Source organism: Chrysemys picta, chromosome 8 (assembly GCF_011386835.1).
Source record: "Chrysemys picta bellii isolate R12L10 chromosome 8, ASM1138683v2, whole genome shotgun sequence".
Classification (NCBI taxonomy): Eukaryota; Metazoa; Chordata; order Testudines; family Emydidae; genus Chrysemys; species Chrysemys picta.
The window spans coordinates 5,542,917-5,614,495 of record NC_088798.1 but is presented as its reverse complement, the minus strand read 5'-3'; the positions used below and the strand labels follow the sequence as shown (position 1 = coordinate 5,614,495).

The 71,579-nt window shown below is 48.1% G+C and overlaps 1 protein-coding gene across 2 annotated transcripts; it reads left to right on the top strand.

The window, feature by feature from the left end:
• Positions 1-29,105: 29,105 nt before the first annotated feature.
• Positions 29,106-41,371, top strand: TMEM275 (transmembrane protein 275). 2 transcript variants are annotated; one of them, XM_065553770.1, is made up of 3 exons: positions 29,106-29,741; positions 36,721-36,958; positions 40,159-41,371. In XM_065553770.1, exon 3 carries the CDS (start codon positions 40,250-40,252, stop codon positions 40,796-40,798), a length of 549 nt encoding a protein of 182 aa, XP_065409842.1. In that variant the 5' UTR covers positions 29,106-29,741; positions 36,721-36,958; positions 40,159-40,249; the 3' UTR covers positions 40,799-41,371. The 2 variants fall into 2 exon arrangements, with proteins under 2 accessions (XP_065409842.1, XP_042700917.1); XM_042844983.2 differs by lacking the exon at positions 36,721-36,958.
• The last annotated feature ends 30,208 nt before the right edge of the window (positions 41,372-71,579 follow it).

Sequence of the window (71,579 nt, the reverse complement as noted above, 5' to 3'; positions counted from 1 at the left end):
TGTTATTTTTTTGGTAACTCAACATTTGATTTTAAACGTTGAGACTATGCTCTGAGGATGATGAGAGTGCCCAAAGCAAATGCAGCCTTAGTCGAACTGGCTGTTTAGCAATGCTAACTGTTTCTTTCACTGGAAGCTATAACTAGCCCCATCAGGAAAATACTAACTCACCTTGAATTAAAATATCCAACTGGGACTTACTGTTAAAATCTTTCCCCTCGCCCCTAGACAGTCAAGTATCTCTACGCTCTGATTCTCTTCCAGATGAGGACTCCCCTGTGGAGTTCGTTAGCTGGATTGTTACTCATTATTACTGTAGTTTGTTTCCTCTCTTGTGTCTTGTCCGTCTCCTGAAGCTTCCATTAGCTTTGTCTGGACGACTAATATCTAGCAACAAACCTTGTTGCCTGCCGGTGCTCAACACTGTGGTAGGAAGCGCAATTATTGGGGATTCTGCATCCTTTTGTGCAGAGTTGTCCTTGGGGCTGCTGGATGATGGGAGTAGAAGATAGAGGTGGTGGTGGGAGGAACCCCTGGACAGGTTGATGTTTCAATATTGCTATAAAGAAAGAATGAGCCCCAATGCTCTCTTTTCTTCCGTAGCTTTTTGTACCTCCTTTGCCTTATGATGTGTTTTCATTGCCCGTGAAAGAACTTAAAGGTGAAACCTCAGAGCTTAAAAGGACATGAAGAGCAAAATATGCCCTTTTACTGCTTTTATGATGCTATCTAAAGACTCGCTCAAAGGTTTTTATTTAATGTTTTTTTCCAACTTGTTTTCACACTAGGAATCATACACTGTCTGTTTGTCTGAGGATGTTGGAGGGTGAAGTTCATTCTCTGTCTACACTGGGATTTTAGCCACTAGTGTAGATTCGACTGGTGCCGTGTGCTTTGGACTGGTGCCGTGGGGCTTGCAACTTTGCAGTTTGCCTCAGTTGCAGATCCACCAGGGGATAAAATGCTGCTGGGAACCAGAACTTAGGCTTCAAAAGCAACTGTCATAGGATGCATTTACAACACAGCTATGTCCTGATACGTTAAAATACAGATCTGTCTTGCACGGCAGAAAGAATTTTAACTGTGCGGTTGTGTTGCTCTTGTGATTCATATCATAGTAATGCCTGGAGGGCCCAGCCATGATCAGGGCCCTGTTGTACTAGGTACAGTACAAACGCATAGCAAGAGGGTCCCTGCCTCAAAAAGCTTGTAAGACAGACAAAGGGTGAGAGGGGAAGTGACTAGCCTAACGTCAGGCAGCTGATCAGTGACACAACCCAGTTCTCGTAAGTCCCAGTGTAGTGCTCTAGATAATGGACCACACTGCCTCTGGACCTGCAAGTTATTCAAGACTGTAACATAATTCAGGGACGTTGCTGCTACATGGTTCTATCCTATGTACTCCTCAAGGGAAGGCAAAGGAAGGGGAGGGATAGCTCAGTGGCTTGAGCATTGGCCTGCTAAACCCAGGGTTGTAAGTTCAATCCTTGAGGGGGCCATTTAGGGATCTGGAGCAAAAATCTGTCTGGGGATTGGTCCTGCTTTGAGCAGGGGGTTGGACTAGATGACCTCCTGAGGTCCCTTCCAGCCCTGATATTCTATGAAACACACTTTAGCTAAGCCAGGGGACGAGTGTCTAGTAACAAGACCTCCCTCCTTTTTTTTTTTTTTTTTTTTTTTTAGTGTAAATAGGTCCATAGCCTCAGAGATTCAAAATCCTCTCTCCTTACTTTGGGGGAAGGTTGCTGTCTTATGTGACATCACTAATTAGGTCCTGCCCAGGTCTTCCAGCAAAGACAGAGGACCCCACTGTACTTTGAATGAGAAATCAAGCAGGAACGACAAAGTTTGTATCGGAGTTGGTACAAGCTAAAAGGGCCGTAACGTGCAGGGAGGTCCCAGCTTTTCATTCAAATCCAGTGTGTCGTTACAGCTGCGATATATTATTAGAGCGAGTGAGACTAATTACATTTGCACTCACAATAACAAAAAAAAGAACACAGGTTTTCAAACTGTTTTATTTTGGTCAAGAAATAGAACCATGTGAATGTCTGTTCTGTTTAATTCAGCTGTGCTGCGCGTTCCAAATGCTGCTATTCTGAGCGTCGTCGGCATGCTGTACTCAACCGCTGGAAAGATTTTAATGCAAGGAAGCATCTACCATAATCATCTTTTAAAAATAGTAACCCGAAGAATAAGACGTTGCTCTTCTCTAGCGTGATTCACCAATGATCTCAAAGTACTGCATGCACATTCACTAAATAAACCTCAAAATGCTCATTGAGAGAGGAAGAATGGCAGTGTGGGTAAGACACTGGACTGGGGTCAGACCTGGGTTCTTCATTCTGCTGCAAACTCCCCCGCTGTGAAGTTGGTCAAGACATGTAAATCTCCCTGTGCCTCGGTTTCTCTTCTGTTAAAAACACCTGAGATGGGAGGATAATGCTTCCTTTGTCAGCCTACTTTAGTTAGGTTGTAAGCTCTTCAGGGCAGAGAGGTGGGTGTTTGTAGGGAGGCTTGCACAATGGGGCATGATCTCATTTGGGATCTCCAGAGATTACAGTCATAAGAACAATTGTTACAACTAGTGTTAGCTACAAGGAAATATACTGGACCAGAGGGTAAGTGACTTGCCAAACTGTGAAGCCAGGAATAGATCCCTGGAGTTCTGGCTGTCAGTCCAATACTTGAGCCCCCAGGAAACTTCCTGTCCTTCCATGCCTCTTTGGCATTCATCGTGTCAATACTGAACTCAATGGGGTGCTGGAGGGATATTTGGCTGCAGGGGACCGAACATGGCTCCAAGCATTACCTCAAACCCATTCCCCTCCAGTCCTGTGGGCTATCCATGCTGCCTTACCAGACTTCCCAGCTCCTGCCTGCCAGCCATGATCTCCTTTCAACACATTGTCAATGCATTGCCACCTGATCCCAGAACCGCAAGATATAACCACTGAATTCACTCTATTTCCTGCTCGCCTCCTTGTTCCAGGCATTAGGTCCTTGAGGCATGGAACTAAATTAAGACATCGGCTCCCAGGGGCAAGGTTCTTTGTTCTGTAATTCTGCTCTTCCCTTATCTGTGGCTACGAGGGCCAGCTGCTCAAGGGAGGGAATGCACAGGCTAGCAAGACAAGTGCTTTGTTTACTTGCGGAAAGAACGGTGTTGCAATAACGCACAGGTCTGTGTGGCTCCTAGCTGCAGCAGTAGCGCTGTCTCTAAAGAGTCTCTCCTCAACCTTGCTTTTCAGCTTCAGACGATGAGATTTCACTCCCTATTCAGTAGGGCACGAGCAATCACGGGATGGCCGGTGTGCAAATTTGTGGCTACCCAAGTCAGCTTGGCTGTCACTGGTCATTTAAAATTTCATGGCAACAGTGGATAGAGCAGAGATCCTTCTGTCCTAAAACACAGGCCCCCGCTACTTGAACTGAAGTGGAACACTAGGAGTACGGAGGTTACCAGCTTCTGGTGCTGGAGGTGGCCTGGCCAGAGTGGTGTTTGTATGCAGATGTAAAGGGGCTTCGGGACTTTTGAGGGCAACAGGCACTGTGTAAATATCAGATGTGTATTAATAGCTCTGGCAGGCTGATATGATAGTATATTTATATCCTTACCAGGGATGTGACTTGATGCTGTATTTATGAAGACAATACACTAGTTTATGGCCTTGCAAATGACACAAAATAAACCTTCCCCACCACTGAGCGCCCCCTGTCTGATGGGCTGATCAGTACAGTACACTGAATCCAAAGGAAATTTGCTCACTGAACCTTGATCTCAGTCCAAGAAAGCTGCAAGGATCCTGCAGGATGCTTTCTTGAGCTGCATAGTGACCTTAATGGTTAAACAAGGCCTTGGTAATTCACCTGCTCTCTGTTCTCTACTACAGGGGCATGGCTGGCCATCAGTCAGACGCCACAATCTCTAGGTAAGGCTAATGCATGTACCTTTTCTCTGCCATCGTTGTCAAAGAATTTAATTGCCGTGAAGGAATAATTCAGCCTCTTCGTGTCTGCTGTGTGGAGCACTGACCGTGAAGACAAAGAGACTGTGCCTGATGTGGAAGGAGACAGAAAGCTGGGAAGGGGTTCGAGGAGTTGGAGGTGACATGGTTGGTTGAATTATCATTCGCTAATAATAATATAATCCCTACCTGGTGTCTGGCCCTTTCACTGGCAGATCTCAAAGCGCTTTACAAAGGTCACTATCGTTATCCCCATTTTACAGATGGGGAAACTGAGGCACGGGTGGTACAGTGACTTGCCCAAGGTCACCCAGCAGGCCAGTGGCCAATCCATGACTAGAATCCAGCGATCCCGAGTCCCAGGCCGGTGTTTATCTACTAGGCCACACTGCCTCCCTAATGCTTTAAGTGTAATGCTAATAATTACTCCTTACGTAGCACAGTTAACACAATCTTGGTCCAAGGTGATGCAGAATAGTTGACAAACAGGAGACAGAGGAGTTGTGGGTGGATATGATTCTCTGTTAGCTCTCACAGGCAGGCCTTAAATTCAGCTGGAGCTGTCTGGAGCAGAGTTCCAGTAAATACTTTCAAACCCATGGAGCTGAAGCCTCATGCTCCAGTGCCCCTCCCCCCCCACTCCCGCAGGGCTGAAGCCCCGAGCCTCATTGTGCCCTGCCCCCACGGGGCTAAAGCCCTGAGACCCCGCTTCCTCTCAGCTGAAGTCCAGAGCCCTGCCGCCCCGCAGGGCAGAAGTCCCTAGTTCCACCACCCTGCTGCAGGGGCAGAAAGCCAAGCTCTCCCCCTGCCAGCCCAGTGACTGAAGCCCTCCCCTGCGGGGCCCTGGAGGTTTTTATACCGTGTTGGAAGGGGGGAGACCATGGGGGCTGTGGGAAATACTCTGAGAATTTAAGCCCTGCACACAGGACCTGATATTGTAAGGTGCTAAGCACCTTTTAGCTTCCCTTGCAGTCAGGATCAGGCCCATAGACAGGATGCAACAGGTGGTTATTTTTAGGGGGGGATGTGAAGGAAAGGAAAGAAACTTGGCATATATGAAAGAGGTGCACAGGAGTTGGTGTGGAAGAAGATGGTCAGGAGATGCAGCAAGACTCCAGGGTTGAGGATTAGGCCATGCCCATGAACTGGCATTTGTTTGGAATTATGGCTCTCTCTTGATGCGGCATCACCACGTTTCCTTGTGCCACACTGCTGTGAGATCAGGGAAATCAGAATGTGGAGGAGAGGAAGCGGGATGCGGCTGTCGGAGAGCTACTCCACGAAGCGGTTGCTGGGGAAATGATTGTGGTGTCACAGATCGAGGATACGGATTGCAGGTGGGGAAACAAGCAAAGGGGGAGTTCTGGAAAGAATTTCTTGTAAGCAATCTCTGCAATAAAGGCAGCAGGAGGAGAAATACAGGCAAGGTCAAGAGAGGAAGAAAATAGTTCTTCAGAATTTCCAGGGAGAGCTCAGCTGCTCTTTAATAAAATGTTGTGCTAGTAAATTAGTACTTACAGCAAAACACTCATGCTACCTGTGGGACAGTGATACCATCTGTCTGCCTCCTACTTAGACTCCCCCAGTGTGAGTAACTTGGTACATCTTGGATTGTTATTGAAACAAAGAAAAGAGACAACTAGACCAGCAAAAGACTTCAGAAAAGACAGTGGAAATGGAAACCTCTGTGCACGTACCAAGTATGTATGTGTGTGTGTTTACATGCACCGTGTGTGTGTGTTTGTGTGTGTGTGTGTGTGTGTGTGTATGGGCACCCACAACACATGTAAGTTTATATGGCGGGAGAGCACAAGAGAGAACACGTGCGTTTAGCGTGGGGCAAAAAAAATTTTCAGTATGAGTTTGGGATGATTAGAGAGGAAGAAAGGTCTTGTGCTTAAGGCACTGACATGGATTTCAGGAGATCTGGGTCTAATTGCTGACTGCCACAAAGTCCGTGCGTGGTCTTGAGCTAATCATTTAACCTCCTGCTGCCTCAGTTTCCCAGCTGTAAAAGGGGGAGAGCCGTGACTCCTTTCTGCCTTGTCCCTTTACAAAGTAAGCTGTTCTGGGCTTAGTGACTAAGTCTGGGCTTGGTGCTGCTACTCTGAAGTCAATGTGACTTACACCATTGACTTCAGTTGGAGCTAGATCAGGTCCGGTCTGTACAGCGCCTAGCACAATGGGATTTCAGGGCATTACTGTAAAGTAAATAATCATTGTCCCATTGCTCAGAAGTGGTAGAACCGCAAATGCGTTTATACAGATCATCCCAGATGAGTGTTGGTCACACCTGTTATATCTCCACACCCTATCGTGACTTCTGCATGTGTCATGTATCCTACAGGAATGCTATGTTAGGAATGTGGTATTAAGCCCTCTTACTGAGGCTGTGTGTTAGACCTCCCTACCTGATTTCTCCAGGTCTGCATGACCCTGGACCTTACGTTCCTGTTGCTCAACTGATACCCCTCTGTGGATGCGGGGCTTGAGTCTTCAGGCCTTTCCTCCTGTCACTTTTCATGAGCATTAAATACACTCTCAAATGACTTTTTCCAAAATTTAAAGAACCTTTCCTGCCCAGGTGCAGATTATTTCCACCCTCCCCAAACCTGAAAAGGATCTTCATCTGACATAACCTCTCGCCTTTAACAATCTGCTTTGCTTGACCTCTAAGAAGTACCTTGACAACAAAAGTCAAACTCTAGAGTTTTTCCTGAGCCCTTAATTGGTGCAATCGTGGGCATTATTTGTATCCCTTTACACAGAGCAGAGGCAGTGACGTTTTTAATCGATGTTTTATGGTACCAATGTTTGACAAATAAAAGCATGAACTTAAATTAAAGTTGATTAAGGCCAGGTAAGGGGCCATAAAGTTGTGCTAGCAACACTCAAACAGAAGCATCAGCCCACCTTAAAGAGGAGCATTAAACAATCACCTACCCAGCCAGACATTTTGGGAGAGATGTGTCCACAGCAGCATTCTTGCTACGAGTTCCCCACCTCTGAATCAGGGCCAAGATAGCAAGCCCCTGTGAGTGATTAATTCCTGCCTTGTCCGGCCTTGATGCCTTCTAAAACTAAATCCTCCCTCAGTTCTTTCATGCATGATCATTGTGCACGAAGCCCTGTCTGCCAATCCCATCATGCATACCCTGGCATGGCCTATTATCCCTGCGAGGCAGATTTAAAGGGACTTTAAGGGCCGTGTCTTGGGATCCTCTGCAAAGTCTGAACGAGAGTCTTGTACAGAGGACCTGGGTGCGGGGTATAGGAAGTGGAAACCTCCCCTCCCCCAAAAAGCGAAGGCTGGGTTGGGAAGGAGAAGTAAGCCAAGCCTTTCCTTTGTCCCTTCTCTGCTATGTTTGTATGCTATTATCTTTGAGCTGTGTGCTAACCCATTGGCTACCCTGCTGCCATAGTGACAGCCCACTCACAGTGTCCGTCTCTGGTCCTGCATAGATAGTTATTACAGGGCACGGATCTGTGATGTGGAGGGGGTCGTGGAGTCCTCCGATCACCACTATCCATGACCTGGATTCTACATGTAACAGCAAGACCTGGGGTAGAAGCTAAAAAAAAAAACCCTATTGGGGCTTACTTTACTAAATGTATAGATCAGAGAGACTGGCAAAATGCAGAGCTGGAGGTGGTTTTGTAAACGCTCAGGTGGGCCTTACAAAGCGATGCACATGGTAGGTCCCATTTGTCTAACCCACAAAGAGGACATGGATGTGTATGGGTGGGAGGGAGGGGGGAAATGATGTTGGCTTCTCTAGGCAAACATGGATTTGGCCAGATCTCATAGGCTGAGTTTTTGCATTGCAGAACTTAAACCAAAACCAGGGCAGGTTGGGATCTGGGTCCCATTTCATCTGAACCCTCAAAGTTTGGTTGGGAACACGGTTCCAGTTTTGGCCCATATCAAAACGTATATAAAGAAGCACCACTCTTACTCCTTGGGAGTAGTAGTATTTAGTATTTGTGTAGAGGTAACACCTAGGAGTCCCAGTCTTGGCCCAGCACCCCCTGGCACAAGGTGTTGTACCTTCTCCAAGGAGTTTACAATCTAGTAGGTGTGGTTTGCTCCCCCCATATGCTATCTGTGAACCCTCGATCTAGCTAGTCATATTGTTACCCCTTTTGACCCGAGCAGCTAATCAAAGTTCGGGGCTTGGTGGGGTGTTCCAGACAGGAGTAGAAACTGATGATGGAATCTCATCTTTTCTTTGATCCCGTCTTGTTCAGTTACAAAGTCTTGCCTCTGTGAACGCAGGAGGAACCAAAACGGGGGATAGTCTCTCTGGTTGCAACCCCAAACCTCTCCAGCTCCAGAAGGCATGCCTTTAGGTTCTTCCAGGGTCCTACACCGGCCTTGTCCAGGCTGTCTCTCCCAGCCCGACTTCCTTCCGTTTTGTCTCGCCTCTCTCTGGCGTGTGTGCATGTGTGTGTACACACACTAGCGCCACCAATCAAAGCCCTGCCCCCTGAATTTGAAACTCGGGATCCGCATGATTCAGCATCTACTTAGCTTTTCCACGTGCCTGCGATTTTGGGTGCCACTGCTGTTGTTTCAGCCCCTGGGTTACAATGGCTGCATTATATTTATTCTGAATGGAAGTCAAGAGCCCCATCTGCCCTATAAGAAGATTTAGCCCAACTCACAGCAATATAATACGCTCCGTATAAAAGCACCAACACCTATTCTCCCTCTCCAAAACCAAGAGACGTGTGTGACATGTAACCTCTCTAATCCAGCGAGGTAGCCTGTGCTGTGGGCAGGCAGCAGAGAGAGGAATCGTCGATTTTTACTTGGATTCACCATCCACAGGTGGGAGGAAGATGTCAAGAAACAGAGACTGATGCTGCGAGGTGCCGAATGCCTGCTGGGAGATGTTTTCAGGATCGGGGCCCCCAAACGGTACATGAGCTTTAATGGTGTATCGTGTGTTCTGTGGCTTTGCTGTCTGCAAGGTGCTTGGAATGTTACAGCAGAGAGCGGCTCATAAAAGGTGCCATTTATATTTATTATTTTCTCACCGGCTATTGTGGCTCAGACCCAGAACCTTCTGGATGTCTCCCAAACCTTGGCGTTGATTGATTTATCTCTGCTCATTGCAAAGAGCAGCACCTGCAAAATACCCAGCTGTGACATGATTCATTCAGGGCCTCTTGCTTAATAGATTACAGTCTGGGCAAATTAAACCAGGCAATGGGCAGAGCATAGTAACGAGACGAGAAAGCAGTTCTTGGCACCGGCTCTGCTGCAGACACTGCTGGACACAGACGTGTCCTTTCAGGGAAGAAAGACACACACTTAGCGGATCACTTTGCCAGGGCAATCGAGGGTAGCTAATCGCACGAAATGGAATGAGCACTTTGGAAAGTCCTTTTGTCTTCAAGGCTCGGGTAGCATTTTCTAGGGGGTGTGTGAGAGAGAGAGTCAGAGATGCCGTCTTTCTGAGTTGCCAGAGGCTGCTCGACCCCTGCTCCGCCCAGGCCCTGCTCCCACTCCACCCCTTTCCCCAAGCCCACACCCCTGCTCCGCCTCTTCCTGCCCCGTTCTGCCCCTTCCCCCCCCCCCAGCGCCTCCTGCACACCATTGAACAGCTGATCGCAGTGGGCGGGATGCGCCTGGGGGAGAGGGAGGAGCTAATCGGGTGGGGGGCAGTGCTGATGGGTGCTCCAGGGCTGGAGGAGTCGGTGCCTATGGAGAGAGCACCCTTTTATCCTGAATTTTACCCTTCCCTTGACCCCCTGACCTTATCACAGGGCACATTGGCACCAGTCAGTTCTCACCTGCTGTATGAAAACTGCACACTTCCCCACTTCTAAACCCCATATCTGAGTCTTTGTGTGCCCAGATGGGGCTGAATATAATAATGGGGCTGTGATTGCCCCTGGAATTCTTTGCTGCAGCTGCACATAAAGGCACACAGGGCCCTGCATCGCATCCACAATTCATTTCAAGTCTGCAGCAGCTGGGGTTACTCAGAACCTCTGTCAGGCTCTAAATGCCACATAGCTTTGCTGTCTCGTAAAGATGCTTTGGAAGAACCATGATTTTATATTTAAATACCAACAAACCGAACCTATCCGGTATTTCCCCGATTCCCTCTGAATGATTTCCCCTCCTACTTCCTCACGGCAAAATTAACTGGTGAGGTGACTGTTACAAAAACACCTTTCTGTTTCTGGAGAGACTGTGATTGATTGATTGGTTTTGCCAGCCTTTCGTTCCAATCACCTTTTCCGTGTTGGGCGAGTTTGTCTAGACAGCTCATATTAAACCCAGATGTCTCATGCTGTTACGCTCGCAGCAAACCCAAAGCAATGGTCACGTTAAAAAAATATATTGTAACTAAACAACATCATTCTCTCATTTGGCGTCTCTAAAGAGCAGAGTTGGGTGAATGCAGCAAATAGTTGCCTTTAAACAAAGGCTTGAATCCTCACCTGAATTGCTGCTTAGGACGCACCTTGCCTGGAGAAAACAGCCGCCTGGCTAAGAACTGCGCATATCTTCTTCTTTTTGTTCCCTCCAGCTGGAGCTCACCAAATCTATTTTTTGAGTGAATAGTAAATTTGCTGGAAAATGTAGGTTTTTGGGGAGGGCATCAGAATTATTCATGAATTAGGTAAATAGTTGTGGCTGACATTTTAAAAAAAATTTTTTTTTTTTTTTTGAAAAAGTCAGAATGGTTTGTTCTGGCCACTTCCAAAGGATCCGTCTCAACTCTTCATTTAGAAATGGCGTTTCATGTAGAAATTTTGCTTTTATACACAAGGAAAAGGAGGGAACACCTGAAAATGGCCTGCAGCAAAATGAAAAACCTGAATACATTTCATTGTGGGTTGAACAAAATGTTGTGTTCAACCAGAAGGTATTTTCATTTCAGAGAAAGAAATTCAATTTTGGGTTGAACCAAACCAATTTTTTGATTGTTCAGTTCAGCCCCTGAACTTAAAAAAAATCAATTATTCTCTCAACTCTGCCTCCAGCCCAGCTTGCTAGTATATCTCAGCCATCTGTTGTTTATGTGCCATGTACCCGCTCTGTGCCTCAGTTTCCTTCTCTTTAAAGTGGGGACAATGATAGCACCTCCCTTTCCTGCTGAAGAGTGCTACGTAAGAGCTCAGCATTATTAGATTTTCCGAGTTGGTTAGATTAGATTAAGATCACATTCCTTCCTGGCTCCTAGTAATTCATAGGATCATAGAATATCAGGGTTGGGAGGGACCTCAGGAGGTCATCTAGTCCAACCCCCTGCTCAAAGCAGACAGATTTTTGCCCCAGATCCCTAAGTGGCCCCCTCAAGGATTAAATTTACAACCCTGGGTTTAGCGGACTATTGCTCTCAGTCCTGTACAAAACCATGTGTTTCATAATTGCTGTGCAAAACAACGAACACCCAATTACAGCAACTGCTTTGCATTGTTATAAACCATGATCTGAGGACTTCAATAATTCATCCAGAGGTTAAGGGTCTATTACAGAAGTGGGTGGGTATAGTTCTGTGGCCTGCAATGTGCAGACAAATGATGCTGGCAGATCGGTTGCCAGCTCACGCCCGAGCCCCAGGCCAATTCACTTGTATATTAGAATAGATCAAAGTGATTGTTAAATGTGTAAGAGTGTATTTGGGGTTTAAACGTCATGAAAACTAGTGGGGTGATACTTGCATTGTTTTCACTTATCTGTATCCCGTTATAATATAGTAGCAAACATTTACATTGTGTTACCCCTGCAACTAAATAACCCATCAAACAAGAAAGAAGCCTTGTGGAATGCAGATGAAGAACTTTAACTGAAAAGTGCTGATTTCAAAGCGAGTGGTCATTGTGTGTGATGATCGGAGGCCAAAGACTCACAATGCGTTCGTCACTCTCTGCCATCAAAGGAAAAGCCCATGTGGGTAGTGACCCTGTCAGCTTGTTTTCTGTGAGAAGAAGCTGTAAGTATGGATTCGAGGAAAGATCCTGGATCTCTGGACTGTTTGGACTCTTACAGGGGCGTGAACCAGATACAAAGTGGAGATCCCCAGAGACTATCTGGATACCCTGAAAAGACTTTTGGGAAACCGGCAGTTTTACATCTCTGCCACTATTTGGATTACAAACTGTGACTCACCTGTGCATCTATTTCACCTGCTTTCACCTCTCAATAACTCTCATTTCCTTTTCTTAGCTAGTAAACCTGTAGTTAGTTTACTATAGAATTGGCTGCCAGCCTTGTCTTTGGTGTAAGATCTACAGTATCAATTGATCTGGGGTAAGTGACTGGTCTCTCGGGCCTGGAAGCCACTTAAATGTGATGTGACTTTTGGTGCAAGTGACCATTTTATCACAATGTCCAGTTTGTCTGGGTGGCAGGATAGACTGGAGAGTCTATGGGGACTGTCTGTGACTCCATGGTGAGACTGACATGGTGATCCAGGAGTCCACATTTGTCACTGTCTTGCTGAAATCTAATTCTAGAACACATCACCAGTTTGGGATGTCTGCCCTGTTTTCTGACAGTCTGCCCTGAGGCAGGCACTCCCGGTTGTGAGCCGCTCCAGATAGCATGCACCCTGCTGTAGACAGTCTGAGCTCTTTGGGCCCTGTATAAGCTATAGACACTGTGGCTCAGATCCTCAGCTGGTGCAAACCGGCGTAGCGCCGTTCACTTTGATTTACACGAGCTGCAGATCAAACACATTATAGATCCTAAACATCCTGTCGAGTGATGCTCATGACGGTTCCTTCTGACCTCAAACTTTGTGAGTTATCTTCATACAAGTTTAACTGCATTTTTAGGGTGAAAGTCAGCCCCGTGAAGAGGCCCGTTATGAGGCCCGGGTACCCGTTAAATCCCATAGCAACTGCATTAATCTGATACACAGAGGCAAGTTGCGTGGGACTTTAGTGATGCCACGGGAATTTTGCTGGTCGTTGATACATTTGTGTCCCTTCCAACCATCCCAAGAATACACTAACACCGGTTGCTTACCAGTGCTTCATTTGGGCCGGGGTTGAGCCCCGGCACCTCTAGGCTTGGCCGTTCTTAACTCCGGCACCTCTGGGCTTCCTGCGTCAGTTATGAATGTAAAACAATTGCTTGAGCCTCTTTCACTGCAAATTAAGCCCTGTGCTTAAGCAATATTGCTTCCCTTTGTTCTAATGGAGTCAGTGGAGCTTACGTGAAGCGTTTATCCAGCTTCTGGTCTTATAAACAGTGAAGCCCACAGATGGGCTCCGCCTAAGGGGGCTCCGTGCTCATTAGTCTGGCGTTCCCCCCAGGTCCACGCTCCGCACGGCTCCCAGTGCATCAAAAATTCATCTGCGTTTCAGAACAGAGCGTTAAAAGTTAAAACAAAACCCAATAAACTCATAAATTCCTACATAATGTTTCCAGTGTGTTCTCCTGGCTGGTATTCTGGGTTTTATTAGCACCATCTAACAAATGGAGCTAAACAGACACTGCAAAAAGTCAAGCACCATCCAGGGGTGTTTTATTGTATTTTTTTCTTCTCTCTGAGCCACCAGCTGCTGTTTCCCGCCTCCCCTCCCCCTTGACTACCTTTGCCACTTGTAAGCGATGGGGACCTCTCAAGTTCATCTCATACTTAATGCGAGCATCTGTCTTATCCACCCATTTAGTCCCACCCACTCAGCCAATCTATCCATCTCTATACACACCACACATTATTCAAAGTACAGTAGTACAGGACAGACAAAGGATGGTGAACGGTGCAGGGGAATTGGGACCTAATCACACGAGTGGGGTTTTACTCACATCACATTGGCAGCCTCTAGCTCCATATTTGAATGTTGTTTTCTGCAACGGTTTGGCTTTGAAACACTTTCAGGGAGACAAACCTGTCTGAGATGTTGGGTGCTGTGCTGTAAATGCAGGGAGGGTCCAACCCTGCACGATGCTGAGCGACCTCCCAGCTTTCCCACGGATGTGCCTGCAGGACCCTTTAAGAAGGAGCTGTGTGGCGCTGACCTTGCTGACTCTCTTCACCTTTGACCTGACATGTAGAGCAGAATGCACCTGTTCAGCAGTCGTGCAGACTTTAGTAGATCAAGGGCTACGCTGCCCCTGGAGAGCAGAGGGTTAACTTCTTGGGACATGTGTCTCCTGTGCCATTAAGGATGAGTCCGAGCTAGCCTATGGACATTATTTGAACTTCTCTGGCATTGATTCTGGAGTGTCCTGTGGAAGTATCAATCTGGAGGCAATCTCTAGTAGTGATTGGAAATCTTACACGCCCCCATGCAATGCCCCTCCTGTGCAGTTCATTGTGACAGAGAAAAACCAGTATCCCTATCGCGTGCTGTTTCCAGGGCCACAGGATGTAGAAATCTGATCAAGGGGAGAGTTCTGGCGCCGCAGGCCTCCGGATCCTGTGCAGAGATCTGGAGCTGTTCCCCTGGCTCATTCCGGCAGTGGGTCTCATGAACTCCAGCACAGCGCACTGAAAAAGGTGGAGCGTGTCCCCCGAGCAAAACGAGAACAGAGTCCTGCTGGGGAAAGGGGTGTGTGTACCTGTCTAAGAAACAGCTGGAACTGGCCATTCCTGGGCCCTGAGTGAAGATTTGAGGCAGTCCAGGCAATTCCCCCTTGTAGTGAGGCCAAGTGGCCTCCTTCCAAGCTGGAGAGCGAGGGACCATTACACTCCCCTTGGAGGGTGGAGCCTAGATCGCCCTGCCCCCGCGCCGGAAGTGCCGGGGTCTGTCTGGGAGTATAAAAGGCTGGCCCTCCAGCACAGCTGGGGCAGAGCCTGTGGAGGAGAAGGACGCTTCACCTGTTCTGTCGTGTCCCTGAGAGGAACCTGCGCCTGGCTGTTCCGGATCCCCAGACACCAATGAGGACTGGCCTGGAGTACCTGCTGCTGTGTACCCCAAGGGGCCGGATGAGGCCTGGAGGCCACAGGTACCAAACCCCAGGGAGGCAGGAAGTGGCCCAGGGTCAGCCACGGAGCAGCTAGCTGCAGAGCCAGGTGTGGGTCACTCGGCGTGTTGTGGCTGGATCCCGCCGACGCAGGGGCAGCCAATCCTGCCAGGGCTCTGGGCTGGGACGCGGTGAAGTAGGGTGGGCCCGCATCCCCCTGCCACCCCACCTCGGAGTGGCTGGCTCCCTACACTTTTCAGAGAAGCTCTAGCCCTGAAGAGGAGCCTCCCTGACCAGCTCCCGTATAGACTGTCTGCTTGCTGGCTGCCTGAGCTCCGCCCAGGCCAAAGCCAGCCCTGATAGACTCTGTTTAAGGGCTGACCGGTTGAGCCACCCAAAACCAGACTAAAGCCTGACTGGGACTATTGATCGCCCAGTCCTATTGTGGGCTCTGGTCCTGGCCAGACAGGACCAGCCTGAGTGGCCTCCCTCTGAGCGGGAGAGCGAGGGACGATTACACTCCTATGTCCCTCTGAGCAGGAAGGGGGCTGGGCGCTGAGGTGTCATGTGGAACATCTGGAAGTACAGACCTGCCTCAGGATTATAGCCTCTTGCATTAAGTCTCTGAGGCAGCAGTATAGAAGCTGTGACACCTGGTCGGTGGGGGCGCTGGATGAGAAACGACCTGTGCGTGCACATGCTGCATTTGTGACCTGTGGAATGGGTCCATTGAAAGGGACCGAGCTAGGACTTTCGATTTCAGAGGTATGCTGACCCCTATGCAGATCTAGCTCATCCATTGGGAACTGGGAAGTCACTGAATGACACTCCCTCTGTGCTAGGACGTCAGCTTTGTTTCCTTGGGATAACAAATCAAACATTCTGTTGCCCTGTTGAGGGGGCCCTGGGTAACGCCAATTCCTTCAGTGGAAAAGGAGAACAATTTATCACTCCTCTTTATAACAATCTTTTATGGACTTGAAGACTGTTATCATGTCCCCCCTCAGTCTTCTCTTCTCCAGACTAAACAAACACAATTATTTAAATCTTCCCTCATAGGTCATGTTTTCTAGACTTTTTAAATCATTTTTGTTGCTCTTCTCTAGGATTTGTCTAATTTGTCCATATTTTTCCTGAAGTCTGGTGCCCAGAATTGAACACAATACTCCAGTAGAGGCCTTATCAGTGTTGTGTAGAGCAGAAGAATTACTTCTTGGATCTTGCTTACAACACTCCTAATAGATCCCAGAATATTTGCTTCCCCACCCCCAATAGTATTACATCGTTGACTCATATTTAGCTAGTAATCCACTATGACCCCCGGATCCCTTTCCGCAGTACTCCTTCCTAGGCAGTCATTTCCCATTTTGTATGTGTGTAATTGATTGTTCCTTCCCAAGTATAATACTTTGCATTTGTCCTTATTGAATTTCATCCTATTTATTTCAGACCATTTTTGCAGTTTGTCAAGATCATTTGGAATTCTAATCCTGTTCTCCAAAGTGCTTGCAACCTCTCCCAGCTTGGTCTCATCCACAAACTTTATAAGGTAGGAAGATATCGAAAAGTACCAGACCCAGAGCAGGTCCTTGCAGGACGCTACTTAATATGTCCTTCCAGCTGGACTGAACCACTGATAACTACTCTCTGAGTATGGTTTTCCAATCAATTGTGCACCCACCCTATAGTATTTTCATCTAGGCTATATTTCTCCAGTTTGCTTATAAGAAGGTCATGCAAGACAGTATCAGAAGCCTTATTAAAAGTGAGATCTGTCACATCTACTGCTTGTCCCAATTCACAAGGCTTGTGACCCTGTCAAAGAAGGATATTAGGTTGGTTTGATGTGATTTGTTCTTGACAAATCCATGTTGACTGTTACTTATCACCTTATTATCTTCTAGGGGCTTACAAAACAATTTGCCCCATTATCTTTCAGGGTACTGAAGTTAAGCTAACAGATCAATAATACCCTGCGTTGTCCTTGTTCCCCTTTGTATAGCTAAGTACTTTGTATAGCCCTTTTCCAGTCCTCTGGGATCGCTCCTTCCTCCACAAGTTCTTAGAGATAAACGCGAATGGCTCGGAGATCTCTTCAGCCAGTTCCTTAAGTATTCTAGGATGTATTTTGTCCCCTGCTAACTTAAAACATCCAACGTAAGTAATTTTTAACTTATTTTTTGTCCCTAGTCTCAGATCCGACCCCATGTACAGTGATGTTCAGTATATTCGCCTCTAGCACAATGGGCTCTGGTCTCAGTTTGGAACATCCAGCAGTCACTGTGAGACAAAGAAAAGCGGGACATTGCAAAACAATTCCCAGTAGGACAATAGTGATAGATCTCTAATTCCGATTAAACACACAAGTAAAATAATCTCTCTTCGTAATGATCTTTAATTGTGAATCAGTATAAATCAAGTTCGGTCGATAATCCAGTGAACGTTATAAGAATTTCTTAAAGTGTTAACCTGAGAATGTTTTTAGACTGGTACAAAACTTTCGCCTTTGGTATTGATGATTGTCAGTTGAGCCTCCCAATGCTGGTATCAGAGGACAATGGATTCATTGAAGATGAGAATTATAAGTGGACAATTAACATAGTCCCCAATATTAATCTACCACACTGGGAAGAATAGACATTTTATGCCCCGGCTATGCAGAAAGCACTCCGCAAAGTGTCAGAGGGACTTCAGTTTCTGCATTAGCTTGGGCTGAGAAATTACCTTAAAATTCAGAGAGGAGGAATAAAGCTCTGTGCTCGTTGAAGACAAGGAAAAGTTTTGCCAGTGACTCTAGCATGGAGCAGGGTGGGACTCGCCGTAAACTCAAGAGAGCAATTCCATGGGTTTGTTCCACCTTAATAATGCTGCCAGCTGCTCGGGCTTTGCAGAAAGCAGCTGGTGGACTCATTCCGGAGACACAACAAGGTATTTTGGACTTCGTCTCTCTGGGACCAGAAAATTTCTGCAAATTGTTTTTGACATTATTAGGTCCTTTGGCTCTTACCAAAGCACTTTTCTGTAGGACTAATCAACTCCCCCTGTTAAATCAGATGCTTCCATTCTTTGTCTCCCTGCCTGTGCTGCTTGCCCTAAATAGAAGCTGGTTCGTTTAGTTCACAGGAGGCCGGTGTTCTTCCTTGCAGGTAAATCTGGGAGCCAGGACGTGGGATACAAATATTTATGTCCTATTTGTTTAATGAAACAATACGTAATTCTGGGTGCTTTAGGCATTGCCAAAGCACTGAGCAAGCATTTCACCACTCCAGGGGGAGGTATGTATAATGAGGATAATTATACTTCTGAGGAAACTGAGGCAGAGAAAAGGAAAGTGATTTGCCTAAGTCTTTGGTGGAGTGGAAAACTCACCAGGGAATTTCCAGCAAAAGGTCATTAATTTTCTTTGAAGTAATGAGGCCTATATTTGTTGTTGGGTGGAAAACATAAACCCGTATTTGGGCTATTGACCTATCCATTTACATACCGTTGGGTGAGGGGGTTGCAGATCGACATATGTCAAACGGGGGTTCCCTTTCCTCACTTAAAGATCTGATCCAAAGTGCACTGAAGTTAGTGGGAGATCAGGCACTAACTGCTTTAATCTCTTTTGTTGGCCTTTGTCACCAGAGTATCTGAGCGCCTCCCAGATGTTAATGAGTTCGTCTTCACAGTGTCCAGATGAGGAAGATAAGTACCGTTAGGCCCCTTCTACAGATGGGGGAACCCAGGCACGGAGTGAATCAGTGCCCTACGCAAGCTCATACAGAGAGCCTGTGGCAAAGCCAGGAACTGACTGATAGTCTTGTGCCTTAAACACAAGGCCATTCCTCCCCAGACTCAGCTGCTGGGAAAATAAGATTTAAAATCCTCAGGTGCAGACACAGCAATGCGTGAAGCGAAGGCCCCAATCGAGCAAAGCACCTAACCATGTGCTTAAATTAAGTATGTGATTGTTCCCATTGAAATCAATGTGCTTTGCAGGATCAGGGCCGTATGATCGATATTGGCTTCACAGACATGCACTATGCCGGAGAGTCCGTGTTTGCAAGCGTGAGCCCTAGAGTCCTTATTCATGGAGCAACTTCTATTAACTTCAGTGGGTTTGGGGTCAGAGCCAGTGTCTGCCTCATTTGACATCCCATACTGACTATCGGTAGTGTTCTTCGTAGCTTGTTCAGAAGGCAGGGCTTTCATGAAGCAGTCCCACAGACCTCCAGATGGGGATGAGTATAACCCGGCAACTGAGTGTCTCGGGTAATAGGAGCTGCTGTCTTCCAAACACATAAAAATAAGTTAGCTGGTAAGCTTTTGGGGGTCCAGGACTCTCTCTTTGTGGGTGTGTATAGGATCTCGCACAATGGAATACGGGTCTCCTACATGCTACTGCAATACAAAGAATAATTCTCTGATCTAGGAACTGAAATTTCATTTGCTTTGAAAAGGGTATTGTTCTAGTAGAAGTCCCCTTCTCCCCTGGCTAATGGTAATTATTAGATCATTCTCTTTTTTTTGTTATGAATAATAAGCAGATACAATGGCAAAGAAACAGTTTACTGGGAATTGTGGAGACTTTCAGATATTGTTTTAAAACAAAACCCTATGTATCAGCAACTGCTGTTTTACAGCACAGAGCTAACACCTGCTGAGGAAATAGACAGAATTTTTCACTATAATTTGATATCCTTCCACTTGAAAGTTGCCTTTACCGTTAAATAATATTTTTCCTTTTGCTCTAACTTAATTTACAATGTGGCCTTTCCCCCCGAGCAGTATTCAACCCTAGTACATTAAAAAGAAATGCTTTCTAAAGTCTGGTTCTATATTGTGTCAATTTCTCTTCCGCTCTGTTTTTTGACATTGCAACATATCACTTTTATTTGGGCTTTTTCTTCCCTTTGAAATATTTTAACTCCTCAACCCACCTCAATAAAAACTTGTCAAAAACTCAAACTGCTCTTAAATACTGCATTTATTCAATAAAAGATATTCACTTAAAACAGAATGTTCTCTTTATATGTTTTAAAATGGCGGGGACATATGTTTTGCATGGTATATTTATTGTAATGAACCTTTTTATGATTAAAAATTTACAAGAGGATAAGCTTTTTCTCCCTGCTGAATGTTGCATACAGACTGGGCAATATCTCTGTATTAGAAAAAAGTCACACTCCATGTAGCACCTGCAATCTATGTATTGCAAACCACTAAGAGTCATGAATTTGTCTTTGGATTACAACCCCCCAAAAGCACACACTGCCATACTCTGGTTTCAGCACCACCTTACTGGACAGTTCCTAGAATGATGTTTTCTGTAGCCAGGACTTCCTAGGGCTTAGCTTAGAAAGGTCAGTTGCTTGTTATATTCTTCCACTGGATTCTGATGATCTCTGTAACCTTGGACTCCGACTCTGAGCGCTCTCACGCTGGCGTAAATGGTGTCACTCAACTCAAGTCATTTGAGTTACAGCCATGTCACACCGATGCAAGTGCAATCCAACTCAGGCCCAGGGGTTTCGTTCCATGCCTGCAATGAGTTCCAAGAGCACCTCATAAAAGTTTATATACTGATAGGCCTTGGAATCTGTCTTCGATAGAGCAACAGAATTCCACGTGGAGCCAGCTTTTGTGACCAAGGTGTTTCATGCTGGCCAGCATTGTCCCATTGTTTCCTCATGCTCCCCCAACGGCCTGTACCCATCTGCTGTCTCTTAGATTATAACCTCCTTTAGAGGGGACTGTCTGTTCTGTGTTTGTGCAGCACCTAGCACAATGGAGCTCTGGTCTATGATTGGGGGCCCTAGGAGCTACCACGATACAAATAGTAATTCTGCTCTCCAGACTCAGATAGCGTCAGGGACCGTGGGTCTGGAACACTGGTCTGCAGGGCTCCTAGGAGCTAGTCAGTTCCACCCTCCACCCAGTGACCTGTTAACAGTTGCTAGGATAGAAGCTGAACCCTGACAGAGGACTCCAGTCCTGGGATCTGATTGGCAGACTGCTGGGGGTCCTGATTGGTTCACAGCATCTATATAAACCCAGCACAGGGACAGGAAGTTGTCCATGCAACTGGGATCCACCTTGCTCTGGACTAAGTGTTTTGTGCTTCCTGCTCCTTCTCCAGCTCCGCTGGCTTGACTTCCTGGTATCCTGGCCTGACTCTGGTTACCGATTCATGGTTCTGCTCTCAAGTTTGCCTTCTGCCTCTGATCTCCTGCGAAGCTGACCCTGCCTGCCTCCTGACACTCAACTTTGGGTTTGCCCTCTGGCCTGTCTCTGACCTCCTGGTGTCTGAGCTGGCCTGACTCCTAACTCCTGCTCCAATCACTGGGTCAGACTGTCTGTGTCCCGGCCATAACGGCTAGTCAATCCTCACTAAGTGTCCCTTTTCCCTACTCCAGGAAGGCAAGGATGCCCCGCAGCATAGAGTAATCCTTGGCTGACGTAAAACTGCCATAGCTGTATCACTGATGGAGTTCCCAATGAACCCCAGAGATGCTGCAAGCTTAAATTAAAGCTGGAGAGACCACTTCTGCATCCAAGGTAAGACATCCTAAGAGACATCGGTTGTGTCACCTTGACTCTTCTGCTTTCAGTGCAAGCTTTTAATCACCACTCTAGAACTGCAAACTTTCAAGTGTAAAGTCTCAGCCCTTTAAAAAGAATATTAGGTGCCACTATAGGGAAGCAAGAGTATTGGTACCTTGGCCACTGGCTGACAGATGAAGGGCATGCGGGTGTTTCTAAGGGAACAGCATCAGCTGTGTTAGTGTGTGTAAGAGATTCGGCGTTCCTTGAAGCTAGGTTTTCCAAGAATGCAGCCAAATGTAGTTGTGCTGTTGTGCGTCTGGTGTCTTGGGCCTCTGGGAGGGTCTGGTGTGCTGAGACCTGGTATGGCACAGGAAAGGAAAGAACAGGGCTCCTTCCCTGTCACACAAAGGTACCTCATACCTGGCCTGGAGGGAATACCTGTCGTGGAGAATTCAGTCTCCGAGGTGTGATGCAGAGAGGACTGTGGTGAAATGGCAAGATATCACTTTTGAAGAGTGTCCAGGCTGGGGGGGCGGTGCCTGACCCTGCTTCCGGGACCAGGGGTTCTTTGGGAAAATGTGTGATCAGAGAGTCAATCGGAAAAGCACCAGTTTGAAGCATGGCTGGGGGGGAGATGAGCCTCACTGCCTTAGGAAGCAGCCTGTTCTCTCCCTCTCCGTTTTGGGCTTCTCATTTATTATCCTGCTAATTTCTAAGCGATTAAGTCATGTTACAGGAGTAGTCTAGTGCTTCAGGCCAGGAGGGACCACCAGGGCATCTAGTCTGACCACCTGTGTATCCCAGGTGAGCACCCACACACTAAACCCAAGAATTGAAATGAGACCGAGGCATTACAGGGGGATGTACACCGATGCCTGATACCCCTGCACTGGCAGAAAGTTGATGAAGTGAGAGACAGCTATGTAATCCTGGCTAATGACCCACCCTCCACGTCGCCGAGAGTCACAAACCACAGACTCGCCCCACCTGGGCAGGCGTCTGACGTACAGCCCTGGGTCTAGACTTCTGATATGTGGGCTTCAACGTTAGCCACTTTCAGGTTTAATCCCTCCCAGTTGTCATAGTGGTCAAAGGCCCCGCTTCCCATGGCTAATCCAGAAAGCCCATTCGTTGCCTGATCACAGGGGTTTCCTTAAACTGGGTCCGAACTTGTTCACACAAATGCATCGCACTTCTAGGCCTGCAGCTGTTGACTGCCCTCGTAACTGAAATACTCCCCGGCCCTGCCTGAACGATCACTCGCACCTCTGACTTTAATGGGGGTGCCCCGATTCAGACCAGTGTTAGGCCCCAGTCAAGCAAAGCATTTCAGCACATGATTAACTTTGAGTGAGTATTGCCATTGAAGTCAATGGGCCTACACACACACAGGCTTCAAGTTAAGCTTAAATATTTTGCTGGAGTGGAGCCTAAGTGAGAACCTAAGAGGCCACCCCCTCCCCTCACGCTAGAGTCTAGTTTAGCCTTGCATCTTTTTGTGAAGGCCAAGCCACATCAGGCATGGGTCTGCAGATAAAAGATGTTAATAGTCTTTGCGTATTAAAAAAACCATCTGAATGGTAGCAGGTGCTCTGATGTCAGTTTATCGATTTGCAGCATAATGTATCAATTTCTACTCGAGTATCTTGCAAACAGGAAAGAATCAAAACTACCCCTGCAGTGTGTGTGAAATGACGAGCGTGACTACTCTAATGGGCGTGCCACGTTGTTGCATCTGCACAATTCTTTCTCTCTGGGCAGCAGTCAGTGGCAGTCATCAACTAACCCAGGGGTGGCCAACTTGCAGCTCCGGAGCCACATGGGGCTCTTCAGAAGTTAATATTTGGCTCCTTGTATAGGCACCAACTCCGGGGCTGGAGCTACAGGCACCAACTTTCCAATGTGCCAGGGGGTGCTCACTGCTCAACCCCTGGCTCTGCCCCCACTACACCCCTTCCCGCCCCCCCCTCAGCCTGCCATGCCCTCGCTCCTGCCCTCTCCCACCCAGAGCCTCCTGCACGCCACAAAACAGCTGATCGGGTGGTGTGGCTAAGGAGGGGGACGTGCTGATCGGTGGGGCTGCCGGTGGGCAGGAGGTGCTGATCGGCGGGGGTAGGGGGCAGGTGGATGTTGGGGGGCCGGCTGACGTATTACTGTGGCTCTTTGGCAATGCACATTGGTCAATTCTGGCTCCTTCTCAGGCTCAGGTTGGCCACCCCCTGAACTAACCCATCCAAACAATGTCTCACAGGGAGATAAAGCCGAATCACTTGAGGCCAGGTTTTCAAATCCGGCTGCTGGCTAATTAGGTCACCAGTAGAAATGCTGGCAAGTTAAACACAACACACATGAATTCCTGGCAAGGTGATTAAAAATATTTGCCTCTTGCTGATAACTGACCCATTAATATCTTTCCTTTCTAAGGAAGCTTCATAAAGGAGGATTCTATCGTTTTTCTCTTTGTAGCAGGCCAGGTGCCTGCATAGAGATTTCCCCAACAAACGTTCAAGACAAGAACATCACATATTTGCCTTATGCAGCTTTCAGAAGCGGCTTTGCAAGGGGAACGTTATTGCTCTCGGAGTAAGGAAAAGGGGAGGGGAATAAAGGGTTTTAATAGAAATGAATCATATTCCTGACAGTGAACTGCAAAGCTGAAGTTAAAAGGGCAGTAAGTCCAGAAATACACACGGATTGCCTCTGTGGTTCTGCAAATGCACTGAGCTGCAGACAGTATGGAAAAAAAAAACATTTATAGGGGCAAAGCATTTCTCTGTGCCTTAACTTGTCCAATGTCCTGTGGGCCTAAACAACCATCTGGATCTGGATTCAAGCTTTCCCAAGTGTGTGGTATGTGTGAGTTCATCATGGTTGGGGCGTCAGGTCTGCGGGGGTTGGTTTGGGCTCTTTCCCGGTCTCCATCGGTAATTCCATTTCAGTGGCCAAAATTTCACCATGAATATGTCAGATATGTTTCTAATGTAAGAATATGTAATGACTTAGGTCAGTGGTTCTCAACCAAGGGTCCAGGGCCCACTGGGGGTCCGCGAGCAGGTTTCAGGGGGTCCACCAAGCAGGGCCAGCATTAGACTCACTGGGACCCAGAGCAGAAAGCCAAAGCCCCACCGCATGGGGCTGAAGCTCGGGGCTCTGAGCTCCGCTACCTGGGGTGGAAGCCGAAGCCTGAGCAATGTAGCTTCGTGGGGGCCCTGTGGTGTGGGGCCCCGGGCAATGCCCTGCTTGCTACGGCCTAATGCCATCCCTGCTTTTATAAGCAGAAAACCAGTTGTTGTGGCACAGGTGGGCCGTGGAGTTTTTATAGCATGTTGTGGGAGGGGGCTCAGGGGTTGAGAACCCCTGACTTAGGTCACATGCTACTGACCTGGAGTTATCACTAAAGGATATAGGGAAACTTGGTTAATTTCCCAGTCAGTATTTGTATTCTAGTCGTGTCCACAAGCCACAACTGAGATGAGGGCCTTCTTGTTCTAGGTGCTGTTCAGACACGTAGTGAGAGATGGTCCCTGAAGACAGAGGATGTCTTTGTCCAGTGCACAGGTGGGGAACTGAGGCACAGAGAGATTAAGTGACTTGCCCAAGGTCAGACAGGGAGTCTGTGATAGGGCAGGGAATTGACACCAGATCTCCGGAGTCCCAGCCCAGTGGTATTGTATTCAATATTTATAATATGGTAGTGCCGAGAGACCCCAGCTGGGATTGGGGTCCCAATGTGCTGAGTGTTGTACAAACATAAAAGGGAGAGAATCCCTGCCCTGAAAGGGTTAAGTCTAATTACACAGAGAAGGGGGTGGGGACAACAGGCTATGGATTATTTAAGCGGGGATAGAGGAAAGGAGTAGGAAAAGGCAAAGCGCGGGGAAAAAGGAAGAATCGCGGCTTGTCTCCCTAGCCATGATCAACAGTCTGACATCAGGAAGCGTCATGATCAAAGTGAGTCTTCAGGAGGGATTCGAACCATCTCTCTTCTCATGGACACAGCTCAGAAGCAAAGCAAACTGCGTCCCCGACAGCTACAAAATACTGCAAGAGAAATGAACTCCTCCTCCGCTGGTTTGCTGCAGAGAATCCTTAGCAATAAGCCATGACTACAGGGGATGAAGAGCACCAATAATGTCATCGTCCCAATGTTTAGCCCGGCTTGGTAGTATTTATAATTGATTTGCCGCAAAAGCAAACCTACTCCAGCATTTCCTTCCCTTCAGAAGTAATTAGAATGTAAATGCAAAGAGAAGCGCATCCTCCAAAGCCTTGTGTCAATCTGCCTCCCCGGACCTTTACCTAATGACCTTATTGGACCATAACTTTACAAGCGGTCTCGCTCTCTCTTATTTTACCGGACTCGGGTGTTTCCCTTCATGGTGAATATTGCTCTGTGATCACTGTTGCACTCGGTTGCTCTTCATTCACACTTTATTTGAAAAACGGACTTCCTGCATGGCTTGTTGTTCTCAGTAGGTGAGGCTTTTCTCTTCCAGGTGTCCGCCTTTCAGTGTCCGCCTGAGCTGGGAAGCTCTGAAATCTCCAGTTGCATATCTTCATGGCCAGATGTGTGAAACGCTGAATCTTCACTGAATGGTGCCCTGAGTGTATGATGCTTTCAGTTAAAAATTCCCCTTTTTACTGGTTTTATGGTCTATTCAGCAGAAAGTGTCATGGAGGGTCACGCAGCGGCCACTGCAACATCAAATGACTGCAGCCTCGTTCAACGTGATCATCTTTTGGATTGTGCAATTGTAGAACTGCACGTGGGTTTATTGGTTACCTTTTAAATAAATTAACTATAAAGGGCCAAATTCTTCCTGGGTGTAATTTCTACTGACCTTAGCAGAGCCAAACCACAGATCAATTTGGCTCCCTATATTCATAGCAAGAAGCTACATGCAACTATCAGTGGTAGAAAAAGTTTTTTTTCTCTTAATTAATTGGCCTCTCAGAGTTGGTAAGACAACTCCCACCTGTTCATGCTCTCTGTATGTGTGTATATATATCTCCTCAATATATGTTCCATTCTATATGCATCCGAAGAAGTGGGCTGTAGTCCACGAAAGCTTATGCTCTAATAAATTTGTTAGTCTCTAAGGTGCCACAAGTACTCCTGTTCTTCTTTTTGTCACAAGCAGAAGTTTTGAATGACATTGGTAAGCTCAGTACTTCGATATTTTTCCCTGCAGTGTTACTAACTGAGGAACTTACTAACTTACCGCCAGGGACATTTACAGAACAAGAGCATCATGGGTCATAATCTCGTCCAAATATTTAATGCCCCAAGCATCAGAGCCTAATCTTACATCTGCTATTGGGTTTGGGGACCATTTTTGACCTTTTTGGAGGAGGATCTGGTTTTAATCTGTCAGATGCCGAGGTTGCCATTGTGCTATTCTGTCTGTCACATTGGCTGAATTATGTTATGTGCCATTGTTACCCAGGCTAAAGACAAAACAGAGTACTCGCCCTCCCAGGGAGAAATTGACCAGATCTTTCTCCGACTCTTGTTTTCTCATGATTTACCTAAGGTAAATTTATCGAGAGAAATGAAAAATGCTGTGACTGATGGTTTCTCTATATTAATATTTCCAGTGGGAATTTAAAAAAATCCCTTTTGGTACTGGAGATGACTGGCCATTATTTCACCTGAGTCTAATATAAATTCTGCAGTTAAAATGATTGTGGTTACTACTTAGGAGAAAATAGTGAGCCTGATTCACCACAGCAATGCTTCAGTTTTCATAGATTTCTTAAGGAGCCATTCTGAGTATCTATTCTCCCCTGCATAATACAGGCCATAGAATTTCATACCAGCGTATCTCCATTGAAACAATTGTTAAAGGTAGTTTATTGGGAGCATGAGTCACCATGTGCTTGATGCATGCTATCAGGAATTCTTGACAGAAGTTACCTTGAGTCTAAAGGCTGGTGAACAATTCACTGTGCACATGATGGGAAATGCTTCTGACTTGGCTGCAAGTTGTATCCCCTTCTTGGGCATAACCCCAACTTCTCTTTATCTGCCAGTGCCATTTACACCAGCAGCAAACTAGAGTAACGTAGGAGTGAATCAGGCCCATTAGGCTGTAAGCTAAGGCAAATGCTACAGAAAGGGTAAGGAATATTGTATGTTGTGTGTATTCTGCAGCCTGCTCTGATCCCGTTGGCTGCCTTAGCCAGAGCTGGGACGCTGGAAGATGATGTGTGTCAGGAAAGAATATATTCTTCTCCAGCCATTTTTTTCCTTCTGAATATCAGGTCTGTTTAATGACCTAAATCCTCCTCCGTCTAAATGGCATGCACAGCCTTCTTCCTTGCTGTAGAGTGACTGGTGAGAAAGCAAGTAAATAAGAGCATATGATTGATGCTATTTGAACCTCCAAACTTCTGTGTATTATTCTGAGGGCCTAAGCCTTTGTCTACACAGGAGAATACCCCCCCTCCCCCTCCCTCTCCCTCTCCCTCTCCTCCCCACCCACCCACATTCAGCGGTAGCCAGCGTTCAATGTAGCTGCAGTAGTCCTGACTGAATGGGTACGTCTGCACTCCAAGTGAAGGTGTGATTGTGGGCATACCTTGGCCAGGTTTACTCCAACTAGCGCAGATGGCAATAGTAGTGAAGACAGGACAGCATGGGATTCAGTCCAGGCTAACTATCCGGAACAAGATCGGTGGGGACCCTGGGTACTTATTCAGGTTCCTACCCCATGCTGGGGTCCATGCTGCTGCATCTTGACTGCTATTGTTACCCACGCTAGCTAGATTAAAACTACCTACCCATGCTACAATTACCCCCTACCTTGTGGTGTAGATGTAGCTAAGGGCATGCAGAGATTTGCATTGATGGCGCTAATAGACGTTTACCCCTGTCGATTAGCTTATTCATTGCAAACCTTGGGTTGCCTTAGTTTACACTTAGGGGCCATGGGTGCAGGTGAGCCAGTTGCTGACCACCATTTCCGGCAGTGGGACTAAGTAGTTTGGGGCAGGAATCCTCTCTTTGTTGGGGGTTTGTACAAGGCCTAGTACACTGGGGTCCTATTATTCATGGTGTGAATAATAAACCTGAGTTTAGACAGGGTCTAAATATAATTGGCCCTCAAAGTAAATACTCTCCCACCATGCAGAATGGTGATGCATTTGCAAATGACAAACACGTCTCCTTTCCTATTTCTCGGAGGCATGCCAAGGTTTTCCTTCCTTGTTTCTCATCACTCACCAGCCTGTGATTATTTCCCTGCTCTGATCTCACTTTAATACATCCACTAGCACAAAGCCTGCTGGAGCCAATTAGATCACCACCCCTGAACCCCGCACCCAAATACAACGACTTCACTACACGTCTTCTAATCGGGCCTTCACTCCTGTTTGGGCCAGCCAGCCTGCAGGAGGGAGATTGGAGGGAAATGTCACACCAAGAGAACAGATGTCATTGGGGATCTGTGGCAGGAATGTCTTTCCCCTCCTTAAATTATTGATGCAGCTTTTAAGAGATCGGGCATTGGCACAGCAGACTGAGTGTCTTACAAGGAATTCCTTGCTCCTGGGGCGTCCATCGCCCCCCTTCTAGGTCTTACGCCTTGCAATGAGGCACTTTCCCTAGGCAATGAAGAATCAATGTTCTCCATCCCCCTCCCCGGGAGAAAAGCTCCAGGCTGCCCCTAGCGGCAAAGCTCGAGAAGGCAGCTTTACACATAAAAGGGGTTGCTGTTGCTTTCAGCACCACAGCAGTGGACAGCGCCTCTCTGGCATCTCAGCGGAGGCAGAGGCGTCTTGGGGGTGTGTGTGGGGGAGTTTGCAGCCCGAGGTACCAGGCGCAGGGGGAGATGCTGTAGGCAGAGCGTTATCCGCGGCAGAGGCAGCCAGATCCAGAGGGTCTGCGCCCCCTCCCCGGCTGCAGCATGGCTCGGCAGAGCCCTGGTCCTGCCTCTGGAAGAGCCCGGCGCTGATGCAGAGAGGACCCGGTGGGGCAGGCGAACCATAGGAAGAAGTGTGGCATCCTTAGGGGGAGCAGGAGCGAGAAGGGACGGTGGGCAGCCCATCCCGGCTCCCCCTCGCCCAGGGCACGCTGCTGAAGGACGGGCGGCAGCAGCAGCAACGAAATCTGGGCGGGGCGCTAAGAGTGGCTTAGCCCAGGCAAAGTTTTCCAGGCGTGGGGGGGCCGCAGCTAGGAAGGAGAGAGCCCCACGCGTGGGAAGGATCTGCCGTGCCGTGGGTGTGCTGCTGGTGGATCGCTGGTCCCCGGGGCTTCCCCACAGCTGATTCTGCTCCTGCCAGGCACTTCGGTTCAGTTGTTTGAACCAGAGGACAGGGGGGAGCCTGCTGCCTCTTGCCAGCCCTGAGTTCCCACTCAAGCCCAGGTAAGTGGTTCTCTTTGGCTTCCAAGGCAATGGAGAATTGCTGGAGAGTTTCACAGCACTTTGTGTGTGTGTGTGGGGGGGGGGGGACTCCTGCTTTGTTAACACTCAACTTGGAAGATTTTGACGGTAAAGAACTTAATTGATTCCCCCCCCCTCCCCGACCCTTTTAAACACGTTTCTTTCACACCACTGAAGAATCCCACCTTCAGAAATGGGTCTGTGGATTGCATCAGTCTATCTAGACAGGTTGGACGTCAGTGATTGAATGAGTGATATTTTCCCTCCACTCCAGCTGAGTTTGCTTAGATTTTGTGTGAACGTTTTTGGATCTATCCAAAAATGATCCCCTGAAAACGCTGGATACATTCGTCCCTGCTTTAGCTCCATTCACTTCACTGGAGTTATGTTTAAGATGGATTTGGTTCCTTGCTTTGACATTTGTTTTGGTTTTTGTTGGTTTTTAATCAATCCCCTGGAGAAGGTATTTGACCATTCCTAGGTTGGAAGATTCCTCCCCTGTATATTCTGCTTTGCAGTTAGTTATTCTTTGCATTTATACATTTACCGCGTAATCAATATGTATTGGAGAATAAACCCAGAAATGTATCAGACAACTGTCACCTCAACACACAGGCAACGACAACCACAACCATGACAATAAAAAGCAGAGAGGTCTGCCTAGCTCCCTTAATACTTCCCTTCCCACAATAAAGTCTTACATTTCAGAAGAGTGGTTAGTTTAAAATGAATAACCTTACCTGGTGCAAGGGCAGTGCAGAAACAGCAAGGTGAAGGGAGCACCTACAAAAGCTGTAGGGTGTCTACAAATAGGTCGCTTATTAAGGTCTGGCACATTGGTGATTTCTATTGCTCTCAATGGGCTTTGGACCAGACTCTCTGTGCATGTAGGTACTGCCTATAATATAAGGGAGAACAGCCTTAGAAAACAAACTAAGGATGCTCCCATACTGTGTATTGATTATAATAAGGTTGATTTATTTTCCTACTGTTCCAGGCTGCCTGGGTTACTCTCTAGAGGGATGGCATATTTATAAGGTTAAGTGGTGACTTGATCACAGTTGATAAGTACCTATGGGAACAAATATTTGCTCATGAGTTCTTCAATCTAGCAGAGAAAGGTCTATGCTGACCCAATGGCTGGAAGCTGAAGCTAGACAAATTCAGACTGGAAATAAGATATACATCTTTGACAGTGAGGGTAATTAACCAGTGGAATGATTTACCAAGAGTCGTGATGGATTCTCTATTGCAGACAGTTTTTAAAAAAATGGATGTTTTTCCAACAGATCCACTCTGGGAATTATTTTGGGGCAGTTCTGTTATACAGGGGGTCAGACCAGATGGTCCCTTCTGGCCTTGAAATCTTGAATCAGGTCATTCCTTTTTCTAATGCCAGGCAACGCTTTCTGAAGCCCACTCACTTATTTCCCAATCATTTTTGATTTTGTGCCATCATTTTAATAGAGCTTGAGCAGGGGAGGTGGCAGAGCAAAGTAAACAGTGTACATGCACATGATCAACTGTACAAAGCCCCCTCGTGTTTGTCACAGTTCAGGGCAACTGCACCTGTATTTCCTCCTCTATGGCCCAGCAAGGGCACCCACTTTTATGCTTCTGGCTCCTAGCTTTCACCTTGCTTGGGTGGAGACGTGCATCTCTCCCCCTCCTGGGGATTTTCTAGGCCACACAGTTCCCTGCCTGCACAGTGAGTTCCCCAGCAAATCAGACTGCTTCAGCCAGTTTGCTTTGCTTTTCTTCTTGGAGGCTATAACCAGTTTAATCTCCCACAGTTAGAAGCTACCACACACCTTTTCTAAGCAAGCACATTTATTCTTAAGGCAAAAGCATGACTGAGAAAACATATTAAAATAATGAATAATAATAAACCCTACACACATGCTAACCAAGTTTACCAGAGATCACCCCAACTCCAACAAGGGTTCTGGTAGGTGTCAGTGCTTCACATTCCACCCTGGGTTTTTTTTCTGTGGTTATAAGTTCAGAACTAGATGCCCATGAATCTGTGTCACTTGTTTATACAGTTTGAGTCTTTGATCCTGGGACCTGGGGAACAGGTAACTTGCAGATGGTGGGTTTCTTCTCAGGGCAGAGGTGGGCCTGGAGGTGGGAATTTGCATTCGCCTCCTCCCAAGTACAGTAGAAACCCATTTATCGGACCCTCCATTATCCATATTAAATGAACAACTGGCTCACACAGATCCAGAAGTGAGTGATCTCTACTGTGGCCGCGAGATTGCACTGCAGCCTTGCACATTCCCATTCTCCAGGTTATCTGAATTTTTGATGATCCGATCTGGCTCTGGTCCCAAGGAGACCAGATAAATGGGGTTCTGCTGTATTTCTTAGGAAACCCACTAAACCAGGGGTGGGCAAACTTTTTGGCCCAAGGGCCACATCTGGGTATGGAAATCCTGTGGTGGGCCATGAATGCTCACAAAATTGGGGGCTGGTGTGTGGTAGGGGTGAGGGCTCTGGCTGGGGGTGCAGGCTCTGGGGTGGGGCCAGAAATGAGGAGTTCAGGGTGAGGGAGAGGGCTCCAGACTGGGGCAGAGGGTTGGTGTGCGGGGGGGAGATAGATGAGGACTCTGTCTGAAGGTGCAGACTCTGGGGTGGGGCTGGGAATGAGGGGTTGAGGGTGCAGGAGGGTGCTCCAGACTGGGACGGAGGGGTTTGGAGGGCAGGGGGGATGAGGGCTGAGGCAGGCAGTTGGGGTGCAGGAGAGGGTCAGAGATGCAGGCTTTGGGCAGCACTTACCTGGAATGCTCCTGGAAGCAGCAGCATGTCCCCCTTCTGGCTCCTATGCGGAGGTGTGGCCAGGCAGCTCTGCGCGCTGCCCTGTCCAAAGGCGCCACCCCACAGCTCCCATTGGCCACAGCTCCCGGCCAATGGGAGCTGTGCGGGCAGCACTTGGGGCAGGGGCAGTGTGCGGAGCCCCCTGGCTGCCCCTACGCGTAGGAGTTGGAGGGGGGACATGCTGGCTGCATCTGGGAGCTACATGCTTCCTGGCTGGAGCTCAAGGGCCAGATTAAAATGTCTGGAGGGCCGGATGCAGCCCCCGGGCTGTAGTTTGCCCACCCCCGCACTAAACTAAAAGTTTATCTGTGGCTTGCTCATTGTTTAAAAGAGTCCTCTGAAGCTATTACACTTCCCAGGGTTTTACATTAGTCATGTCTCCACTCTAGAGATGCTACATACGATCCCACAATAATACCTTTGCATTTTGAATACAATAAACTCCTAAGACACACAAACTGAATTCAATCAGGTTTGTCCAGGAGATTGCAGGAACTTGCCATATTTGTCACATTGTGCTGCCGAACTCCACTTACAGATTCACCGACAGCACCTCCCTCCCTATGTGTCACCTTGCAGTTCTGTGCTGGTATCATCTCGCCAGGAGACTCCATTCCCATTGCTATGGGCTAGATTCCCCAGCTAGTGTAAACTGGCCATAGGTCCATTGATGTAAATGGAGCTACCCTGAGTACCTGGCACTTCATGTGCAGCCTGGAGTTAGAAACCTACAAATCCAACTAGGCAACAGAGGGGGAAAGTTCTGCCTCGTATTTAGAGCAGGGTACTGGGAGTCAGGACTCCTGGGTTCATTATTCAGGGTCTGCCACTCACCTGCTGTGTGACTTTGGTCGCCCGTTCTGGAAGTAACGGAGCCCGCGGTGCATTGCAGGATGCATGTCTAAAACAAGAGAGCTCCTTCTATGGTGATTACTTACGGGGAGCTGGGGAGGCTCTTCCGGGACAGGAGCAGTTTGCCTGCTGGGGCTGGTGCCTGTTGATGGCAGCACATGTGCTTGCTGGGCACATGACTTTATTTGCAAACTCCACCTCTGTTGTCCATGGGGCACAGGACTAGATGAGCATGTGCACGCCCTGTGCTTGCCCGAGAGCTACGAGCATACCCTTGGGCGATGACCGGGCTGATGCAGCTGTCGCTGAAGGCAATGGAAAGCTCCCATTCCTTTCAGTGGGAGCTGGCTCAGGTCCAAGGGCAGGTTGTCGTCCTCCTCCTGCAACGTGTGCAACGCCCCTCCATGACCCTTTGCTTCCCTTGCCTGTCAGCTCAAGGAAGAGCAGGACTTGAGCCAGCTGTCCAATGGGCCTCATCTCTGTCCCTCTCGGGGACACTGTGAGGGGCCTTCTGGATCTGCAGCTCCCTGAGCAGCTGGGTGGTCCCCTTCCTCTGACTGCGCCAAACCATGCTGGGGACAGGCTGCTCTGGGGCCGGGCTGGCTTATGCTGCCACCTACTGCTTTCTCCTCCCCGCCCTGCCCTTGTAGCTGTGCAAACCTGCCTGAGGATTTGGGCCCAGGCCCTCCAAGGTATCTAGGCTCCTAATGTCCACCGATTTCTGTGAAAGTTCAGATCCTAAATCCTCCCGAGGATCCGGGCCTGGGGCCTGATGCTGCACAGCAAGAACGGGAAATTGTAGCTGATGATTGGCCTGCCATGCTGAGAAAATGAGACACATCAGCCTGTCTTTCCCAACCAGCCCGAGGTTCTGCTGTGTACTACAACTGCCCTCCTGGAGCCATCCCGCAGCAGGGATGGTCTAGACAATGTAACGAGGGGTGGCCATTAACGTGAGACATTGAGATCCTGGGTAAAAGCTGAGAGCCCAGGGGGGAAACTGTATTTCAGAGGCAGGGCCTCAGGCTCTTGGAAGCACAGCAAGTGTGGCTGTTCATCCGTCCCAAATTATTCTACCGAGGATGAATTAACATTCCCAGAGACTGCTAAGCATGTCTTCAGGGTGACAGAACGCTGTGCAGTGTGAACCAGGAATCGTTGGGAAGGAGTAAACCTAACACAGCGCGGCTGTTCCTTGATTCAGTCTTTCAGGGGACAGTTGCTCCTTGCAAAGGCCTTTGTGCTGGTGATGTAATGGCCAGGACAAAGGTGGCTGGCACAGTAATGTCTGCTGGGCGGGGGTCAAAGGCAGGTGTCAAGCCGAGTCAGGAGATGGGTACCAAGGTCAAGCCAGGCCGGGGCTGAAGGCAGGAGTCAAGAACAAGATGGGGCGAATGGTGAGTCTTGTAGCAGTAGCAATCTCGAATCTGTGTTGCTTAGACAGTTCCAGGGGCTGACTTCCTGGTCTAAAGAGTTTGTGTGGACTACTCAGGTGGCTGCAGGATTCTGTCGCTTGGTCCACTTTGGGCGGTACTTCCTGCATTGCCATCCCTCCAGTAACTTCTGGATGCTGGTCTGCCTGGCTCTCCCTGGCAACATGGAGGCATCAGCTGCCCAGGACCCCCCAACCCTGGTTTCTTGACCTGTCGATCTTTACAGGTGCAGCCTTGTTGTGTCCCTATTGGGGAGAGTGCCAATAAAGTAGCCAAACAGAGGCATCTGTAGCCTTCCTGCCCCCAAGGGCGTGATTGAAAATCTAATGACTTCAATGGGATTTGGATCAGGCCCAAAGGGGGGGAGGGAACTCTGTGCCATCTCTAAATAACCTGGCACTCTAGGGGCCACTGCTGGGGTGATCCAGTGTCTGTGATTCCCTGTCTATGGTACACAGAAAGGGTTGGCTAGTCCAGTAGAGTCTGGAATAGGGTTGGGTGAATAATGGATATTTTTTTGGTTCATTGGCAATTCTGAAAAAAAAAATCATGTTTTGAGTCAAACCAAATCCCAAATAGTTCCAAACTTTTGGCAAATAGAACAATCAAAGCAGATTTCATTTCAGGTGGGATTAAGTGCCTGGGTTGACTTTGACTTTGAGCATTTTTAACATTTTTAATTAACAAAAATTAAAGGAAATTTCCAAATGAAAAGTCATTTTGAATAGAAAAGTCAAAATGTTTTGTTTAAAAAAAATGTCGTTTTTTTTTCTTCAGATTTCTTTTGTGGGGCTTTTAAAAATTATTTTTGTTTTTTTTTTCCGGACCCAAACAATTTGGTGACATTGACACACATTTGTGAAATGTTTTGGTATTGCTGAATCTGCCTTTTTCTCTGAAAAAAAGTTTTGGATGGAAAACTTCACCCAGCTCTAGTCTGGACTAGTCTGCTGCTTGGACGGGTGGCAAATTCCGTTTGTATGTGGACTGAAGCCACCAATTTACTTCACATAGCACCTGATGTTCAGTCGATAGCAATCTGGGATGAATCTGAGCTAGTAATCCAGAGGTGAAAACATCCATACCCCACCCCCTGTCCATTTAATTTCCCTCACTCATCCGATCCTGGAAAGCTCCTCAGAATTGGAAAGAGACAGGCTTTGATTTCAAGACTTGTTAGTTGTCTAAATAAAACAGCTTGAAAGTATCTGAAATGCCAGCTACTCCCAGGCAATGCAGAATGCCCCAGTAGAAGCATCAGTCGACCCACTTAAATGGATTGCAGAGAAAATAGGACCAGCCATTGAATCCCCTTTCGAGATGGAACTCCCACTGACATTCTTGTAAGTTTCACATGTTGCGGCTACTGAATGGGGCCAGTCGTTCTTTCTCCACCAAGTGTTTCTGTGGCTGGGGCATCTTTGCAGGCCACTGGGGTAGATAATCATTGGCAAAAAGACCTCTGCACCAAACATGGAATCTGTCCTGCAAGGTGCCTCACCGCCAGCTGATGTCCCGCTGAGAGACGGGGACTCTCGCTGCAGGATCAATGATTTGGGGCGGGGGAGCAACAAAGCAAGCGATGAATTTTCATTTCTAGTATAGGACACAAAAGAGGAGCTTGTCTCTGCTAGAGGCTCTGGAATACTTCGCAGCCTGGAAACCATATTAAAAACATTCAGCTGGCTTTGCAGATGTATAGTAATGCAGCAAATGTTTGGGTGACACAGTAGTCAGATTTATGGGTGTTTTTGTTTCTTCATTAATTTTTTGGCCAGACACTGATATATTATGATGGAGACTCTTGGGTCTTGCAGTGGAAGCCTGCTCCGTGCTATATCTGTTATTGTGTTCCCCAGTCACAGATCAAGTCCAGAAGGTGCTTCTCCAGGAATTAATTCAGGCCAGGTTTCTCGTCCCAAAGGGATCCCCGAAGAGCATGTAAATTCCAAGGTGTCGCCGGGTGTTCCACTTCACTAAGCAGCTAAAACTCTCTCCCCCCGCTCTCCTCCAGAGCGGCTCTGTCCGAGATCAGATTTACGACCATGAAGATGATTTGGAATGAGAGAAGGGAGAAGAACTTCAGAAGTGAAGGAGGTGAGATGGAGAGACCATGATACTGTTGAGTTTGCAGTCAGCCTCTGAGAGGAAGCGCTGTCCCACAGGGGCGGACTCAGCTTCCTGGGTTCATCAGTAATCTCTCTGGAATCCAGGGAGATCACTGATGAACCCAGGAAGCTGAACAGCACATACGGCCTCTTCAGACGCTCCGGAACCTGCATGGGCATAATAAAGCAAAAACTTCCCCCACCAAACCCGCAACCAGGCATCCAGCAGAGCCTCCCCTGGCCTAGTATACCCAGGTGCACCTGGCTGAGGGGCCAGAGATAGGCGCCTCCTTCAGCTCAGGATCCTCAGCCGCAGGCCCTCTAGTGGAGTCACGCACCTGAGCCAGGTCAGCTGCTTAGGTAGCTCATGCCCTAGTCACTAAGTGTCTTTCTCTTCTCCGGCTCATGCTCAGTACCTTACTGACACCCCCCTACGTTTCCCCGTGCCCCCAGTTGTCTTTTGTGCATGTGCTGTGCTACCCCAACTCACCCCCCCCCACCTAATGGTGGCCTGCATGTGGCCCTCTTGCTGTGGGGGGCAGGCAAGTAACAGATCTTAGCTGTGCTCAGAGCATGCCGACAGGATCGTGCTCCACTGGTGAGACAGACGTTTCCCTGCCTCGTTTGAGAATCCCAGGGCCTCTGGAGCATCAGCATGAGAGAGGGCACTGAGCAGCTCGTTGGCTGTAGGGTGGTGTCAGGGCATAGCTGGCTCTGAAAATGCTGTGCAGTGGAAACGTAGATGCCCTGTGGATGAGATGGCGGCTGAGCGGCAGCGTTGAAAATGTCAGTGGTACCCAAATGGTGGACTTAGGCACCTCAAAGCCTTTAAGGATCTGGGCCTACCTTCTCAAAGGTAGCCACTGGTTTCGGGTGTCTTTATTCTTAGGTGCTTAACTTGACCCTTTGGGTCAGATTTTCAAATTTTCTGAGCACCTGCAGCAACCATCCAACTGGAGTTCTAGGTGCTCAGCACCTCAGTAAATCAGATTCTAGGTGACTCAAGCTGGGCATCTCCAAACTGCAAAATGTTGGCTTCAATTCACTGACTTCAATGAGTTTTGAATCAGAATGCTTATTTTGTGAGCTGTTCCCGTGATCGCAGCAGAGCTACTCTTGGAGTTAAGTGCTACTCAGTGTGAGTGGGGTTGGCTGCAGGATTTGGCTTTTGATTGCTGCTTGCCCTTCATTGGTGGGCTGTTCCTTTCATGCCAATTTATTAGTGGTCAAATTTGTGGATGATGAGACAGGAAGACAGAGCCAGTCTAGAATAATCTAGAGTGTTTGAGCAGCCCGGGCTGCTCCATCATATATCTAGTGTATGTCTGTCATGTATATGGAGGGGATAGCCATGTAATAAATTGGAAAGGCATGTGATAAACCATGTGACTGATAAATAATCTTATGAGGTGCCAGTGCGATTGTTGATGTCACATCATAATTTGATATGACATGGCATACTATGTACTACTACTACTGATGAGTCATGAAATAATGTAAAAATATTAACTGTAATACCGAATTTTTTGGGGGGGTGGGGGAAGGAAAGACATGAAAATGAAATTTAAAATTGTTCCAAAAGGACAAGTGGCAGGTTTTATTATAAACTCGTGTAGCAGTAGAGCTTAAAGAACCCATGCTCAGTACTGTACAAATAGAAACAAAACGAGCATTCCCTTTCCTGTAAAGCTCATGGTATCAGTCAATAGGGTGATCAAGAGCAAATGTGAAAAATTGGGACAGGGGGTAGGGGGTAATAGGAGCCTATATAAGAAAAAGACCCCAAAATCGGGATTGTCCCTATAAAATTGGGACATCTGGTCACCCTGTCAGTCAAAGACAAAAGACAACAGGTGGATACAACAAACAGGGGAACAGAAGGTCACAGTGAGAAGGCATTGAGAAGATCCAGGTTAGGATGATGAGCAGAGGTCATAGCAAACCTGCTGCCCAGCCATTGTCAAGCTTTTTGTAAGCATCCCAGCAGGCGACAGTTTCAAGGAGGGATTTGAAGAAGAACAATGAGGTGTCTGTAGAGTAAGAAATGCAAACTCTGTGGCCCTGGGAAAGGGGCCTGTAAAAGAGTTGGCCGCCCCCAGGCACCCTCTTATTGGCGGGGTGTCTCTGCCTTGTCCTGCTCTTTCTCCTCCCTCTGCCAGGCTCTTTTAACCAGACACCACATGCTTTCTCATCCAATAGGCACCCCTGTTGGGTCTGGGTTTATTAATGTAAGAACGGCCAGACTGGGTCACACCCATGGTCCATCTAGCCCAGCGTCCTGTCTTCCAACAGTGGCTGGTGCCAGGTGCTTCAGAGGGAATGACTAGAACAGGACAGTTATTGAGTGGTCCATCCCCTGTTGTCTACTCCCAGCTTCTGGCAGTTAGAGGCTTAGGACACCCAGAGCATGGTGTTGCATCCCTGACCATCTTGGCTAATAGCCTTGATGGACCTGTCCTCCAAGAGCTGATCTAGTTCTTTTTGGAACACAGACTTTTGGCCTTCACAGCATCCCCTGGCAATGAGTTCCACAGGTTGACTGTGTGTTGTGTGAGGAAGTACTTCCTTATGTTTGTTTTAAACCTGCTGCTTATTAATTTCATTGGGTGACCTCTGGTTCTTGTGTTATGGGAAGGGGTAAATAACACTTCTCTATTCACTTTTTCCACACCAGTCATGATTTTATAGACCTCTGTCATATGCCCCCTTAGTCATTTCTATTCCAAGCTGAAAAGTCCCAGTCTTTTTAATTTCTCCTCATATGGAAGCTGTTCCATCCCCCCTATTCAGACAAATTAACTATAAAGCAAGACTCCAAGTCTCAAGAGTCTGTCCCGGGGCCTGGCTCTGACTTCAGAGCCTGAGTGAATGAGAGGGTTCCTCCACATGGTCCATTTAGCAGTTCTTAGGAGGTAACCCGCTCTGGGGTTCGGCTGGCAGTTGCCCTGCTCAGAGCTGACTTCCCCTTCAAGAAAAGCTTCAGCTCTCTTATAAGGAACCCCAGCTGTGTGCGGTTCCCTCCCCACACCCGGTGTCTCTGGTTGGCTCATTTAGCAAGCTTGCTCCAGGCTTCAAGTCTCCCGCAGGCAGCTCCCTCTCATGCCTTTTGCTTTCTCCCAAGGCCCCTGGGTAATCCCTCCACATAATGAGCAAGCAGTTACACTCTTTCTTCCTTTCCTCCTCCTACAGGAAATTCAAGGCAGCACAAGCCCAGAGATCATCTCGCCAATGCCATGTGTGCTCAGTAAGGTGCGAGGTCCCCTGGGAGACTCATATCAACATGTTCAGTGAAAAGAGCAGCACCTCTTTGTCCAAGAAACCTAGCCAGAAAAAGACCAGGCCCCAGGGGCTCCCATCCCCTGCTCTCTGCTGCGCCTGCGGACTTTGCATCATGCTCGCCGGGATCAACATCACCCTGGTGGGAGCGTTCGCTTTTGGGACCTTCCTCCCCGTGAACAACCCCCCCATCATCATCGGACCCATCCTGCTTGTGGTTGCTTTCACGTTCTTCGGGGCCTGCTGCATCTGTAGCCGGAGACCACCCGCCCATGGGGCGAGGAAATCCAAGCCAGGTTCCAACATCGGGCTCATCAAACCCGGTAACACGGCCTTCGAGATAGAAACCAGCGAGCACACGGTGCAGGACACCACCGCCGTGCAGCTGAGCCCAACCAACTCGCCTGTGTCCTCCAGAAAGTCCACACCCGTCCATGAGAACTCCAAGACCTGCAAACTCTTCACAATGGATGGTAACGGGCCGGCGGCAAAATACACAGCAGGAGGGGAATCAATTCAGCTGAACTTGCCTAGAGACCTTATGACATCCTAAGTCAAGTCAGAGTGGTTATTAGCAGCCAGGTGGGCACTGCAGTTGGGCACGCCATGATCAGATGGATACAGCCGTTAGGAAGCAGCAAGCCTACAAAATCCTTTTGTGTGGCCAACCGATACGTTGACATCTTAAAAACCAGTTAAGAAAGGAAAGGGATGACATGGTAATTGGAAACAGTGGTGGGAAATTCCCGCTTTTTTCTGGAATGGGCGCATTTATTTAATGTGATTAGAAATAACGCTGTAATGAGGAATCGATATGGCCTAGCTACTGGGAAATTAGAGATCTTCTTTTGGAATGAATTCATTTCTTTAGTGCAACTTAAAAAAAAAAAGTAATGTCGTGATTAGAATTCAGTGCCGCAGAGTGCTGGCAAATTACAGGTCTCTCTTTTTGGAAGGGATGCAGTTTTTAATGTAATAAAAATGACCAAGGCAGTAATTAGATATTGATACCACCCAGTTGCTGGGAAATTACAGATCTTTGAGACTCGGCTTTGGGAGGGTTGAGGGAGAATAAATTTATTTTAACGCAATTAAAAATGCAACACAAAAATGTAACTTCCACTTTTTCTCCTGTCTCAACCTTTCCTTTCTTTTTTTGACTTCCACTCTAACTCTAGCAGCCAGCAGATCTCAAGTGCAGCAGATAGGTCAGCCATTTTTCCTCCTGCATAATTCAGATTCGGGTCTCAGTCCTGCTGTCTAACACACCACATCGCTTGGAAGGTCAGCTGTGCCTGAGTATGTAGGGGCTGCAGGTGATTGGTTAAGCCAGGCCTTGCAATAGGTGGAGAGTATCAGAAGAGGCAGCCCATAGACCTAATGGAAAAGGAAATGGAGTCATGTGGAAAGAGGTTCCACTGAGCAATAGAAATGGAGCGAGATAAGATGATGCACCTGAACCCCCTTTGGGGGGGAACTTTGGGCCTGGCTTGGACATGGCTACTTAGAGTCAGCGTTTATTCGGGAATGAAAATAACCGTAATGTTGTTATTGTTACAGCTGGTGGGGAATTTTTCAGTGAATCGGTTTCAGTGACAGTTTCTTAAGGATGGTTTCTCAGGTCCAGGATGGAATTTCTGGGGAGGGAGAGACCAGGATAGCCCTCACCTGGGATGTGAGGGAACCAAGTGCAGGTCCCTGATTTGGAGCAGGGACTCAAAACTGCGTTTCCGACATCCCAGGCAGGTGCCCTGACACCAGGTTACTGGTTATTCCATGGGCTCTGTCTGGCTTGTGGTTTCTTCAGGCCCCTACTTGCCAGAAGTCAGGCCAACTGATCTAGAAGATGACCAAAGGGATCTGTGTCTCCTCCCTTTAAGTGACTGTAAATCCCACTGACTTTGATATGAGCTGCGTGTGTACAGTAAGAGGAGAATAAGTTCCCTAAATAAGGGCACCATGGTTTCCTGTGTTGTAAGGCATTGGGAAGGTGGAAAGGATATTTGCTGGAGAGGACCCTGAATCTATGGAAGGGAGGAAATGCTGTCCGTGTTGCCTGCTGCTGTACATGGAAGGTTTCCATCTGACTCTGGATGCTAAGCGGTTCCTGGCTTTGGGGATAGGACGTACCTTGTAGCAGGTAGAGAAGCAGAGCTGGGGAGCAACTGCTGAATGCAGCCTGCTTCCTTCTGACACACAATACAGTGGACGGTAATGCCACTGTGAGCAGCAGTCTGCTCTTCTTGGAGGTGAGCAGAGCACAGCGCAGCAGAGGTAGACAGAGCCGTACTCTAGAGACGGAGGGTCTGCAGGGTGGTTTAGAAGTGGGGGTTGTAGCTCCTTTTGCCCACTGACAGTATCGCCAACCGGAAATGTTCAAAAATCAGGAGTCACGCCTGCCCAAAATCACAAGAGTGGCTCAGATAGCATGAGATTATTTTAACAAATAATTAATGTTGGATTCTGTTTAATCATCTTCTGGGCTTTAAGCCTTGGTGGGACATGTTTTCAAGTTGTTTTGCCATTACCAAGAGAAAGAAAGAGACTTTTTTTTTTAAGTAAGCTGAAATTCTCACATATTCACATGATTCCAGGAGCTGGGGCTTTCCGAAAAATATCAAATAGCATGAGACAGATATTACTATCTTGAGAGTTGACAACACTGCGTTAATCTCCAGGTTCCGTGGGATTTTGAGCTGCCAAATCTCCCTCCAAAGGGAAACATTTTGATGGAAGCTCGGAGTTTTTTTAAGACCTCCTTTCTCAACGGGGGATAGTGACGTGTCTTGTCTTTTGCTCTTTACACAACTTACCTAATATGAAGGAATGACACAGGCCAAATAACTACGTTTACTACATTAGAGTGAGTCAGGAAATGTTTTTTTTCATTAAAATTTTCAAGTTTTCAAAAAACAATTATGTCCTGAAATGGGATGAAAAGTCAAAATCTCGGTAAGTTTCACAAACTGAACATCTCTCTTCCCTCCTCCCCCCCTCCCCAAAAAAATATTGGTTGGGGCAATCAAAACATTTCATTTAGATTGTGACCATTTTTATTACATTGAAAATAATTATAATTAGCTTAAAATTTGATACAAAAAGTCATTTTGAATGGGAAAACCAGAATCGTTTCATTTAGGAAACATCGAAATGAAAAGCTGCGACAATTTCAAAACCTTATTTAAAAAAAATATAGTCGAAAAATTTGTCACAACCGACCATTGCCCATGAACATTTTCAGTTTTGATGCATCAGCACTTTCCTATGGAAAAAAATGTTCCCTGAAAAATTCACAACCAGCTCTACTGAACATAAGAACGGCCAGACTATGTCAGACCAATGGTCCGTCTAGCCCAGCCCATTATTCTGTCTTCTGACAGTGACGAATGCCAGGTACTTCAGAGGGAATGAACAGAACAGGGAATCATCAAGTGATCCAATGTATATAACATGTCAGGCCTGGCCACATACATACACTGCGGCAGAGGTCTGGTAGCTACAGAAATATGGAAGACAGTCAGGGTTCAAAAATTACTTACAGGGCCACTATCCTGTTCCTACACTATAGTATCATAGAAATGTAGGGCTAGAAGGGACCTTGAAGGTCATCTAGTCCAGCACTCAGGCATGGACCTGGGGCTTTAGGATCAGTGGCCTTGGAGAAGCATTTGCCGTTGTAGTTTTCATTGAGGAGCAAATCCAGCATGATGGCATCCGCACATTTATGGGACTATCACAGAGGCCAGAGCGTTTCCAACACCACCTCCGCACCCCTTCCCTTTTATTTCCTCTGTTTCTCCTTAAACTCATTGTTACATTCTCCTGCCTCCTCAGTCTAGTTTCTCTTCTCCGGGACCTTATTTTGAAACATGTCACATTTCTCCAAAGAGGGTTAGGGAAGACCCCAGATAGTTGATTGAGGGCTTCATCTCCCATGCTGGTCCCGCAAAGCCAGCTTCATTTGCTGCACGTGAGACCATTCCATCCTCAAATTATTTCTGGCTCTCCCTGCAGAGCCTCCCTTTCGGCCTGTTACATGGTTAGCAGCCCAGCTGTAATGTCCACCCTCCTTTGCCCTCCCCCGTTTGCATCAATTACTGGTGGCTTTCCTGGTGTTTTATCGTGCAGTCATGCCAATCCCCAATAGCCACTAAAGTCTGGGTGCCGTTCAGTGCTGTTAATTCAGCTAAGAGAGGATTTTCAGGTCACAGGTGAGAGCTGAATCCATTTCCCTTTGTACACCTAGACATTGGTCTCCCCCGGGACACGGTCCCGCTCAGAACAGCAAGCCAGCAAAACCAAAGTGACAATAAAAGTACGGTGCAACCAGCTATTAGCGTTGCAGACTGGCTCTTCCAGACGACGGGGCCGTGCCCAGGGGGAGCCGGTCCCCCAATATTGTGCACAGCACCCACCAGTAGGGGGCAGCATGAGTTGCAGCAATGGGATTCCAAGAGGGCTGCCTACGCTGCATTTCGCAAGCCGGCAGCTACCAGGGAAGCCGTTTTCAACAGGTGGCCATAGAGCCTCATCCAAAGCCCATTGTGCTCAATGGAAGGCCCCCTCCACGCACGTCAATGGATCAGACTTTTCATGAGCAGGAGGGACAGGAAGGAGGGAAGGGGAGAAAGAGCAAAGGGGAAGCGAGCGCCCCCTACTGGTGAAATTTACTTTAACCGCTGCATGTGAGTTACAGGTGCCGTGTAATGGTTCCGCTTACAGCCCATCATGGGGAGGGATGCACATGTGTCCCACACGCCCCCTCAGGAGAACGGCCCCCTCAGAGCTACTGCTGAGTACCCCAGCGCAGCCTGTTGCTGTCAGGTTAGAACATGTCAGTCAGACTCCTTAGCTGTGCTAATCCCCGGGGGATCTGCAGTCCCGCCACCCCTATTCTCCTGGGCATTGGTTTGGTTGGCCTGGGTTGGGGAACGCCAGCCTTCGAAGGGCTAAGGTGAGCGCAGTGCACTTTTCTCTCAGAAAATCGATCGGTCCTGGGAACAGACCCGTTTGTTTTTTTCCTGCCATCGCTCTGTTCCCTAGAGGGGACGGGCAGCAGCATAGGTGTGTCCCTCACCCCACGGGATTTTCAGAGGAAGTCGGCACCTATGTAACTTCAAGAGTTGTTAGGCAGAAGAGAAGGGAGGTATTCGGGGCCTGATTCGAAGTACACTGAAGCCAGTGGAAAGACTCCTGTGGAGTTCAGTGAGTGTTGAATCAGGACCTTGGTGAATGTTGATTTGGAGGTTGTTTTAAGACAGTGGTTCCCAAACTGGGGTTCGCAGAATGTTACAGGGGGTTCTTGGGAAAAAATTCCCTAATGGCGGCCAGAGCTGTCCCTAGGGACCCTGGGCAGCACGGGGCCAGCATCCCGGAGCCCCTGAACTTCCAAGAGTTAAACAGATCAAAACAAGCAGATCTATCACACTGAGGAGATTTAAACTTCAAGACTCCTTATAAGAAATGGAAAGGGAGGTGGATATTTTTTGCTGTTTTTAAAATTAAATAGTATTGTTTTTAAAATTATGATGAAGAACAAGTTTAAGCTTTGTTGTAACGTGCGTTGTTTGCCTGGACTGCTCAAGACCTGAATGTTTGTGTGGGAGGAGCTCTTTGAGTTGGCTTCTTAAATACCTTCCTGCTGTTTCACATCTGAAACTCCTTGATGAAACCTAGGAACCTAGTTTTATAACAGGCTTCTTCAAAGTGATACAAGCTACGAAAGTGAGATCTTGGAAGAGTGTTGCTGTTTTCATAATGTAATAAAAATACTGTAATGGTAAATAATTAGGGTTACCATATTTCAGCAAGTAAAAAAGAGGACGGGAGGAGCCCCGCCCTAGCCCCGCCCCTGCCCCTCCCACTTCCCACCCCCCCCAGAACCCCCAACCCTCCCCCCGCTCCTTGTCCCCTGACTGCCCCCTCCTGGGACCCCTGCCCCTAACTGCCCCCCAGGACTCCACCCCCTACCTAAGACTCCCTGCCTCTTGTCCCCTGACTGCCCCCTCCTGAGACCCTCCCCCCATCCTAACTGGCCCCCTAGAACCCTACCGCCTACCTGTATCCTGACTTCCCCAACCCTTATCCACACCCCCACCCCCAGACAGACCCCTGGGACTCCCACGCCCCATCCAACCACTCCCCACCCCCTGACAGCCCCCCCCCAGAACTCCCGACCCATTTAAACCCCTCTGCTCCCTGTCCCCTGACTGCTCCGATCCCTCTCCCCACTCCTGCCCCCTGACAGCCCCGCCCCCAGAACTCCCAACCCCCCCCCTGCTCCTTGTCCCCTGACTGCCCCCTCCTGGGACCCCTGCTCCTAACTGCCCTCCAGAACCCCACCCCCTCCCTAAGCCTCCCTGTTCCTTGTCCCCTAACTGCCCCCTCCTAAGACCCCCCCAACTACCCCCCAGCACCCTACCCCCTACCCGTACCCTGACTGCACAAAACCTTATCCACCCCCCCCAGAAATCCCCCCCCCCGAATTCCCGACCCCCCCTCGTCTCTTGACTGCCCCCTCCAAAACCTCCCTGCCCCTTCTCTGACCCCCTGACCCCCTTGTTGTTGGCCTTCGCCTAATGTCTCTGTGAACTTGCTCAGGAACGGCCTGAGCTGCTCGCCCCGGCACGCTGGGCAGCAGGGGAGGAGGAGCTCCAGACTGCCGGAGGCGATCTGCGAATGCAAGGAGGGAGGGAGTGATCTCTGCTGCAGGGGAAGCGGAGGAGGGGCTCTCTCTGGCTGTCGGAGCCCAGTGCAAGTGGCACCATCCGGCCGGCTGCCCTGTTAGCCGCGCGTGCTCTGCATGGGGGGGGAAGTCCGGACATTTACAAATTCCCCCCGGCCGCTATTTTTAGCTCAAAAAGCCGGACGTGTCCGGGGGAATCCGGACAAATGGTAACCCTAAAATAATAATTAATAATAGTGTGTAATAAGCATGCCATAAAAACAAATTTTATATTTCCAAGATCACTGCTTTTATAATTTATACTCAGGTAAAGGAGAAAATCCCTGGAAACATTCATTTTTAGGAGGGGGTTCGCGAGACTTGACATTTTAATGAAAGGGGTTCACAGGTTGTTAAAGTTTGGGAACCACTCTTCTAAGAGCAGGGATGAGATTGGAGCGAGCCACTTCCTATCATTTCTTGTTCATTGGATTATTAATAGGCATGTGCCGATTGTCGTGAATGGACCCCAGCACTTTACAGAACAAAGAATAAGACACAGTCCTGGTCCCAAAGAGTTTGGACTAGGATTTTCAGCCAATGGTAGTTGGGCGTCATTCAGCGGTAGGCGTGAACCGAAGACCTGGATGTCAACCACATCAAGGCACAATTCCATGGTGGTTTAACTTAGATCGTACTGACCCTTGGCAGATTAGTCCTCCTCCTGTAGCAATGAGCAATGCTGAATTCAAAATCGATCCTTCTTCTGTGAGAATGAATTACCTGAGCAAGATTACAGCAGGGCTGCCGGAAGGAGACAAAGCAAACAGATTAGCAGGTGCAAAGCATGGAACTTTCTTTATCGGGTGTCAGGCACTGACAGGCCCATCTGGTCATCATCAGAAGGTTAGTAGGGCATGATACTTGAGGTGGGCGCTGATATCAAACGGGGACAAATCCTTAGGACTCTGATAGAGAACCAAGGGAGGCCATTGAGTCAATAGAAGCCACATGAGTTTCAACAGCTTTGGATAAACAGAAAAGCCTGGCGTGCTGGACCTATTATGCCGCTTTCATTTAGTCCGGCCACTGACTTAGCACTTGGGCGGCAGGTGGCTCTGGAATAAGTCCAACACCAACACCAGGGTCAGCATAACTACAGTCTAACAATAGTCTTGCGATAGAAACTGCCCTTATAGCAGGCTGTTGCAGATGGGAAGGGATGGTCCAGAGATCAGGAAACTAGTGTGGCACTTGGGAGACCTGGCCTCCATTTCCTGCTCCGCCACAGACTTCCTGTGTGACCTTGGGCAAGTCATGTAGCCTGTCTGTGACTCAGTTCCCCATCTGTATAGTAAGGATGATAGATCTTTCCTAAAGCACAGGGGGGAGAAGGGGAGGACAAATACATTAAAGATGGAAAGGTGCTACAGGGTTGGGGGCCAGATAAAGCACCCACGACAGAAAGATGGGTGGATCCAAACACTCCTGAGCTCTGGGAATGTTTAAATCTGCATGTGGCTTTGAGGCGCAGGCCTAGCGCCATACGGAATATTTTGGAGTTAACGTCCTTGGTAAGATCTCGGACATCCACTTGATTGCATTAATATCTCCTACAGCAAACTCCCCTTTGGCACATATGATCAGATAGTCTGGGCTAAGAATTTTCATTAGTTTTGGTTGCTGTTCTATTGATATACTTAATAAGGCGAAATATCCCTCTGCAATTGGTTGGATCCCAAACTCCAGGCTCCCAAGTCTTCTTGGAACATCACCCCATGGCCTAAATGTATTTCATGGGGTTGTCTTGTTGTTCAGATCAACAGTTATTGGGATTGTTTGCCCCAGATACTCGGGGCAGACAAATTACAAAATCAACCAGTAAATTATACTTCTCTCTCTTCCCATTTTCAAAAAATGAATAATCTCACTGGAGGCGTATTTCAGATCAAGATCAGCGTTGTGAAATGCACCATACAAGGTGTCACAGGCATGAAAGTGGGAGCCAGTTAGGGCCTGCTACTAATCCCATAGAAGTGCATGGAAAAACTCTCATGAACGTCAATAGGAACATGAGCATCTTACAGTTTTTTCTTGTTTGTTCATATTGTGGTAGTGCCTAGAAGCCCTAACCAAGAATCAGGATCCCATTGTGCTCAGAGCTGTACACATGTGTAATGCAAAGATGGTCCCAGCTCCAAGGTAAATTTAACTTTACAATCTAGGTATAAGACAAAAGGTAAATGCAACAAACACTGGGGGGAAGGGGACAAGGGCACAGTGAGACAATGGTGTCCCTAGCCTCTGTTTGCAAGAAGCTGGGAATGAGCGACAGGGGATGGATCACTTGATGATTCCCTGTTCTGTTCATTCCCTCTGGGGCACCTGGCACTGGCCACTGTCAGAAGACAGGATACTGAGCTACATGGACTCTTGGTCTGACCCAGTAGGACCATTCTTATGTTCTAATGGTACCTTCAAGTTGAGGGCCCGTATGTTTCTGATCCAATGACCGTTCATTATCTAGTTGCTGCACTCTGTAGTGAGCTGCGACATTGTTTGCATAGACATATTGTTTGGGGGGTTGGGGTGGAGGGAGAGACATTGCTGCTATGTTCTTCTGAAGCATTTAATGTCCTGCTTTTCAGTTGTCCACGTCCGTCTGTCCGCCTCCGTGATTGGCTGTGAATAAATAATTTGTAAATCTGTGCATCCTTCTTGCCCTGCAGAAGCCAAGGAGATTTTTCATGTGATTCCAGATGGACTTGGTGATGTGAAGGTTGATTTTATTTTTTATTTATATGTACGTGAAATGTGGAATCTGGAAAAGAGAGGCACATTAAAATATGAATGATTGCTCTTGTCTCCTTTTGGAGGAGTCTGCCATTTCAACCCTTTTCCTCCCACGCAGCAAGTTCTTCGTCAATCTTTTATAGTACCACGAGGATCGATGGCGTCTCTACCACTAGATCAATGCCTTTTTTTCTGTGTGCTCTGCAATGTTCTTGTTCATTTCCTATTGGGTAATTAACAGTTGTGTGGGAACAAACTTCCATAAGAGATCAGGTGTGTCCGAATCTTCCTGCTTTTGAAACCATTGCCTGATGCTCCCAGTTAAACAACCATTTTCCCCAAACAACCACGTGCCAAGGCTCCCAGTGCAGATGGAGTCAAGCACTGAACCCAATTTCTGGAAGCAATTGATTTGCAAGGAGCGGGAGAATCACAGAATCATAGAAATCCAAGGCTGAGAGGGATCTCAAGAGGTTCTCTAGTCCATCCCCCCATAGTGAGGTAGGATTAAGTATAGACCATCTCTGCCTGATGTTTGTCCAACCTGTTAAAAAACCATCAATGACAGGAATTTCACAACCTCCCTAGGTAACCTATTCCAGCGCTTAACTACCCTTATAGTTAGAACACTTTTCCTAATATCTAACTTCAGTCTCCTTTCTGAAGATGTTCTCTGCTTTCTGTCAATATTTCTTTAGTCCTGTGAGGAGCTGAGATGATGCGAGCAATGGAGATATCTGTAAAATAAGTTCAAGACCCCAGGTGAGCTCATGGTTAACACTCATGAGCCGCTGGGCTCTGTGCAGGAGTTATGCCTGGGTCTTGTTCCTGTTGTTGACTCTAGGTGTGTATGTTACTGAACAAATTCTGCCCCGAGTCACACCGTACAACTCCACTGAGATCAACGGGTCTACATACAGTGTCGTCCTGAGGGGTTGTCAGTGCATGGCGTAAGGTGATATCCTATCCATCCTCTGGAAATACTGGGGCTGTCTTCTGAGGAGCAACAGAGTCTAGTGGTTTGCGCATGGGACAAGGCATCATGAACTCCTGAGTTCTAATCCCAGCTCTGACAGTGAGTCACCTGGTGGCCTCTTTCTAGTCACAGCACAGCTCCCTGCCTCAGTTTCCCCACACACCAAATGAAAATAATAATTTCCATACTTCCCTGGGGTGATGTGAAATTTGGTTAGTTAATATTTGTGTAGCCCTTTGAAAATGTAAAGTGCTGTATCATTGCACTTACTGCATTATTATTAATACTTTAGGGAACACAAGACTAGGCTGTAGGGGACATACATATGTGGCTGTTGTGTTTTTACCCATGGAATGTGTCTGTACACAGCACAGTTTCTATGGGCTCTGTGCCTTCTGATTAAAGAAAATAATTTTATACCACACATAGGGCATGGCTACACTTGCAGATGTGGAGCGCTTTGAGTTAAACCAGCCTTCGGAGAGCGCAGTAGAGAAAGCGCTGCAGTCTGTCCACACTGACAGCTGCAAGCGCACTGGCGTGGCCACATTTGCGGCACTTGCAGTGGCATTGGGAGCGGTGCATTATGGGTAGCTATCCCAGCATGCAAGTGACTGCAATGTGCTTTTCAAATGGGGGTGAGGTGGGGTGGAGTGTGACAGGGAGTGTGCTGTGTGTATGTGCGGGGAGAGAGAGTGGAGTTTTGGGGGGCTGAGAGCATGTCAGCATGCTGTTTTGTAAGTTCAGACAGCAGCAGACCTTCCCCTCTCCCCTGCTTCTCTCTCTCACACACAGCATTTCACAGTAATGGTTTGCTTTGTCTCGGAGCAGATAAGCAGCCGGCTGTCAAATGGAGCTTTCAAACAGCATATCCGCATTCCTGCAGCGATTCAAAACAATGACAAGAGTGGCCACTTGACTTAAGGGGATTATGGGATGTTTCCAGAGGCCAATCAGAGCGCAGTAATGCAACACCCCGTTCACACTGACGCCGCGGCGCTCCAGCGGGGGCGCAGCAAACGTTATTCCTCTCGCCGAGGCGGAGTACCAGGAGCGCTGTAGCCGCGGAGTCAGAGCACTCTATGTGCCTTGCCAGTGTGGACGGGGAGTGAGCTAGTGCACACGGGGCTGCTTTATTGCGCTGTAACTCACAAGTGTAACCAAGCCCATAATTAACCTGTGGGCCTTATTGCCACAGGGTGCCAGGGAGTCTAAGCTCTTCATGGGATTTAAAGCATTCGCCATTTATATGGACCTTGAGAAAATCCACAGCTACCTACGTATGTGAATGTGCCATGTGATATTTGTGAGAGTGCAGAGCATGCAGATTAACAACGGGGTGAGGGTGTGTGCATGCGTGTAGATGGAGTGTCTTTGTGTGTGAATAGACTCTAGTTGTGAGTATACGTGTGGGGGGGCGTACATGTGAATGCATTGCTTGGGAGGGTGGGCTCTCCTTTCTGCTCAGCTCCTTCTGCGCTGAGCTCAACATAGGCATCCGGGGAGGGGTGGGGGAGAGGTCCAGGAAAGAATAGAGAGATTTAAGGGTTGAAAACTTGCCTAGTTGAGGAAATTCTTCGCCAGGCACAACTAAAGGATTTTGGGTGGGAGGAAATCTCACCTTCCTAGGCATGAAGGAGCTGTGAAATGAGCTCTCTAAGAAAGCTCCATTTACAATATGTGCAAAATGCCAACCTGCTTAATTCAAAGGGATTTTTTTAAGTTGTCCGAGGAAACTTTCTGGGAAGATTTTACTTATAAAAGCAAGCGAGGAGCGAGAAGAACAGCTTTGAGATTATGGAGTATCTTCCGGGGCCCTGCCAGCCTCTTCAGCTCCCAGTTATTTCACTCTCTCTTCTCCAGATGGAGGCTGCCTTTAGACACATTAGTGCAGCTTCAAGTTTCTCCAGGTGAGTCTCTCTCCATGCGAGAAAATAAAATAGAAATATTAAAATAAGTAAATAGATATATTCCATTTAACCTGATGGTTCAGAAGAGCTGTTGCTTTGACATTATTCCCTTACGCTGGTATGTACTGAAAGTCAAGAGAATAGAAATAAATAAGGAACTTGTATATTTGGTTCATGAAACCCCAGTATTTATTATTCATTACAAATAACACTTTGCTATTCTATGGTGCTTTTCATCTAGGGAGCTCTAAGTGCTTTCGAGACGTTAGTTAAGTCTCACTACACCTCTGTTGGAGAGCTATGGGCTATCTAGAGTAGGGATCCACTTCATATAAATAAATATTAATAATAATAATCCATCGCTGAAATGCAGCTATCTCGGGAGAGGAACGCAGCAGCTGTTTAATGAGATACAGCAATGTTGCCCAACAACGGAGGTTGTGATGAAAAGAAGCCGAGGGAATTCAACTGAAATTGCAGAGTGAATTGTAGGGCAGCAGTGTTTAGTTTTTACCCAGATTGGAATTTAGTCAGACTTGGGGGTTAACACCCTTGGTCAAGATCTTCAACGAGAGGAGCCTAAATCCTTATTAGGCACTTCAGTAAGTGACCTAATTTCCAAAAGCATCCGGCAAATCTCGCTGATTTTCAATCTCTTCAAAATTCTTGGCCTGTGGTATTTGTGTAAACACCCAATGCCTGAAGAAAAGATTCTTTTGGCTTTGAAAGCAGATGTATCCTACGCTCTTTGGTCCAGTGGAAGGCGTTGCGTTTCTCCATTGTCTGCCTTTTCTTGAGACCTAACATGGACCAAAACATGGACTGGGAACTTTGGTTTGTGGTCTTGCAAGGCGCTGCTGAGTGTTGAGATGAGAGGTAAAGAGCTGAAGAGAGGATGTCATTTGCAGTGTGCCCTACAAACTCCAGAAACGATGAAACATTCTTGAGTGCCCTCTACTGCCACCGTGACTATTAACGACTTACGTACCTATAGAGACAGAGCACACTCCTGTGACACGGAGCATTCTGGCCCTGACCCAGCAAAGCACTTAAACACATGCTTCACTTTAGATACCACGTTTTGAAAATATTATCTCCTATCCTTACCAAAACCACCATGCAATATTTCCTGCCCATGGCTCAGGACCTCATCATACAGCCTGGTCCCAAAAGCAGTGGGCTCGATTCCATTTTGACTTTACATCAAGGGGGAAAGAAACATTTCCATGATTAAAACCGTCGCTTCGTTATTTTGATTCTTGTCAGCGGCCAGCTCCCATCCCAGAGCTGCAGCACGTGCTGATGTGGCACCGGGGTGTCAGGATCCCGACAAGGGCAGTGAGGGGGCGAAGGGTCAGAGCAGGGGCAAACTTGAAGCTGGGAGGAGCAGAGGAGTTCATAGTCAGGTTCCAGGCTGGGGTTGATAGCAAGGATCAGAGTCCAAGTTAGGTTTCAGGGTCTGAGTCAGGAGGCGAAGTCCGGATCAAGCCGAAGTCCAAGGCAGGAATTCAGGAGCAAGAAGCAGGAACTGTCATGGCAACTCTAGGAGATCCACACTGTTTCCTGGACACTTCCTGGATTGCCCCTCGGGTTTATATAGTGCAGAGAGCCAATCAGGAACCAGGAGGTTGCCATCTGTCAAACCCTTGAGGTGGAACTTCCCATGGTCTGTGTCCAGACCAGTGTCGAGGAAGTGGAGCGCAAACTGGTCACAGCTGCTGCTGTGGTAGCCTAGAGATACCAGCTGCCTGGTAGCTCTGCAGGCCTGGGTCCTAGACCTGTGGGGCCTTATACCTGGAAGCTGTTGTTGTTCAGAGAGTCTCATTCACACCTGATCTGGTCTGGTCGCTCAGACATCACCATCTCCCTTAGCTTGAAGGGAAGCAGCCAGAGAAATGCTTTATAACACACTATCCACCAAAGGGGCCCTTTGCTCCTTACTCCAAAGGGAGTTTTACCTGAGTCAACACTTCTGGATTCGGTCCCTAAACGAGGACACACGTTTGAAACAATGTGATCGTTTAACCTGAGCGTGTCCATTCAGATTGCTAGTGCAGCTCCATGCAAGTTGTGATCTTGATCAATAGCGATCATCCCTCTTTCAGGACAACAGCCATGTGCTAGCACCTGCTCCGATCCCACCCATTTCGGTATTATTATTTGCATTGTAATATCACCTAGAAGGTGGAGCTGATGTCGGGGCCCCCTCATTCGGACACGTAGGAAGAGCCAGAAGAGATCTCTCCTGGCCCAGAGATTTTACCAGCTAAATAGACAAGGGGTGGGAGAAAAGAATTAGTATCCCCCAATGTCCCACTGGGGAACTGAAGGATCAGACAGACAAAGTGACTTGCCAAGCTGGGGCAGTGCTAGGAAGTGACCCCAGATCTCCTGGGTCCTAATTGACAACCTGAGCCACAATAAGAGCATCAATAAGGTTCATAGGATGCCTTCAGAGCCATCTCAATCCAGCCAAAAATGCTGGTGGAAAAATTCCATGCTTTGAAAATGAAAGAAGGTACATTTTTTAACCAGTTCCACTTGTCAGCCAGCCACGTCGGCTCCAGGCTGGTTTCCCCCCCGCCCCCATTTTCCAGCTGAGATATCCCACTCGAAAGCGTCACCTCGCCCTAGGTCATGAGCAACTTCATCGGACTGCTTCTGCTTGGGATAGGCCAGAGCTCCTCATGTCAGCCAGAGATAGTGGGTGGAGTGGTGTCACCTCTGAAAGGGTGTCCAGGGGCTTTTCTATTTAAAGGAAAGTCTCAGCAGCATGGGGGAGGTAGTTTGCTACCCAAATCTTTGAAGAGCAAAACTATTTATCTGTCTGCCTTTCTAATGTGATAGCAGGATCCCAGGGGTCAGCAACCTTTCAGCAGCGGTGTGCCAGGTCTTCATTTATTCACTCTAATTTAAGGTTTCGCGTGCCAATAATACATTTTAATGTTTTTAGGTGGTCTCTTTCTATAAGTCTATAATATAGAACGAAACTATTGTTGTATGTAAAATAAATAAGGTTTTTAAAATGTTTAAGAAGCTTCATTTAAAATTAAATTAAAATGCAGAGCCCCCCTGGACCAGTAGCCAGGATCCGGGCAGTGTGAGTGCCACTGAAAATCAGCTCGCATGCCACCTTCAGCACACATGCCATAGGTTGCCTACCCCTGCACTATCCCTTTAAGAGCAAAGTAGGCAGGGAACCCTCCCCAGGGTATAAAATCAGAGACTTAAGGGCAGACAGGCAGTCTATGGCACGGGCTAGTGAAGTAAGCCCTGCAGGTGTTGTGGTAACCACTTCCCACACAGTACCAAGACCAGCCATCGGAGAAGCATACGCAGAACAAGCTATGCAGATACATTGGCACAGCTGAGAAATGCTCCTGCTGTCTGGTAAGAATGAATTCGGTCCAGCCTACAGAGATTCCTTGCTCTCTCTTGGTGTTTCCCCCTCTGCACACTGGTGTTCATGCAAATGCACTTAATGATCTGTCCTAAGATGAAGACTCCACCAGCTGGTCTGACGTCCCTGGGAAAAATCCCCTCTGAGAGGCTGTCGTGCTAAGACATTTCACAGGCCGCGCTGTGATTAATGTGGAGTCTGTGTCTTGGAGCTACATAAGCCTGTTCTTCAGCTGGTGTAAACTGGGATAGCGCCAGTGATGTCCGTTTACACCAGTTGCCCCCAATATATTTTTAGGGGCTGGGCAAATGGTGGGGGGAGGGTAAATGTTCATGGGTATTCATTCAAATGTGTACGTGGCTGTGGTTTGGTAGTGTTCATCTATCGCACTGGATTATTGCATGAAGGAGGATGGCCCAGTGGTTCTGGTGGTGACGTGGTAGACCAAGGTTCAATTCCTGTCCCTTAGTCTCTCTGCCTCAGTTTCCCCTCTGCAATGGGGACAATAGCACGTCTCTATCTCCCAGTGGCGTAGTGGGGATAAACACATTAAAATGAAGTGCTCAGTGGGGGAGATCAAAGTACCAAAGACAGATGCTCTCCCTTTAGAAGCCTGCTATACACTTTCAGGTGTTACTTCCTGAGCTACAATGGAAGGGGTTTGATCCCCACTGCTTTCAGCGCCGAGTTTGATCCCCACGGAAAACCCCAGTGTCTGTATGTCGCCGGCCACTTGAGTTACTGGCTTGATTGTTCTTAGGGAGCAATTTTCCCAGCTGCGTGCATTACACTGGAATTCTCGGGTGCTCTTAAATTCATTTAAAAATGCAAATGAATATTCGTGGATTCCAATTGTTTTCACTATTTACCCAGCATCTCTCCTGACAGGGCTTGCGCTAGAGAGGGGTCACGCAGACTTCCAGGCCTTCCCTGGGCTTTCGCGTGGAGTCCTGCCGGGGTAAGACTACAGCACCCGAACTGCCATTACTAAGATGAATGTATTATCACGGTACTGCCTAGAGAGCAGGATCTCACCGTGCTAGGAGCTGTACAGTCATAGAGCAAGGTCCAGTCCCTGCGCTGTCATCTGGACGACTTATGGTTCATTGCCATTTATTTACATCATGCTCGGCCCTGTGCGAACCCTACAGAAAGACAGGCTTTGCCCCAAAGCGCTTGCGTTCAGAAAGACAGAGGTGGGGGGTGGGGGAGGGCTACAGGCCCTGAGTCTCTGCTGGCCTGCGCTTTGGGTGGCTGCACACTTTGTACTCTGTGTTGTAATTGAAATTAATATATTTGAAAATGTAGAAAACATCCACAGATATTTAAATAAATGGTATTCTGTTCTTGTTTAACAGTGCGCTTAATCGCGATTAATTTTTTTAATCGCTTGACAGCCCTAATTAAGATACATTGAATACATTATCCCCAAGTCAGCAGGCTCCTCTGTGCATGCCATGGAACAAATGATTACTGGAGCAGCCAAATATTCAGTGGCTGGTTATTGTGGGATGGGTGTATAGTGTCCCGATGGCTTACTGGTAGCCAAGCCCCTGGAGACTAGAGAATTATTTTCAGTTACTACGTGCACTGCTGATCTGAAGTGCAAAAAGCCCCATTAGAGCCAATGCGGGCCCCTTACGCCAGAGCTGGAAGTTGATCTGTGACTTTTGCTTCTTTTCTGACTTAACCTGCCATTGCTGAATCATTTGAAAATGAGAGAGAGAGAGAGAGACTAAAATGTCTGGAATATGAACACTTTTTCAGGGAGAATTGGGTAGCTGATGGCTTTTAAGAGATTAAAAGGGCACAGCGATTTCTTAAACCTGGCCGACAATTTGGTGGCTCACTCGCTAATGCCCCCTTGACTTCTAATTTAATACTCTGAAAGCCTAGCAGTTAAGGGAGACGTGAAACTTTTAGCTGACTAATAGGTGACTGACTGCTCTGTCTGACGTACTAGGTGCATAAAAAGAGCACAGAGGCTCAAAGTAAATAATAATAGGTCTTAGAAGCTGGATATTCAGTCGAGATGGACAAAATCTGCTAGTTTATTCAGTTCAACTCCAGGCCAGCATAGGCCTGATCCCGACAGTATAATTTTCTGTGCTTTTCAATCTAATTTGAAATGTCTGAGGAGATGAGATTAGAATCATTTCCCTTGTGAGCCATATCTGCGCTCTGGCAGATCTCCCACCATTCGTAGTTGCTCTGAACTCTTTAATTCTGTGCTTTGCCAATGTGGCTTGGCTTTCCAGCTCCCAGCACCTCGAAAATGTCGGAGCTTAGGGTACAAATAAAACTATTGGGGCCTGTTGAATTCTTTAGAGCAATGTATTTTGGAAAGGCAGCAGAGCCATGATCCACCGTATCCAGCCGCGCCGTAGCTCTTCTGTGGAGCGAAGATATTTGCAACACTCCAGACCAGGCCCGGAAAACAAGCCTCTTTGGGTTTTGCCTCCAAACCAAGACCCAACTGCTTTGAATACAGGGGTTCAACTCCAGCCCCCTTGTTTTAATCTGAGGGAGGGTCGGATTGGAGTCTAGATCATTATACATGGATGATTTTAATGAGTCACGTTGCTTTAATCCTCTGTCTTTATGTCCTTCTAAAAAAACTGCCGGAGGTGCTCTCCTGCTGAAATCTTAACCTTATTTTCTGCTACAAAAGCTGCTGTGATAGAGAACGCTGTTTTGTACTCGGCTCTGTGGCCCAGTGCTAGAGGCGAAGTTTCCTTTGAAGTCCGGTATAAGCTGATTTTTCTCCGCTGCTGCACAGGAAGCCTGGAAGCTTCTTCTCAGACAAATTCTCCTGCGTTGTTATCTTGCTACAAAAAGTGCATGATCTCTAGGAAACCGCCTTATCCCTGCCTGAGCCAAGCAAGCGTGACTCCATCATTAGAGGCTGCTATTTCCCCGCTCATTGTTACAGGCTGGGGCTTTATCCCTTAGCTGTAACTGGGCGCACGCGACTGATTTTTAGCTTTTCAGATGGACTTAGTGTTCTGGAAGGGCACCAGGCCAAAAACCCCGGAGAATCTGGATTCTGCATGAAATAGGAGGGGCGGCGACTGCCTGTGTAGCTGTTCTGCAGATAGAGAGATTTAGTTTCCAGGCTGGGTGGCAGCTCGGCACTGAATTCACCGGGGAAAACAAACAAACCATTGATCAGCAGCAAGAACACTGCCCTGGAGCTGGCAAACGGGAGAGTCAAACTCAGGTGAAGATGTTTCCTTGGAAGAGTTCACGGGATGAGCTCGCTGTTTAACAAGGCAGCATGAAAGTCCTTGCTGCCTCCCTTGGGCTTGGGAGTTTCTTTAAAATGTTCCATTTTTACAGGGAATTTTTCTTTCCAGATTTTGCTCTTCATCCCCTGTGTCCAAGGGCTCATATCTAGTGCTTAGAACAGGGGAGCCTGGATCGCCAGTTTACCAGACTGGCAGTGACTTACTAGTGTTAGGGACCGAGATGTAAGCGGTCTGGCCTAGTGGTCAGGGCCGGAATCGGGTCTCGTGGGTGGAGCAGGCGACCAGGTTGGGGGACGAAGCCAAGGGTCAGCCCCAGAGCCAACTGCCAATTACCAGAGCCAGGGGTGGAGCCGGAGTCAGAACCAGGAACTGAAGCTGAGGTTCAGAGCCAAGGTCAGATACCAAATGCCACAGCCAAGGGTCAAGCCGGAGTCAAGGTGAGAAGTTGGAGTCGGAGCCGGGACTGGTCACTGAGGAGTGGAGGCGAGGCATAAGGAGAGGCAAGGATCAAGCATGGAGCAGGAGCATGGTGGGAACAGGGGCGAAGGCAGGAGCCAGCAACAGGGTTGGGTGTGCGAAGCAGGCACGCAGGGTCCAATGCAGTCAAACAGGAAACCACCTTGTGGCTCAGACAAACGTCCTGGTCGTCCTCCTGGCTTAAATAGCGTAGTTCGACCAATCGGTGGAGCTGAGCGATCCTCCAATCAGAGCTCCCGGGGTGGTGCCTGGGGTGGGGCCATAGACCCAGTAGCTTCTCAGCCCACCACCCTTCAGTAGGTATTGGGTGGAGGCCAGGACGTGGCAGCTGTCTGGGCACTCCCAGGCCAGGGTTCAAGACCCAGGACATCACACCTAGCTGGAGAGAAGCAGGTGTGATGGTTGGAGATGTTGTGGGGGAGCAAGGGAAGGTTTTGTGGCTACGGCACTGGAGTTGAATCCTGGAGACCAGGGCTCACTTCCAGTGCACCCGGTACCTCCCTCTACCCCTCACTCATTTACCTTGCCTAGTCGCCCGGCGTGCTGAGCTCTGGATTTGCCTCATAAGACGCACAGCTTCTGTTGACATTGCTGTGCGCTACACATGAGCGGAGTCAGGGCTGCTCTCCAAAACGGCAGCCTGAGTCCAGTTCCTCCTGTCAGGCTTGGTGAATAAATCCCCGGAGGGCAGTTACTCCTTCCCCATGGCTGCTTCTAGGGCAGAGGAAGAACACGTGTAGCAGTAGATCATCTACCTCCCCCACCATGGCCTACTGGTCCTCTCAATGGCCCTGCACAGGCAAGGAGGCAGAGGCGGATTGGACCCTGGGAGACGGGAATGCACCTCACTTGGCGATCAGCAGGTGTAGTCTCAGTGCTAAGTCACTGTCTCTCTCCCTGACTCATCCAGCTCCAGGAGTTGTTCTCATTCCGTGGCATCCCTCCCGCTCATCTGTTGTTTATCCTCCTGACAATATGTTCAGCCCACGGCTCATCATCCCACTCTCCCAGTTCTCTTCCGCCACAACGGCTGAGTCGGTTTCGCCGTTCCGCTCGCTGCTTCGGTTCTCTGGTCCCATGTGACCGTTTCCTTCGTCCTCCTGGGGACGGGGAACCTCTTTGCCACCCTCTTCTTGGGGCGAGGGGATGATAGCCCTGTTACTGTCCTTGATTTACTTCTTCCTTTTGATGCTCTGACCGTCCTGAGTGAACATAGGCCCTGACGTGCTGATGAGTCGTTTTTATCTGTGCAGAACCGCTGGGGAATGAAAAGTTCTAAGGTGACCGTGACATACTGGGGTACAATCCAGACCAGTTGTGGGGGAGGCCGTGTCACCCCTGCCCTGTTACCTGGGCTGCCTGGCAATGCCTGGCTACTGAAGCCTCCCACCTGGACGGCTCACACCCAGCCACCAATATCCAGGTCACGCCCAGATGTGTTTGTGTAACTGCAGCCTGCCAGTCACACCTTGGCTCTCACCAGCCTGGGTTATACGGCAGGATGACCCCAATATACCCCTGGTCCTGGATCTCTCCTCCCCCCCCCCAAAGCGTATGGTCTGTACTGCCCAGCTCTCTCCTGGACAGTCTAAATATATAAAGTCTGTTATTCCTTTAAGGGAATAAATACACAACAGCTTATTACTTGAATACTTACCCAGATACTTTGACTTAAACACACAGGATTAGGTAAAACAATAAAACAAGTTTATTAACTACAGAGACAATTTAAGTGAGCCCAATTAATGAGGCATAAGAGTCAGAAATGATTACGAGTAAAATGAAGATAAAACACCCTTTAGCCCCCAACTTAACAAACTCCATTAGATTCAAGCAAAGTTTCTCACCCCATGCTTCTACGAGTCTTACTGTCCAAACTCTTCAGGTCAGGATCTCTCCCCCAGAGTCCAACAGCTGTTTCCTTTGTCTTCTCAGGTGGCAGAGAATGAGGTGGACAGGAAAAGAGAGAGAGAGGGCCCCTTGGGGTGTTTGCCCATCCTGGTCATCATTTTTTAGTTTCTCTTTGAAAAGCATTTCCCGCTGAGAACCAGGACACACAGAATCTGGGTGGAAGGATGTCCCCTGCTGTTTTTTTTCACCTGGGTGAGCTTCCTTTGTTGCCCCTTCCTGTTTGCTGACTCTGTTTACTGTTTAAATGCAAATTAAGACAAGCATACACTCCTTTGTTCCAGACAGATCTGTTTGACGCCTTTTGCCTGGGCAGGGCTATGAGGGTTTTGAACATGAGCTAATAACATTATTCAGGGGAATTTCATAACCATACACATAATGCTGCTGCATCAATTTCCCTCTGACGATGCTGACCTGCAAGCTATGAATTTTCAAATGATACCTCACGAGGCATACCTTGTACAAAGATTATTGCAATAGTGTGTATGGTGTGAATACAGGGCTGCATTCCATCACCAGTGACACCATTTTAAAATCTGCTTTGCAGAGGTGTAAATTGTTACGTGGATTACAGTAAGGCCTAAAGGCCCCAATTGAGATCAGGGGCCCATTGTGCTGGGCGCTGTACAGACACATAACAAAGACAGTCCCTGCCATCAAAGAATTTACAATTTACGTTGGCAAGATAGGCAAAAAGTTGGAGGGGAAACCGAGGCACAGAGCAGGCATGTGCACAGCAGGTCAGTGGCAGAGCCGGACTAGAACCCAAGTCTCGACTCCCCAAGCACTAGACCACACTGCCTCTCTTAGGTTAGTGACTGACTCCATGAGGTGCAAAGTGATGCAGAATCAGGCTCTCAAAGACACAGCTGCACTTCCCATTTAATCCAGTGTGATACTGGACTCATGGCAACCACATTATAGTGGGCACCTAGGCAGGGGTACGTTTAAACCAGAGCTTAGGCTTCAACGGTTTCCACGATGCTATTTACATAAGGGGCCAGAGCCGTTGCTGAGTCATGTGCCCCTCCAGCGGAGTCACCCTGAATGCCCCTGAAGACCTTGCTGCAGAGAAGCCCATCAGTACCCTTTCCTCGCACAGGCTGTGGCTTTAAATCATAAACCCCCCCACACCCATCAGTTATCCCTCCCAATACCCGTATAGGCAGGTACTGTCATCCTCATTTTACAGATGGGGAAACTGAGGCATGTGCCTGTTAAATTACTTGCCTGGGGCCATGCACCAAGAACTGGGGCTTCCCTTTATGCATGTGAGTAATTCCTTGTGTGGCAACATAAAGTGAGGCATGGACACAAAGCAGGGGCAGGATTGGAGCCCACATCAATAGCACCCACGTCTTGTGCCTCTTTGCCCTGATCTCCCTAAAGAAGATTTCACTTGAAACACAGCCAATCCTCTTGACAGATGGCAGGAGATGTTTAGGGTTATGAACGGTTGATCTAAACTTGGCCTTAAATTGCTCTAACTCAAATATTCCCCATTACGTGAGAGGAACGTTGAACTTGCGGTTAAGGCAAAACATTACCAGCCCTGTGTGTAATAACAAATCTGCCACCCTTGCTGTTGTCATGCTATAAAGAACAGAGGGTTCTTATACGGACTGAAAGACTTACTAGAGCTGGTCTGGTGGGGGGGAACCCACATATTTTTCCTGTGAAAAATATTGATGAAAACAACATTTTTCTGTGGAAGATTATGACTTGAATGCCAAAATTTTAGTTTTTTCAACTGGAAAAATTGACATTTTCTGTGGCAAGTAGACATTTCTAATGTGAAAACCAATGTAGTCAAAACCCCAGTTTTCTGCAGAAAAACCATTTCAACAGGAAACGTTTGACCTGTCCTAATTCTTAAATGTACCGGTCCAGGCTCTGACCCTACAAAACAGCCACATCCCCCATTGCTCACCCTGGTGGGAACTGGAAGTGATCAGTTAATCGCCCAAAGGCAGATTTTCTTTGCATGAAAATGAATGAGTTTAGTCTAGTACCTGTTTTCCTGAGATGATGCACTTAAGATATGATAGTGATAAGACTCATCTAAGTACATGGAGAGAGATTTCAGACCACACAATTAAGAACTCAGCTCTCCTATTTAAAACCATATTTTGTCTAAAAAGAGATGTCTGCTGAAAGAATTAATTTCTCTGACTACAGTCACCTCCCTGGAAATGTTACAGTTTTCTTTGATTTCATGGTTGAAGCGATTAGTCTGGTCTGACAGCCGAGAATAACGAGCTTAGGGAATTTGTGGCAAAGGAGAAGAGGAGAACTTTACTAAAAAGGAGAGAGTCCCTTTAAAAGAAAAGGAAAGTAGATGGTTATTTTGAAGCCCAGTGTCTGCTGAAATTGAGAACATTGTCTGAAGCAAGTTCCATTGTTAAACGTGTCAAGCTGTTTGATATATTCTATTAATGTCGAATGCTTTTGTGATGCTCAGATGCATTTAAGGCTCTATAAAGCCAGGTAAAATAATGGAATGGTGATTTTGGGACTGCATCAACAAAGAATTAGAGGCCAAAAATATAATGAATGCTAGTCAACATGGCTTCATGGGAGGTAGGTCTTTTCAAACAAACCTGGTGTGTGTATGGCAGCAAAGACAGGAGGGGTGTTATTTTTTTAAGGACTACAGGTCTGGATGACAAAGGTAACTTTGTGAATATAGTGTACTCAGATTGTTTCCAAGTGTGATTTAATATCACACGGCATTTTGATTAAAAATACTTGCGTGCTAAGGAATTAACAGGACACACACTAGCTGGATTAAAAACTGGCTCACTGACAGATCTCAAAATATAGCTGTTAATGGGGAGACATCAATGGACGGGGCTGTTTCTAGTGGTGTCCCCCAGGGACTGGTTCTTGATCCAATGCCATTTACTATTTTTATCAACGATCTAGACTATGATATAAACAATTTGCTGGTGAAATGAGCAGATGGCTTAAGGAGTGGTGGGGTAGTAAATACGTTCCTGTTACTGTATTGCCTGGTTAAATGGGCACAATCCAGCAAAATGTTTTTACTACAGCCAAATGCAAAGTAATACATCTGGGAACCAAGAACGCAGGTTACGTCGACAGGAGAGGAGCCATTGTTTTGGAAAGCAGTGACGGAGGCTCAGGGCCGGCTCCAGGCACCAGCCGACCAAGCACATGCTTGGGGCGGCACCTTAGAAGGGGTGGCCAATGTTGCGGTGGTGGGGGGGCGCTTGAGGGATTCTAAGGTTTTTTTGTTTGTTTGTTTCGGCCGGGCAGCGCGGGGAGTGTTTCGGCGGCGCGGCGCTGGGGGGAGCAGGGGATTCGGCGGCACGGCCCAGCGCTCCGGGGGGTTTGGGCGGCCTGGCCTGGCGCTCTGGGGGGCAGGGGTTTGGGCGGCGCGGCACTCGCGGGTTTGGCCGGCCCGGCCCGGCGCTCAGAGGGGCGGAGGTTTGGCCGGTGCGGGGGTTTGGGCGGCGCGGCACTGGGGGGGGTTGAGCGGCCTGGTGAGGCACTCGGGGGTTTGGGCGGTGCGGCGCTCCGGGGGTTTGGACGGCGCGGCGAGGCGCTTGGGGGTTTGGGCGGCGCGGTGCTCCGGGGGGCGGGAGTTTGGGCGGTGCGGCGCTCCGGGTGGGGTGGGGGTTTGGGCAGCGCGGCGCTCCGCTCCGGGGGTTTGGCCGGCCCAGCGCGGGCTCGGGGTGGGCGGAGGTTTGGCTAGGCCAGCGCGGTGCTCAGGGGGTTTGGGTGACCCAGCCCGGCATGCCATGGCACTGGGGGGAGGGAGGGGTTTGGGCTGGGCTGGGCTGGGTGGCGCGGTGCTGGGGGGTGAGGGGTTGGCGGGGTGGCACTCTTCTTTTTTGCCTGGGGCGGCAAAAAAGTTAGAGCCGGCCCTGCGGAGGGTACACTGAAGCCGGAGGACTGAGCCACTGTGCTAAAAATAACAGTGTAGCCCCAGCGGTGTGGATGGTGGGGCAGGCGAGGGGGATCTGGGTGAAACTTCATGGTCTGTGTAACGCAGGAAGTCAGACCAGATGATCTAATGCTCACTTCTTCTGCCATTAAACTCGAAGAAACGGATTCTGTAACAAACAGAAGGCAAAACTCAAGAGATGCTATAAATGGCGATGAAAGTTACATGTTGGTAAAAGGAGGAAAGTCAATTTGGGCAAACTGACAAGGTCAAATCCCTCCCTGTGGTAACTTCACTGAGGTCACATCAAGGATAAATCTGGCCTGTTGACTAAAATTTATGGCTGGAATTTTCAACAAAACTCAGTTCGTGCAGCTAGGATGAGATTTTGCATTGGGTGCTGAGCTCTTCGGAAAATCGGACCTTAACTGTAGGTGCTGAATACTTGAAGATCTGGCCTTAGATCTTTTGAAATTTAAACCTATAGAGAGAATGTTTGTGTGTGTGTGTGTGTGTGTGTGTGTGTGTGTGTGTGTGTATATAACTACCCACTTATTATTAATTACATTATTGTAGGGCCTACCACCAGGGGGTCCTGCTCCGTCTTGTGCCATCACACCCCTTGAAAGTAGCAGTAGTCTGGCTATCGATGAGGGGCACAGAGTGGAAATGTGCTGTCTTTCATGATGGTCTGAACACTCTTATAAACCGAAATGTCAAACCAGCATTAGCCGCAAAGCTCCCCTGGGTTGAGCTGTCAGTTTTCTCGACGGAGCTCTGGAAGCATTGAGGACCGTGACAGTGAGTCATAAAGGTAATGTTGAACTGGGTAAGGCCATTGAAAAGGTTTTCTAGGCTAAACTCAGTGCCTGCCCTCCCCTAGTTACAGTACACACACTAATGAGCTGCCTTAATTGCTAGCTGCAGAATATCAGTTTACTGGATGAAATACCTGCTGTAAAGGATTTTACTTTACTGCAATCACAATCGAACACATAGCGGGAGTCTGAGTCAATGCCTGGGAGCGGAGCCTCTTTAACTACCTGCCTTGTTGTTTGTGTTTAAGTGACAGGCAAATCTAAGAATTCCTGTTGTATATTACAGTAGCGGGGAGATCAGGGCCCTCTTGTGCTTGTAGTGAGGCAGTCACCCGGCTCCGGCTCAGCAAGGGTTAAAAGCCAGCCCTTGGAGAGGGCTGGGGCTGAGAGCCAATCGGAAAAGGCTGAGAGGCAGCCAGTCAGGGCCAGGCTGGGCCCTATAAAAGGGCTGCAGGGCCAGACAGCAGTGAGTCTCTCTCTCTCGCTTTGGAGAGAGATGGACCTGGTTGCCTGAAGGAGCAAAGGGTACCTTGGACAGAGCAGTGCTGGGGAAGGGGCAGGCTGAGCTGGGGAGATCAGGCCTGGTGACCTCCCAGGCTGAGGCCTGACAGGAAGGCCTAGGGAGGTACTGGGGCTTCAAGGGAAGGCAGCAGGTCCAACCCCCTTGCCAATGATAAGTGGCCATTATAGACTGCAGTTTGCCCCAGGGAAAGGGAGCTAGATGACGACTGGCAGTAGCCACTGAGGCAAGGTGGGCATAGGGGGAGGGGAGACCCAGAGTGTGAGGGTACTGCTGCAGGACAGAACCCCAAGGTAATCGAGTATGCTGAAAGCACCGGGGTCCAAAAGGGACACGGGCGCCTGAGACAGGAGGGACACTAGCAGTAGCAGGCGCTCTGAGACTGGAAAGCCCTAATTCCTGGACGGACCAGCAGGAGGTGCTGTGCCAGTGAGTGTTCGAACTGCTACAGTGCTGTATGTATATATATTAAGAGACTGTCCCTGCCATGCTGAGATAGCGAGCCAAACAGAAAAGACCGGCAACCATTATCCCCATTTTACAGATAGGGAGATGAGGTACAAGGTCCCAGATTTCAATGGCAGTTAGAAGCCTAAATCTTGTTGAGGATCTGGGCCAAAGAGATGACGTAACTTGCCCAGGGTCAGCCAGAAAGTCAGTGGCAGAGCCAGAAATGATCTCACAAATCCTAGTAAAGTGTCTTAACCACAAGACTTTCTTGTGTAATGGAGAAGAACTGAATTGTGTTAACTAGACCTCTACCGCCGTAACAGCAATCCTGTCCTTTGCCAACACCCAGAAAACACTTCTCAACTGATTACATTATGAATAAGAGGCCAAAACCGTGACTTTTCTTCTGCTCAAACAACAATCGAGTATGCTGAAAGCAACCTGACTTCTCCTCTTTGTCATGATGTTAGGAGGCAGCCAACCCAGTGTTCTGTTTCCCACCCACTCTCGGGGTGCTGGGCCCACGAATTGGGTAAAACGACCAAAGTGGAGTTCGGTGTCTCCTGCTGGCCTTGGAACCAAAATGTAAAATCTCTGTGCATGGAGGGGGGGAGGTTGGAAGGCATGTGATTTAGATGCAGAGACCTGCGAATTTGGTTTGTTGATACAGTGCCTAGCACGACGGGGTCCTCCTGATCCATGAATACGGTTCCTAGGCATTAGGATAATACATAATAAATAGGGCCCTACCAAATTCACGGTCCATTCTGGTCAATTTTACGGCCACAGGATTTGAAAATTAGTCAATTTCACGTTCACATCTGAAATGTGAGGGTTGTAACCGTGAGGTTCCTGACTCAAAAGGGAGTTGGGGGGGGGGGGGCGCGGCTGCAAGGCAGTTGTAGGGAGGATCACAGGATTGCCACCTTCACTTCTGAAGGGCTCTGAAAGCAGCAGCCGCGCAGCTTCCTGAAGCCGGAGGAAGCTCCCAGAGGTGAGTCTAGTAGCAGATTAATACATGGACCCACAGGGCCCATGCTCAGGAACTCTGGCCAATTTGGGGCCACCTCCCAGAAAAATGGACACCCCAAGCCCTGGCCACGGGGAGCCCGGGTACCCTGAGACCAGGCAGGAGCTGTGGGGGCAGAAGCCCAAAGTCCCTGCAGGAGCTGCGGCGTGCCGGCAGCAGCCGCTGGGGTGGAAGCCACAAGTCCACCCCCAGGCTTACTTCAGCACAGAAGTTCGGGTGGTACCACCCTCACTTCTGTGCTGTCTCGGGAGGTGGGTCTGATCTTCCCACCGACAGCAGTTGCGCAGGGGAAGAACAAGTCACGTCCCACCCCAGACTAGCAGCTACAATCCCCCGGCTGGGGTGCTCCCAGCAGCATGGGGAAGATCGGATTTCACAGGGAAGGACTTATTTCATGATCCGTGACACGTTTTTCATGGCCGTGAAATTGGTAGGGCCCTAATAATGATAGCTTAGCAAACCTTATTTGTAGTATCACCCTCTTCATGGAAGACACAAGAAGTTATCCCATTTGTTACTAATATCTGCTTTATCTGCACAAAATACCTTCACTGCTTATTCTCTGTTCTATAAAGCTCTTTCAGCTGTAAGGTTATCGCTTAACTCTTGCTGTGTGACATCAGAACTGTGCAGATGGGTTAAAATGCCAAGCAAATGGTTAAGAAAAATTCCTCCCGGTCCTCAGGAATTGATACAGACTCCCAGGTCTGCCAGGCTGTGTGCTGTTCAGTTCTTTGGTTGAGATTGGGGAGGGTTTTGTTTTTAATCAGGGAACAACAATTCCCCACCCCAGCCCACCACCAGGTATTGCCAAGGCTGGAAGGATTTGTGTGGGCTCAGAAAGGCAGCCGTTGTACAGAATACCAATTGCAATCTGGCTTGGTTGACCTGAAGCAGCCCTGATAGCTGGCTGGTTTTCATTTTGTAAGCATGGAGATGGAGATAGAGAAAGCTAAAAAGCCTGTGAAAAGGTGGCTGGATGAATAGAAGGGAAAGAGCCAATGCTTTTTACGGCTGCTGATGAGTGACCTACCTGTGAGGAAGAATGAAAGACACATACGGGGCCAGACCGTGTCCAGCAGTGAGTTGGGATGCTAAAGCGAAACGCAATCGTGGTCATTATATGCGTTGCCTGGGGCTAGCGCTTGTTTTCTACACTGGCTGCCAGGAATCACAACCTTTCCTACGCCAGAGGCATTAGTTAAAGAACTCAAGTACAACTTCACACTCAAATGATGTCCCATTAGGCACTGTTCATCGACCGTTTGTTCCTGTCTGCCTTCCTCTGTTAAATACGGGCACGTTGTTCTTTCGGATGGGAAGCTGTGCAATACTGAAGAGAAGACTATGCAAGTGTGAATTGGGAGTGCTTTGTTCCAGGTGGGCCTTCAGGGGGTTGATTGTCAAGAAAGCTTTGAGCCAGCAGCCGTATAAAAAAGCAGCCAGTTGCGAACCGAATGAATGGCGAATGGAGGACAGGCAAATGGAGTTTGCCTGGGAGTTCGCTTTGGGGGAGTTTCCCCAGAGTGTTTTTGCCTTTCAGGCTTCTGTGAGCAGTAAATACAACATCTGAGGAGGCTCTCAAAAGGAAGACATTATGGATAGTGAGTGATCAGCTGTTGTGATCTGCACAGGATGTGCCATGTTTGTCTTTCTCCCAGGGGGTAGAAACGACTTCATCTGTTCGAAGTGCAAGCTGGTCTCCATATTGGAAGAGAAGGTTAAAGGACTAGAGACCCAAGGATCAACCCTGCGTTGCATCAGAGCAAATGAAGATTTTCTTGGATAGAAGTCAGTGTTTGGTACTGCAGGCTCAACATGCTGAAGAATCAGAGAGGGCAGTGCAGAACGGGGAAGAAAATTGACAGCATGTGACCTCCAGAAGAAGAAAGAGGAGAACCCATGTACCCCCAATGCAGATGGGGGTAAGAAACTGTTTTCAGGCTCTCTGCACAGGTACTATGTCGGAGAATGGTTTGGAAGAGTTATCTGAGGGAAGGGATCAGAGGGAGACCCCATTGAATGGAAGGCATGGGATGCATTGTCCTAGGGATGGGGGTTCCATGACTACCACGCCCAAGAGGAGAAGATGGGTGGTGGTCGGGGACTCCCTCCTCAGGGGGATGGAGTCATCCATCTGCTGACCAGACCGGGAGACTCGAGAAGTGTGCTCCTTGCCTGGAGCTAGAATCCAGGATGTGACGGAGTGTCTGCCAAGACTGATCAAACCCTCGGACCGCTACCCCTTCCTAATTCTCCATGTGGGCACCAATGATGCTGCCAAGAATGACCTTCAGCGGGTCACTGCAGACTAAGTGGCTCTGGGAAGAAGGATAAAGGTATTTGAGGCACAAGTCTCATTCTTGTCCATCCTCCCTGTTGAAGGAAAAGGCCCAGGTAGGGACCATCGAATTGTGGAGGTAAATGCGTGGTTATGCAGATGGTGTCGGAGAGAGGACTTTGGATTCTTGGACCATGGGATGTTGTTTCAGGAAGAAGGATTGCTAGGAAGAGATGGGATTCACCTAACGAAGAGAGAAGAGCATCTTCGCAGGCAGGCTTGCTAATCTAGTTAAACTAGGTTCACTGGGGGATGGTGACCTAAGCCCTGAGGTAAGAGGGGAAGTAGGATACCAGGAGGAAATACAAGGAGGAGGGTGCAACAGGGGAGGCCTCCAGATTCATACTGAGAAAGTAGGGCAATCGGCTAGTTATCTTATCTCTATCTACTTTCTCTACACCAGTCATGATTTTATAGACCTCAATCATATATAAGGGGAGATATGATAGAGGTCTATAAAATCATGACAGGTGTAGAGAAAGTAGATAAGGAAGTGTTGTTTACTACTTCTCATAACACAAGAATTAGGGGTCACCAAATGAAATTAATAGGCAGCAGGTTTAAAACAAATAAAAGGAAGTATTTCTTCACACAATGCACAGTCAACTTGTGGAACTCCTTGCCAGAGGATGTTGTGAAGGCCAAGACTATAACAGGGTTCAAAAAAGATCTGGATAAATTTATGGAGGATAGGTCCATCAATGGCTATTAGCCAGGATGGGCAGGAATGGTGTCTTTTTTTTTTTTTTTAAATGGAGATATCCCATCTCTTAGAACTGGAAGGGACCTTGAAAGGTCATTGAGTCCAGCCCCCTGCCTTCACTAGCAGGACCAAGTACTGATTTTGCCCCAGATCCCCAAGTGGCCCCCTCAAGGATTGAACTCA

Excerpts from the sequence above, each read along its gene's own strand:
- TMEM275 (XM_042844983.2), top strand. The coding sequence starts at position 40,250 with ATGTTCAGTGAAAAGAGCAGCACCTCTTTGTCCAAGAAACCTAGCCAG.